General features: G+C 40.5%; 5 protein-coding genes across 8 annotated transcripts; 2 read left to right on the forward strand and 3 right to left on the reverse strand.

Moving 5' to 3' along the window:
- Nucleotides 1–7571: 7571 nt before the first annotated feature.
- On the reverse strand, nucleotides 7572–11764 carry lrrc47 (leucine rich repeat containing 47; the record flags this gene model as incomplete). The annotated part of the gene is made up of 7 exons (XM_084554125.1): nucleotides 7572–8082; nucleotides 8367–8456; nucleotides 8749–8851; nucleotides 9827–9942; nucleotides 10079–10195; nucleotides 10298–10759; nucleotides 11195–11764. The coding sequence occupies 7 exons, from the start codon at nucleotides 11762–11764 to the stop codon at nucleotides 7861–7863; spliced, it is 1680 nt and encodes a 559-aa protein (XP_084410251.1). The 3' UTR covers nucleotides 7572–7860.
- A 928-nt stretch (nucleotides 11765–12692) lies between these two features.
- On the forward strand, nucleotides 12693–45781 carry cep104 (centrosomal protein 104). The gene is made up of 22 exons (XM_084552862.1): nucleotides 12693–12786; nucleotides 13958–14084; nucleotides 14290–14463; nucleotides 15192–15330; nucleotides 16504–16566; nucleotides 20000–20076; nucleotides 20557–20725; nucleotides 22786–22941; nucleotides 23068–23295; nucleotides 24081–24293; nucleotides 26373–26540; nucleotides 28025–28198; nucleotides 32552–32728; nucleotides 35784–35984; nucleotides 36785–36880; nucleotides 37027–37114; nucleotides 37428–37500; nucleotides 38480–38588; nucleotides 38711–38849; nucleotides 39878–39945; nucleotides 42860–42947; nucleotides 43891–45781. The coding sequence occupies exons 2-22, from the start codon at nucleotides 13972–13974 to the stop codon at nucleotides 44025–44027; spliced, it is 2850 nt and encodes a 949-aa protein (XP_084408988.1). The 5' UTR covers nucleotides 12693–12786; nucleotides 13958–13971; the 3' UTR covers nucleotides 44028–45781.
- Nucleotide 45782: 1 nt separating this feature from the next.
- On the reverse strand, nucleotides 45783–47989 carry b3gnt7l (UDP-GlcNAc:betaGal beta-1,3-N-acetylglucosaminyltransferase 7, like). Its single transcript, XM_084552861.1, has one exon. The coding sequence runs from the start codon at nucleotides 47822–47824 to the stop codon at nucleotides 46589–46591; it is 1236 nt and encodes a 411-aa protein (XP_084408987.1). The 5' UTR covers nucleotides 47825–47989; the 3' UTR covers nucleotides 45783–46588.
- A 2853-nt stretch (nucleotides 47990–50842) lies between these two features.
- cUnh1orf174 (chromosome Un C1orf174 homolog) lies at nucleotides 50843–54953 on the forward strand. Of its 4 annotated transcripts, none has more exons than XM_084553312.1 (4): nucleotides 50843–52219; nucleotides 52435–52506; nucleotides 52692–53015; nucleotides 53546–54953. In XM_084553312.1, the coding sequence occupies exons 2-4, from the start codon at nucleotides 52435–52437 to the stop codon at nucleotides 53687–53689; spliced, it is 540 nt and encodes a 179-aa protein (XP_084409438.1). In that variant the 5' UTR covers nucleotides 50843–52219; the 3' UTR covers nucleotides 53690–54953. The 4 variants fall into 4 exon arrangements, with proteins under 4 accessions (XP_084409438.1, XP_084409437.1, XP_084409436.1 ...); XM_084553311.1 differs by having other exon boundaries at nucleotides 50843–51975; nucleotides 52080–52506; XM_084553310.1 differs by having other exon boundaries at nucleotides 50843–51135.
- Nucleotides 54420–59285, reverse strand: dffb (DNA fragmentation factor, beta polypeptide (caspase-activated DNase)). Its single transcript, XM_084553309.1, has 7 exons — nucleotides 59130–59285; nucleotides 57966–58092; nucleotides 57624–57809; nucleotides 56538–56617; nucleotides 56252–56425; nucleotides 55516–55616; nucleotides 54420–55397 (listed from the first exon to the last, which is right to left on the reverse strand). The coding sequence occupies exons 1-7, from the start codon at nucleotides 59250–59252 to the stop codon at nucleotides 55151–55153; spliced, it is 1038 nt and encodes a 345-aa protein (XP_084409435.1). The 5' UTR covers nucleotides 59253–59285; the 3' UTR covers nucleotides 54420–55150.
- Nucleotides 59286–71658: the final 12373 nt, after the last annotated feature.

The raw sequence follows: 71658 nt of genomic DNA on the forward strand, positions 1-71658 counted from the left end.
CACAGCACAGAAACAGCCCTCCTCAAAATCACTAATGACCTCCTGATGGCAGCTGACTCCGGACTATTATCTATCCTCATCCTTCTCGATCTGAGTGCAGCCTTCGACACCATCTCCCACACCACCCTCATTGACAGATTAGCATCTATTGGCATCTCTGACACACCCCTGGACTGGTTTAAATCTTATCTCTCTGGCCGCACTCAGTTCATCCAGTTGAAAACATTCACATTCCAACCATCTCCCCTCTCCTCTGGTGTTCCCCAAGGCTCTGTACTAGGCCCTATTCTGTTTATCATCTATCTCCTCCCCCTTGGTCAGATCCTCCGTAAATTCAACATCCACTTCCACTGTTATGCGGACGACACCCACCTCCAAACCCACCTCCACATTCCCGCCCTCCTCCCTTTGTGACTGTTTACAAGAAATTAAAACCTGGTTCTCTTCCAATTTCCTGAAACTCAACAGTGATAAAACGGAGGTTTTCCTCATTGGTTCCAAGTCCACTCTCACTAAAACTCCAAGTTTCACCATCCCCATTGATAACTCCTCTGTTTGCCCCTCCCCACAGGTTAAGAGTTTGGGTGTCGTCCTTGATGGTACTCTCTCATTCCAAAGCCACATCAATAACATTACTCGGTCAGCATATTACCATCTACGCAACATCAACCGTCTCCGCCCATCCCTCACTCCCAACTCCACTGCCATCCTAGTCCACACCCTGGTCACATCTCGGTTGGATTATTGCAACTCCCTTCTCTTTGGTCTTCCCCACAAGTACATCCATAAACTCCAATTGGTTCAGAATTCTGCTGCCCGCATCATCACCAGGATCCCATCCATCAATCACATCACACCTGTTCTGCAACAGCTTCACTGGCTTCCGGTCAAATTTCGTGTGGACTTTAAGATTCTGCTCCACACCTTCAAGGCCATTCATAACCTCTCTCCCCCATACATATCTGACCTTCTCCACATCAACACTCCTTCCCGGACACTCAGATCTGCCTCATCTATCAGCCTTATTGCGCCTCCTGCCCGTCTGACCACCATGGGGGCCAGAGCCTTCAGCCGCTCTGCCTCCCGTCTCTGGAATTCCCTCCCACCAAGCATCAGGAACATTGACACACTCTCCACCTTCAAATCACATCTGAAAACCCACCTTTTTAAACAGGCTTACTCCCTTTAACATTCTTTTAGTGATCTAGTATTTTATTATTTTATTTGTTGTTGTTATTGTTTGTTGCTATAAGGTGTCCTTGAGTGCCATGAAAGGCGCCCCAAATAAAATATATTATTATTATTATTATTAGATGACCAGCAGGAAAGATGGGGTGGTGGGGAGACTGATTTAATTATGAAGTGTTGCACTGAAGTAGCCTATTCACACATTTCACTGGTCACACAACACTGTATGGCTCACCTATTGTAGACTGTGATTATCATCCTAATAGGAATGCATGTAGCCTCCAGCTTACAACCACACCTTACATTTATGAACATTAACACCTGTTCCAGAACAATACCAGAAATGCACCAGGAGCATCCTCCACAACTGCTTTGACTATGAATTGGTAGGAACATTTTCTCATCAGTAGAGACTAAGACAAAGGGCAGACATGGACAAACAGAATTTCTTTGTTAGAAAGTCATGCATTCTGTGATAAGGAGAAAATACTGAGAGTGTTGAAGGTGGTTAGAAATCATAAGTAAATGAAAATGTTTAGATACAGCAATATATCTTTGCACTTTAGTTTCTAATACAATACAGTATGTAAATATGTAATCCAATATAAGGCTAAAGGCTAGAATGTGTAAATCATGTGTAGTTTAAAGTTATATTGAAGTTCCTCTCAAGACGTTCCTCTCAAAAACAGGGCTGTTTTGACTACCACTCTCACCCAGCGTTGTAATATTGCAACAATTATAAAACAAGCTCTAAATAAAATGTAGGGCATATTTTCCACAATAAGTACATATGTTCATGTTCTAGACACTGTAATAAACACAAAAAAAAATATTCAAAGCATTTTACTTACTTGAATCAGATGAATCCAGTCCAGTAAATTGAAGGGATGTTGCTCGATCAAAAAATTGGAGGTTGCGTGACTTCTTGACCTGAGGGCGGGCCTTATATACAAATGTTGGATCCAATCGCATTGTGAGAACAAACAATAGGACCCAATGATCATGTAAATGTGGTTGAACCAATAAATAAATAAAAATTTAGAGTTTTTTTGGGGATAACCAAAATTGTTGTAATTCTGCAACAGTGGGTCTTACAGGGAAGACTTGCTCTTCAAGACTCTGCAGTATCTACCTTAAAGACAAAAAACAGCACTTGTTCAAGGAAATAGCAGGGGGTAACATTACAGAAAGATTCGCAAGAGACGTGAGTGGGGCATATCCGTCGGCCTTGAACAGTTGCCCACTATTTGCACATACCCTAAAGGTCGGCTTTGTGTTGCTGTCTCTCGCTTGACATTCAGACATGTTTCCGTGTCTCACCTCAAGCCATTTTTGTTTTGTCATGTGAGATGACACAGAGAGACACTTTTTGTAGTAAGTCATTGTCCTCTGTTCATCCTTGTTGCACCGTCATTAGTCGCGTGTTCACATTCTTCACCAATAGGAGCCAGTTGCGTAAGGTCAAGCTATTGTTCAGTTCTTGTCCCAGCAGAATAAATACCAGCCACCCTTCACATCCACAGTTCAGACCAGATCTTCAGTACCATGCTCCTCTTCAGACTCTGCGCTGCACTGTGTGAGTACACAACTTAATTATAACTAGATCAATAATCATGAGGGTCCATGAAAAAACCTCTATAAATGCTGAAACAGATTTGAATTTGCACACAATTTATTTAACACATATTTTTCTGTATGAATAATGAGCTCAATATGTAATATATAGTATGTTTTTCAATATAAGTTGTTGTTTTTTTAAGTACAAGTTTTAAATATAACTGAAAACTCAAATTAACAGGGATGTTTCTCCATTTCCAGTGCTTGCAACAGCTTGTTTGCTGACAGCATCAGGTAAATATGAGGAAAAAATAGTAGGTAACTAATCAATATACTTCAACTAATATTTTGTTATCTGTTACTTCAGTGGTTTCCACAGAGAGAGCTATCACCTGTGATGACAACCACAATGTCCAACGCCTGAACTGCGGTATGCATGTTTTATTTGGAAGGACCTGATAAGTTGACTGCCTGACAGCCTTGTCTTGTCCAAGCAGACAACAACAAAAATCTATTTTGTTTATCTTATCATAGCCTAGCTTAATTTTTACGACAGATTACGGAGTGATCAGCGTACAGGCGGCGCTGTATGGACGTGCAGATGGTGAGACCTGCAGTCATGGCAGACCCAGGGAACAGCTTGTTGATAGAGAGTGCTCTCAAGAAGGCACTGTGGATGTCCTCCGGAAGAGGTACACATCATTTGAATGTAATAAATACTGTAATATACGGCAGTTAAGTCTTCTCATTGGATCAATGTTTTAATGTAACTGAAAACAAATCAACACAGGAAAATGCAACACAGTAAAGGTGAAGAAGTAGTGTTGTGTCAGTTTAAAATAATGGAGTTAGTGTAACCTCTTTAAACAATGACCAGTTTAGACCAGTCTGATCTGTTGAAACACATGTTTGTGTTAACAGATTTATTTATGTAACTTTTCATAATTGTAGTAGTCCACAATGCTTGCCATGCCATGTTGCATGGTGTATGGTGTAAATAATAGTATTACTCTTAACATAATTATTGCCTATAATAGCCTACTGATGACGTAAAGACGAGCATTAACTTGCTAATGTGCTTGATGTTACAGCCACAGGTAATACTCAGCAGGTCACCATGCTTACAATGTAATGGTTAAATATCTGCCACACAAATTTTTAGCATATATTCATTTTCAGCATATACTAAATGTGCAGTGTACTCACACGTGCTAATATTTAACATCAGTGAGCGGAATCTAGAGTAAACTAATGGATACCGATGTTTAGCATTTGTAAACTAAATGTTCTTTTTAATAACACATGCTAATGTTTAGCATTGGTGTGCAAATTGTACAGTATACTAAAACATGCTAATGCACAACATTGGTATGCTTAATGTTTAGTATACTAACACACACTAATGTTTAGCTTTTGTGAACTAAATGTGTACATTAATAACACATGCTAATGTTTAGCATTGTTAAGCTAAACATATACTTTAATAACACATGCTAATATTTAGCATTGGTGTACTAAATGTACAGTATACTAACACATGCTAATGTTTAGAATTTGTCTACACATAAACTGAAGAGAAAGTTAAAGCAGTAGAATGTACATAAAAACTCCTCTGGGGCTATGAAGGCCTTTAAATGCCATGGAAAACATATTGTGAAAGTGTTTTCTTTGGGGTCCAAAGAGTTTGATATTATCCCCTCTAGAGCATGCTACTTCTTATTAAAAAGTGAATCATACTGTACAATCAGATTACAGTTACAGTACGGTTAAATATCTCTATTGTTTTGCCTCATGCATGTTTCAACATGTTTCTACTTTCTGCTAATACATTCTCTCCTGTCATTCGCACAGGTGCGATGGTAAGAAGGCATGCGAGATAAACACAAATATTCTTCGTACCTCCGATCCTTGCCATGGCACCTACAAATATCTGGAGACCAACTACACCTGCTTCCCAGCAAGTCAGTCACATGCCTGCATGAAAATGAGAGTGATGCAAAGCTGAGAATAACATGTCTAATGTTATTTATGTCATTTTAACAGTTCACCTTGTTGCATGTGAGCACTCTCTGGCATATCTGTTCTGTGGTAAGGTTACTTGCTTTCTTCTTTTTGCATTTATGGGGAATCAATATGATAAATAAGCAAACTTATTATATTTTCAGTGTTACCCTTTAAAATGGTATCCACTTTTCATTTTTCCTCCTCCAATTTTCCTCCTCCTTTGTCAGGTGAAGGGCAGGTTATATTTGTCTATGGTGCTTACTATGGACGCAATGACCAGACCACCTGCGCTTACAAACGGCCTGCCTCTCAGGTTGAAAACGTGGACTGCTTATATCCCAGTGAAAAAGTGGCTGACAGGTAACAGAGGGCGTAGTTTCTATTGGTACATATAAATAAGTGAACTGGAATTATTTTAAGGTACCTTAGTGAATAAAGAATAAAATAAAACAAGCAAATGGATCACAAATTTACACATATACAAGAACTCTGTGTTCACTCATTTCACTCTGCATACACAGCTGCAATGGGAAAAACAGCTGTACCATCAGAGCTAGCAACTCTGTGTTTGGAGATCCCTGTTACGGGACATACAAGTACCTGGAGGTGGCTTACGTATGTGAATGTGAGTATCTTAAAGAGCAGTTTGGCTGTAATCCAGCTGTGCAAACGATGCGTGCTCAATGCTGAGAAATGTGTTGAGACATAATGTCGCTAGCACACCTCTGAACATAATATTTTCTGTTTTACAGATCCTGGACTCATCCCAACGGCTGTAAACATACTGAAATGATCTGAAACATATAGCATATCACACACTCATTAAATGTAACTAAGCAAACCAAATCTGTAACTGTGACTTTGTCCATTATTCTTTTTGTAAGTACACAACAATACTAAAATACTGGGTAATGGAATATTTAGGTTGTAACAAGTTTACCTTTCAATAAGAACAAAACATTTTTCCAGAATTTGCACTTGAACTTTTTTTTTCTGATTCTCATCAGTACATTAACAATTCTTCTTTTATATTATATGAAAAATACAACAAATGTACCACTTATTGACAGTTTTTGGATCCAGTGCTTTAGACATATCCCTACACAGTGTCAGTTAGCTGCAGAGGAAGCAATGCAGTTACTGGTTCCAGATGTGTGTGATTAGCGTGAGCAGCTATAGCTACAATGGCAGGCAAACTCTATGTGTGGAATATAAAATCTGAACGAGAAAAACTTCAATAAAGTGCTTAAAACAGAAGGAATTGAGAAGTAAAGTTTATTAAACCCTACTCAGACATTACTTCCTAAAGGAATGGCATGGCACAACTCCAGGTAGGTAAACAGTTAATACAACACTTCCCTCCAAAAGTATTGGAACAATGAGGCCAATTCCTTTTTTTTTTTTGACATCACAAAATAAATGTAGGCAAGAGATCAACATTTCAGCTTTTTATTTCCAGGTGTGTACATCTGGATCTGATACATGACATAGTTTCCTGTTGTTTGAGGCTACCTATTTTTCATGTGAGTGATAGGTGTGTTTTGTTGCCTGGGTGTGTCCTATTACACCGATTATTCGAACCATAAATAGCGCTGACTGTCTACGGTCAGTTTCAGATTTGGGTTTTGCCCGTGTTAGTTAAGAGTTAGAGGTGTAACCAACGTGAAAACCAGAGAGCTGTCTATGGGTGAAAAACAAGCTGAGAGAAGATGGAAAATCAATCAGAGCCATTGCGCAAACATTGGCTATAGCCAGTATAGCCATTTGGAATGTGCCAAAGAAGAAAAAAAGAAATACTGGTGTACCGAGTAACAGATGTCAACGGGTAGACCAAGGAAAACAGCAGCAGCTGACAACAGAAACATTGCGAGAGCTGTAAAGAATGACCCTAAAACAAATGTTAGTGATATCAGCAACAACCTCCAGAGGGCAAGAGTGAAGGTATCATGAACAAAAGTACAGAGGCTACACTAGAAGATGCAAACCTGTCATTAGCAAGAAGAATAGCAAGGCCGGAATTTGTCAAAAGGTGCAGAGACAAGCCTCAGAAATTCAGGGACAAAGTTTTATGGGCTGATGAGACAAAGATGAACCTTTAGCAAACGATGGAAAGGCTGAAGTGTAGAGGAAGATCCCAAACATACAAGCTCATCTGAGAAACATGGTGGAGGTAGTGTCATGGCTTGGGATTGCATGGCTTCTTCTGGGACAGGCTCATTAATCTTCATTAATGATGTAACACATGAAGTCAGAAGCAAAATGAACTCGGAGGTCTACAGTAACAATTTGTCTGCCGATTTAAAGAAAGATACAACCTAACCGATTGGGAGATCCTTCGTTATGCTGCAAGATGATGAGCCAAAACACACTGCCAAAACAACCACAAGGGCAAGAAGTGAAAGGTTTTAGACTGGCCGAGGTCAGTCTCCAGACTTAAGCCCTATAGAGCATGCATTTTCAGGAGAATGAAGAAAGCACCGCCCCAAAACAAACAAAAACTGAAAGACGCTGGGATGAATGCCTGAAAAATGCATCACAAAAGAGAAATGCAACCGTTTGGTTCATCCTTTACAAATAATGCTATCTTCTAAGTTGTGTATTAGATCTAGATGTAAATTCCTGGAAATAAAAGCTGAAATTTTGATCTCATATTCATTTTTTGATGTCAAACCCAGATGTTTGACACCAAAAATAAAGGAATTGGCCTCACTGTTCCAATGCTTTAAGAGAAAAGTGTACATATAAGTCACCGATCAATATCAGTCAGTTAAATTAACTTCAGTTGTAACGCGATACAAAATTAAGGACATCTGGACAGTATATGATGTGAAGCATGCCCTTAGGAGGTGGCACAAGGATTTATTAAAGTATTAGCCTTCATGTGTTTCGAAAAGCTGTACATGAATCAGAAATATTAACATTTAGAATCAGGCAACACTCATTACTGATTTGACATTTTCTCAAAAAATCTAACTGCTACTGAATGTTCTAATTTCCACAAATTGAAGTGCTCCCCAAAGTAAAATGATGTCGCCACACTCTCCCAAATGTTAATCAGTTAAAATGTAGCACGTGAATGGATGTAAACATCAGTGGTAACCCAAAGAGCAACTACCATATCACAGTCAAGTTGCCTATGTCATTGGAGAGGTCCGTCTTTGAAGGATAGACGACCTTCAGGTTCCCATCTTGGTCAACTGTTCGAACCTGCTGGACAATCAGTTCGCTGGAGGTCTCAATGCTGGCGGCAGGCACTTGTGGGGCGTCCCCTTCCCCTTCTGACCCCACCTCCTCCCGGTGCTCTGCAGTGAACTTGTTCAACTCTGCCATTTTCTGTTTAGGAAACAGGAATCGGCAATTAATAGTGTGAGAAAAAATGCAATGTTACAACTCAGATTCATTGATCTCCGGTTTCTTTAAGGCATGTAACATCTGTTCAAATATAAACAGTGGAAATGCCTGATCAGCAGGGTCAAATAAACCTGTAGATCTTTATTGCAGAGAACTTGCTCGCAAAAGTTCTGATTAAAATACTAAAATCACTCCACACTGTAATAGACAAGAATTATTCTTCGATCACAGAGACAATGAGGAAAGAGAGAAAGTGAGAAGCTTACTGCAATCAGAGCATCCATAATGTCTTTGCAGGTCTGCAGGCTGGTTCCACTCGTCACCTCCAAGAACAACTCTGTGGTCGTCTTCTTAATCTTATATCATGAAACGACAAAAAACAACAAGATACCTGACTACAAGGGGACAACCTGGCTCAAAACATAACCTGATATGCAAGTGAAATGTTATAGTTCTCTCTGTAAACATCAGAGCCATTGTTTTCAGACATAAACACTGAAGCAGCGTCTAATATGACGTCAGTACATCTGCACACAATGAACCCTCGTGCTACCCTCTTGCATGATCTCTATCTGTCTGTCCATTCGCTTGGGGTCCCAGAGACCCCAAAGGTAGCACGAGGGTTAAGGAAGAAAATCTTATACACACCTTGGTTTTTTCACTGTTGGTGATTGGTGGGAATGAGATCACATGTCCTTCTGCATCCACTAGGCAGGGATAGAGGGGCTTTCCTTGCAGAAGCTGCAGGTATCTGTGAATAAAATATACTACTTTAACTTTGATCAACTTGGAAAAAATACTAAGATTCAACTCTGATTGGGCTGTCAGCTGTCACATACACTCGTGAATCTCTGCAGGTTTGATTTGGTGTGTGTAACACAGTGCTTGTCAAGTAATGTTTTGTCTTCCTGAGTGGCGTCCACTCAACTAGCAGCGCTTTCTGGCTTTAGCTACAGATTCAAAATCCACTGGTAAAAAGGGTTTCATTAGTTCATGGCAGCTGTACTGATTTAAACGTGTCGTTTTAGTGCTGGCTGCAGAGATACAGAAAACTTCATAAGCTTCTGACTTGGTATGTGTTTAAATTATGTTAACAACACCTACTGCCTACGACGGCCTAAAGCTGTGGTAGTACATACTTATACTGCCCTCATGTGTTCAACCGGTTCAAACACAAATGAGGAAGGAAGTTACAAATGTGACTTGTGCACCACAGAATGCAAAGTGGTCATTGTGTCCTTTACATAAGTTGTTGAATCACAAGTCAACCAGCCAGCCACACCCAGGAGGTTATAAAACCGTGCCTCCATCAGAACAACACCTGTTGACACACCTGATTAGTTATCAGCTTTACTTTTATTTTTCCATTTAAAATGCTGACCTTTGACTTGCCTTGAGTGAGGTTTAATTTGTCTTTACGCAATTTTATATTTTAGTCAGAAAAATCATCCAAAATCCACCTGTCCACCCACCCATCACCATCACCCATCCCATTCATTCAATAAACTGTTAGAATGACTTCTTGGATTCTGTGTTTAAATGGTCACACCGCCCTAGATCCCCGACAATAACCCAGCGACATCTTGTGTAAAGCTTTTTCGTAAGTTACTTAATTTTTGTGTTGAAAATCAGCTTGTGTTGACACAAAGGTAACCCTTGATCCAGTCTGTAATAAAGATCAGGAACCAAGCTGACGCTGTACAGAGGAGTCATCTGTGGTACTGACTTGTGGAGGCCAGTGACGTTCTGCCTCTTCTTCTGCTTCCTCAGCTCGTCCGCCTCTAAATGAAGCTGCCTCACCAACTCGACAGCCGTCATCTCCTTCCGCCCCAGTGCCACAATCTAACAGGTATCATCTTAGGTTAGACAGTTTACTACACAGCAAGTTATGGCTTTTCTGAATGTCAAAAAAACATTGACTTTGACACTGTATGACTGTCAGAATTTGAAAACAATCAATCCCTCAGGAACAGCATACCTTCAGTTGTGTAGGTGATTTGACGTCATACATCAGGGGACCTTTGAGAAGCTGCACATCATGAGTTGCAATGGTTGCGATGGTCCTTTTGCCACACAAGTCATCATGGAGCTTTGTCTAGTTAAAAAAAAAATAAATAAATAAAATAACTATTTTTGGTGCCAACATTTCTTATTTTTAGTCACAGAGAAAACACCACTATGGAGGTTCTGATCTTACCTGAGCCATCAGGAAGCGTTTGAGAGCATTCCCAGGTTTTAGGTTCATGCCTCTCACCAAACAGCAAACCAAGTACGGTCGAACGTCTTTCACCCCTGCGTTCACTGTGACCGTGAGCGCAGTGGGAGCGTCCGAGACGTGGAGAACCCTCACCACCATCTTGTTCAGCTCCTCCACCTCGTCCTCATCCTCTGCCGCCTTCTCCTTCTTCTTCCTCTGCTGCTGCCTTTTTTTCTTGTCTGCGTTCCGCCCTCCGTCTGCATCGCCTGCCTCCTCCCCGTGTCTTCCTCTTCCTTTTCCTCTGAGGTAGTCCAGGATGGACTTGGTCTGACACCCGTTGACCATCTTCTCCAGGCGCTTGTCACTCAGCTTGTTGCCCTTGAAGTTGATCTCCTTCAGCTTGGGGCAGTCGCTCAGATCGGAGGGGATCTCGCTCAGCTTATTGTTGGAGAGATCCAGCACCTGCAGAGACACGTATGAAGAAAACAATTGCAACAGTTAAGGGTTACACTCCGTAGAAGGGCATCAGCACATAGCACAGTGAGAATATATTGCACTGAAGCAGGCACAGATCTTGATATCCTCTCTTGTGTGAAGATTATGCCAAACTAGCTTGAAAATTATTACAATTTAAAAATGTAGTGCATATTAGCAAATGTGAAAAGTCATTAGCTAGAATTTAAGACACACACCACAACTACTGATAGCTTCTCTCAAATTCGGCTTATATTTCATGCCCTTAAAAAAGCTTATTGAAATAAAATCTTTTTGTTAACAAATAACCAGTATAGTGGACGCTGCGCTAAGTAACGACACCTTATCATGTATACAAGAAAGTAGTATTTATGTAAGTTTGTTGGTGGGAAACATCATGTCTGGGAATGAAGTTCGGCTCACCTTTAGAGCAGCTAGCTTGTGGATGTCTCCACTCAGCTCTTCGATGGAGTTGTCAGAGGCCACCAGGGTACTGAGCAGATCCAGCCGCTCGGAACAGAGATCAGCAGGGAACCCGGCGATGTGGTTCTTGGAGATGTTGATGGTGGACAGCTTGGTGCACTGACTCAGTCCCTCCGGAAGGACTTCCAGACTGTTACAGCTCACATTGAGAGTGTTTAGCTCCTTCAGCTGAGTGATTCCCGCTGGTAAGACCTTCAGGTTGTTGACTGAAAGGTCCAGGACCTTCAGGGACTTGAGGTTGCTAAGGACATCCGGAACGGAGACGAGCTTGTTTCTGCACAGGATGAGGCTTTGGAGGTTTGTCAGATGCCGGATGCCCTCGTGGATCTCTGTCAAACTCGGGCACTGGCTGACTTCCAGATAATTCAGCAGCGCCAGGGAATAGATAGAAGAAGGGAGCACCCCGGTAGAGGAAATTCTCTTGTCAACAGCAGGGCCCTGTAAAACCAATTCACGTCTCTTCTCTGCCGCGGCTTTCTCTATTTCTGGCCATTTCTCCATGTCATCCATGCTTCTTTGTAGATACCAGTTGTTGTGAAGTTCGCGAAGATATTGACTTCCGTTTTAAAACTTCAAACTAAGTCCATATTCTGACCGTGCCGATTTGTGGAAGAAAACAATTATACCTACGTCTCAGTTTTATAAAAGATATAATGTATTTTAATATGTTTGATGATATTTGTGAATTCGTTTTTTTTTTTATTTGATGTGTTGACTATCCACCAGGCAATTAATTAAATAAGTTCAAATACTTGAAAGGAGGTGTGTGTTCAAACTTTTTTTTTAAAGTTTGAGGTCATTTTATTTTATTTAAAAAGCATTATATAGCCTTTTTACTTAACCAAATAAACCATTTTGAAAGTGTCGCTGCTTGTTAAGCTTTTATTCTGAAGAGCAGAATTTACTTCCTGTATAATTTCGTTGCGTCAACTTGGTCCACGGGTCCACCAAACCCGAAGAACAGGAAGAAATAAAAAAACAAAAAATAAAATAAAACACTTTCTGGGTTAAGGGTTAAGATAAACCATCAGAAAAGGAAGTTAGTTTTTACTAAACTCACATTTTTAGAAGTCTTATTATTTCATATGGGAAGTTTTACATCGACAAATGCAGATGTTTGAACGGAAATCCAATATGAAATTAGAATATATTAAATCAAAAAGCTACCCGGACGATTAGTATCTACAAGGCCTTAAAATCCTCCATTTCCTCATTCCTACTTGATGAATAAAGATAAAAAAAAAAAATAGTTCTGTAAAAATCAAAAATCAAATCAAATGTTTATGAAGAGTTAATACTAGTACTGTCGTCTTGTCATACATGTAGACATATACATATATAAAATTAAATTAATTAAATTAAGACTAAAAAAGGTAAATTCGACGTCAAAAACCAATGAAACTACACTGACCACAATTCATTGGGGCGGACCGAAGAGTTTACTAATGCGCATGTCAGCGATGGTTGTTGTCAGCGGTGGTTATGGAGATGAGATGGGAGTACGAGCTGTCAACACTACGGTAATGTTCATGGTAAGATATCTTTCAAAGAACACGCAAGGATGGGTCAAATTACTCCCGGCCGGATAATAACAAAACCTATGACATAAAGAATGATAGTTGTCAGGATATTTTGTCAGATTTTAGCCGGCCAGAATACCTTCAGGAAACGGGTAATGTTAGGTTAGCCATGCAGGCTGATTGTGCAGTTAGTTTAGCGGTTAGCTAATGCCCCCCCGCCCCTCTTAAGCACGTTCAAGTTAGGAAGAAAAGCCGCTCTGTTCTCCACAGGAATATTATGTATCCCATATCCTGGATAGTTATATTCCGCGTGGAAAACCACATACCAAACTTCATGCAGCAAACTGACCCTTTAATATTTCTATGTACAACTTCTCTTGAGAAATAGAAGTTAACCATCAGCATTTAGACCTATTAATATATCAGACAGACCCTGTGATAGACTGGAGACCTGTCCAGGGTGTACCCCGCCTCTCGCCCGATGACAGCTGGGATAGGCTCCAGCAGAGCCCCGCGACCCTTAACAGGAATAAGCGGTTACAGAAGATGAATGAATATATCAGACAGTACGCTACACATAGAATTCAACTGCTACCTAACTGCTCTAACGTCATGATTTAAATGTTTTCTATTTTTTTTTTAACACTATTAATGTATGTTTACTAGTAAATGAAGCGTCTTTTGGTTTAAATAATTGTAGTTACATTGATGTATTTTGGCTGCATTTGTAAATTGCTTCTGTATGTAAGAGGTTCATGTGGACCAACTGCCACCACTAGGATCTAGGATAGGATATATGTTCTTATTACAGTATAATGTTACAGTATGATACAAAATATGCATGTTTTATTCTACAAACCGTTTGTATTCAGAAAAAAAGTACCCATACAAGAACGCTTATTAAAAATGACATTGCATAGGGAAGTCTGAAATCAGAACAATCTATCTATTTAGAGAACTAAAATTGAAATATAGTTTCAGTTACATAGCGTGGACACATTTAAAATATATATATATATATATATATATGTTTGCTACTCACACACAGTGAGAATCCAAGCTTGTAACATAATTGTAACATCAACTGCAGTTAGCCTCATTGTTCATCATGACTGTTTGGCCTTCTTTGTTCCTTCCTTTTTCTAAATATCAGCTACAAAAAATCTTGTCTGTGTTTTATAAGTGTCCATCAGTAGTATGCCCAGGAAGATAGGATTCATTGTGGTCGACTGTTCAAGTCATGAGGATGACTTCAGTGCCAAGGAGCTCACGGTCCACGCGCCCACAGTCAGTGGCTGGAGATCCAGCAGGTACATTAACTCACTGTACATTAAGCTATAGTTGGACATAGACCATTTTCTGCTCCATCTAGATCCATCACCAGTCTTTCTTTTCCTTCTTCTCCCTTTCTTAAAACAGTACTACTGTAGCATCAGCTCTATAAACTTGATGTCTCTTAAATTTCTCGTTTCCTCTTAAAATAACTCCAGCTTCTGTGAATTAAATTCTCTGCAGGCTGTGCTCCTACCCTCAGCACATCACCATCCAGCTGGTGGAAAGAAGTAGGGTAAGGAAGCTGCAGCTGCTGGCTCACCAGTACCTGATCCCGGCCAAGGTTGAGTTCCATATCGGAGACACTCTCCCTGAAACCAGTACTTCAGCCTTCCCTGCACAACTTCGCAGACTTGGGTGAGACTGCAGACTCGGCCAGGCTTAGTTTTAAAATAGTTTTGTACATATTAGGTTAAAACAGGGTGCTTTAGGAAATTAGCTCAAACAGCTGTTGCCATTGGGTTTCAACTTTCACACATGCAAAGAATTGAAGATTTTCTTTCATGCCCAGTGCACAAACCCCCTTAGATCCGCAGTTTACAACTTAAACATAAGCGATGACAGGCGGAAAAAACATTTAGCAACGTGAAGTATGAGGGTTTAACTAAACACAACTTTTTGGCCATTCGATTAAGGTGCTGACCAATAGCGGCTTCTGACACAGTTATTGACAAACACAGAGTTCTGCAGGGAAACACCACCACATTCACCATGCTGATAGCAAGCTTGGAGAGTTGGTGAGAGTTTATTTCACTTGGAGACATTTGGGGTCGAAAATATACAAGAATGTTACAGAAGCAACGAGAGCCTGGAGCATCCCTTAGTGACCCACTGTCAGCTACAAAGACAACTACAACCCCAAACCAAATATGAGAGACATTACTCACAGTGAAGCAGTCAATAAATGGGTTCAGTAATATCTTACAGGGAGATATCGTAATGGGGATGCAGAGATGCTGTGCACTGCTACTAAATATCTAATCACTACAGTGAAATTAAGTAATGGATTTTATTCCTGTACATCTCCATTCCTTGAATGCCACAAGTTGATAATAACAATATAACAACTGTATTTTCTCCCATAGGTATGTGTCTTTGTCGGACAACGAGAAGACAGGTTTCAAAGCTCGAGAGCTAAAGTCAGTCCATGTGGATGCCATTGGAACGTACCTGAGAATAACCTTTCATAGGAACCACGTCAACCGTTACAATCACTATCATCAGGTACTTTCAGATGTTAGCAATGCACCAAGACCACTGTATGTGATCTACCTTTGACTGATACAGTCTGGCACTTGGAGCAGTTTGGTTTATCTGGGGTTGTATTCACTTTTCATAGCACCTCAGAATGGAGCCCTTTCTGTTAAAACTCTCCTTACATTTTACATTATACACACATTAGATTTGACAGAACTAGTTTTTTCCAGATATTTCCTACAGTGTTTGAATGACGCAGATGTTTTGTTGTGATTGTGGCGTGAGGCTCTTAGGAGCCACAATTAGCAATTAACCAGGTATCCAATAGCAACACAGGCGACCAGAGCACCCTCTCAGATTATAATTTAGCATCTCATTGTTTTAATGTGCTGTGGTGATTTTAGACTACTGCAAATGTGTCTGGACGCTAGACTATGTAAAAAAAAAAAAAATAGATCCTATTGTAAGCCATTTTAGGGTAGTTTGTGATGGATTCATGTATGTGTTTAGAAGGTATTTTTAGATTGCCAAGTAGTGTGGCTTCATATGGTTAGTACCTGCTTTAGACACTCTTGAGATTATATTCTCAGCTTCATAAAGTGCATTTGCATCTTCCTTTGTTCTGAAATGATGAGTCACGTAATTAGTTGGAAACAGATATTTTATTAATTCCCATTCAGATAGTCAGTAGGAACATTGCTGATTTGCTGTAATGCTTGTAAAGCATCATGATTTGCTTCATTTTCTCTGTTTCATATTGTTGTAAATTGCCTTTCCACTGCTGATCAGAAACAACCCCACATATATTATTCAATTATTAGGTAAAGGTAAATGATTTCCTAAAAATTGATGGAGCAGTAGTTTTTAACAAATGTTACACAGACTGCCATACAGTGTGAATTTGTTCAGGAATATTTATAGTATTTATGTATTTATGACTGCAGGACAGTGTATATATGTGGTACAGACATATGAGTAAGATTATCTGCAGTATTTGTTCATAATGGAAGCAAAAAGCACCCACGGTGGCTCACTGCTGTGTTTGTTTCTCCTGTGTATGTTCAGTTATTTGTTGACTAGAAAAACTATATCTTTATTGCAATCACCCATTCATCACATGCATTGATTTGGGATTTTTTCTCGCAGTTCTGTTTCATTCTACTACCTCACCACCATCTCATCATCTGTTTATGATTTCAGGTTGCTTTGGTTGCCATTAATGTTCTGGGAGATTCTTTGGATGCCAATGCTTTTAACACAATCGTAAGTGAGCGCTCTCTTCTGAACTTACATCTGTACAGCAGTAGGTGGTGATGTTGTGCTGTGGTTTTGTGAGGCATTTTTTGTCATCAGTCCCTCAGATTAGGGTGGATTGATGTTTCATCATGCAGCCACTCAAAGTGAACCACCTATGCCAGTTAGAATGTTTAGCATATTAATATGAAAACAGGTCTATTAAAGATAAATGGTAAAGTAAGTTTTGTCATCATTCTTTTATCCGCCATAAAACCTCTGTTTTCTTCAGATCATTTATATTTTTAGATTGTTAGAGCACAAAATAAAATCACTTAATGGTGACGGACAAACAAAATATAGCTTCACACATTATAATGCTAATTTAGTAGAAGTATTTGATGTTGTAGCACATAATTATATTGCGAAGACAAACTTGATTCTCTGTTCCAGATACAACATATACTGTGAATCTGCCTGTATTGCATGTACACGTGTGTGTGGTGTATGTACGGTTGTAGGTGTGTACATATGTGTGAGGCATGTAGTAATGAGACACAAAGGGAGGGCAGTATGTAATCAAACAGGAGGCCTTTAGTTAGTCACTGTAATCAGATAGTTTTGCAGAAAGACAGACTCTGGAGGAGTGAGAGCGCCTTGAAACACACACACACACGGACAGACATGGAAAGACACAGACACACACAGATTCCAGTGAACAGGCTGTGCATTGTTGGTCCACTAATCCGACTCTGAGCACCTCCATCACAGCAGTAATCTTGTCTGGAGGGTCGGCTAGATCTCGTTCTCCTATATCTGCTCTGTGGCTGGAAGTTGCGTTTGTCCCATGGAGGGACATTATTGTGAATACACAGAGAAAGCTTAATTATATGCTGCTTTAAAGGCTTGGTTTACCCAAATTATGAAAAAAATAATAATAATAATCCCACGTACAATCCCATCTTTGCCACTCTGAACTGACTGATAATTAATTTCAGGTTACTTTCACCATTTTGAGTTGATGCTCACTTTAAAAAAAAAATATTGTGTTTTAATAATAAACCTTTATCTGATCTCTGACTGGATGTTTTTGCTTTTATAATAAGCACATTTACATGTTATTCGTCATTGTTATTGGCAGGAATAACACAGGTGTTACTGTTAATATTAACAATGGCCCTCTTTTACACAACGGTCCCATTACTCCGTAACAATGAGCCAGCAGGCACAATACAAGTACAAGAATTCAACCATTAGTAATATTATTTTTTTACACATGTTTTTTTGTGAAATGTCACAGTGTGTTCTGGGAAAATGGTCTATTGTTGATAATCATAATAGTTAAGTAACACTCAGCAGGCTCACAGGTGCTTGATTGACTGCCTGTATTTATTAATGCTGTTGGTGTTTGTCTCACCGTCTTTCACAGACTTGTGTTTTTTCGTAAACTTTGACATGTTACTCCAGTTAATTCATAGGACATCGTCATCCCGGGTTCATAGGTGCCATTTCAGCAGTTCACAGAATATTTCAAAGCAACAAGGACCTAGGTTTCATTGTTAAACAAATGCGTGTTGCTGTTGCATGTAATATTAATCCTCTGACGCATAGTGGTCACGGACAGCTATTTAGAAGTCTCCTAAATGTGATTGGTTTCTATGGTTGAACTGCATATCAGCCTCTAGAGTGCTCTCTGCTGCACCACTCCATTGAGTTTTATTCTGTGGTCAGTCATTGTAACTGCAAGTACATTTTCTCTGAATCCAGCATGGTCACCAGACAGCCACGCTTGTTGACCACTGCTGGTATAGCCTACCAATCCCTCTATTCCAAAATAATTCTAGAGGTAAAAAAAATATGATGATATACAGTAATATCTATATAATAATATTATTCCTTTAGTTTAGAATTTTTTCTTTCAGATAAGTAGTAAATTACAATAAGCCATGTGCATCACCAAGAATAATTTTTTTACACAATTTGTGTAATTGCTCACCTTTTCTTGTGACTGTTTTGGATGTAAGTCAGTGTATATTTACTATATTTATTGGCTATGCATTTGAAAACATACACTTTTCTGCAGATTAGCTGTATTTTGTGTGAGTAGTAATTATTATTTTGTCATATCTTGTAGGCTTTTGTTTGCAAGCTCAGCAAAGAATAGGGAGCCTGTAGAATAGTGCAGGAAATTCACTCACTCCAAAGATGATGAGTATAGTGACAACAGTGATTATGAGGGACTGCCAGAGAACTATAGAGACATAAGGGCTGAGGATAATGGAGATGCAGAAAGTCTGGATGCTAACAGTCAAGATCATGAGGGGCAGGATACACAGGGAGGTCCACATAATGAGGGAGGTGTGGAAGATGTGCAAATGGTACATGGCCACACTTGAAATTCTGAGACAACTACTTTGATGGAGACTTACCGCCTTTTCTAGGAGACTTGAGAGTAAATGGGCTTTCTGAGGGTGTCCTGTGGTGTCTGGCAATAGAATGTTGTTAGTGGGGGCCTTTGGGTCCTATGGGTTGAGGGGAGGGGCCTCTGTGGATGAGGCTTGTTCCAGAGCATTCCACAGATACTTGATCAGTTTGGGATCTAGTGAATTTGGAGGCCTTGTGCTGTTTTTTATGTTTTTTTGAGTTGATCCTAAAGTGTGCCTGTGTCAGGCTGCATCCTGCTGGGGATGGCTGCTGCCATCAAGGAGTGTCATTGCTATGGGGTGGGTGTGCCTAGTATGGTCTAGGTGGGTGCTACATGTCTAAGTAACATCCACATGAATGAATGCCCCACCATAAGTTTCCGAGCAGAACATTGATAGTGGTCATAATGTTATGGCTGATCGGTGTATATCTGCATGCACTGCTATATGCCACTGTGCCAGGGATGCTTTGCTAATTTTCATGCAGCCTAGGTTTGATGAACTGAGGATATTACTGAGGTTTCAAAAGTTGTATTCAGAGCTGCAGAGACTAATTTATCAGTTCTTGTTGCTAAAACATATTAATGTTAGTATAATGGTATAATGGCATGGTAATACCATCCCTGCTTCCTTGATGAGCTATGGAGACAATAATGTTCTTCTAGTTGGGGTTGCTTTGAAACATAGACGCAGCTTGGGTGTAAGCTTCACGGTTGTAAATGTTGTTTGTTTCCTTACTCAGGCCTAAACAATATGCCTTTACAGCATTAAAATGCGTGAAAATATAACACATATAACATATAAAATATATGAACACCTTGTGCTGTTCTTCATGTTTTGTTTTTTTAGTTGTTCCTACAGCATTTTTGTGTGTGTGCCTGTGTCGGGCTGCATCCTAGGATAAAGCAAAGGCTGAAGTTGAGAGTCACCTCAAAGCTAATTGGGATTAGAAAATAATGGTCAGGTCTTCCTGAGCACAGTAATACGAGAGTATACTGTATATACACGTGTGTGTAATTTGTCCATCTGTTTACCCCCAGCCAAGCAGAGAGCAGCTGATCGAACACTACCTCAACAGTACCCAGCTGGAAGCCGCTTTGGACACGACCTTCATGGGGTGAGGCTAAGCCATTGAACTCTGGTTTCTTTGTCTTGTGACAATAACATTTTTCAACAAAGCCATTTAGTCTGGAAGCCAACCAATAAAGCATTCAAGGTCACATGCATTGGAAGACAATGCAGGTGGCCGCCAGCGCAAAGAAAAAACACATTTCGATTTTTTTCTCTTTTAATATATCAACCCCCAAGGGACGTTTCACCTCAGGGTCTCAATCCTTGCGTGCGCGTGTGTTCATGGGGTGGTGGTGGGAAAAGTCAGTGTTTTTCCCCTTTGCTCAGAAATTGCACAATGGCCAGCCCAATTTAATGAGTGTAGTGTCTCTTATTCTATTCTGCACTGCCTTTTTCCAAGCTGGTAGTATCTCAAATTTATTTAGACACAAAATTGGATGTTCTGTTCATATAGCCACATGTTTTGAAAGTGTAACAACTTTAAGCATTAATATGTTGCTGTCTTTGTGTCCTGTCTTACTCTTAGCAAATGTCAGTCTATCTCCCCCTTGGATGACCTGGCCTTTGATATGTACCAGGACCCTGAAGTTGCTCACATCATTCGTCTCCTGGACCAAAAGAAGCAGGACATGGTCCGGCTAGAGAAATATGAGGAGGCCAAGAATCTGAAGCAAGCGATTGCTGATCTACAAAAGGTAGCTACTGGGAGGAAGAGGGGCTGGCTGCAATGTATTTACACCAAATATTTTGTACATTAAGACACTATTTTGCCATGCCACAGCTGCATTTTAAGGTTTGGCTTTAGTATTTAGCTTTGACATTTACATTGTCGTGTTAATGGGATTTGGAGAATGCGTCTTTGTAATAGTACAAACATGCAGGACATGAGCACACAGGCGCACAGATGCTTAAGCAAATACATGCTAAATAGCCCTGGATACTGCAACTACTCTTTCTAGCAAAGGTTGGTAGATCTTGGCAAAACTTCCCAGGAAAATACCGGAATCTCTATTCCTTCTGCTTAACCCCATTTTAGACTCTATTTAGTCATTTTTTCTTTACAGGCTTTTGCCCAGTTCCACTATTCTAACATTACAATTTCAAATGTCCTCGGGATTATGGGCATTTTCAATGTCAGAGTCAGAATCAGAATACTTTATTAATCCTTCAAGGAAATACTTTATTGAATTGTTTCTAATACCAGCATGAGAAGCAAAAGCAGAATCATACAATGTGTAGTAAACTACAGCTAGAAAAGCCACTTCTAGTCATAGATTTTTCCTGTAAATCTCAACCTTGGGACACCTTTTAACAAATATGTAGTGTAATTTCGCAGCAGTTTGTAACAGTAGTTGTTAAACATTGTTCAGATTCCTGTTACTGACCTCCTTTGTATACAGCGTTACCATGCAGACCATGAATTCTTAATAAGCTCGACAGCTGCAGTGAGGGTACTTGGGTAGCGTCTCTGCAACTCCTAGCCACCAGCCCTTGTGTAACCAGATAACACAGACATACAAGCACCTTGTTAGCATATTAGCATCGCAGACAAAGCAAGTGCCAAAGTAGTCATGCTGAAAATCCCTTGTTATCGCACCCTCAGGATGTCAGAGAATGGTTTATGATGTTACATGATATCTGGAAATACAAGTCAGAAAGAAGACAGGACTGCAGGTGACACATTGGACTGCTGTATTTCTTCCAGTTTCACTGCCCAGTTTTAATTAGCCTAGGGACTTATATAGTTATTAGAAAATAGAAAGAAAGAAAAGAATTAAATGTTGCACATCCTTGATGTAAATTTGTGTAAGCCGAGTAGATTGCAGTAGTTATTTCATCCCAAAGAGAAGAATCACAAGGCGCTGCATTTGAGACTGGTTTTGAGTGGGTTGGCACCTGGCAAGCAACGTAATTCAGCCTAAAGGAATTCCCTTACTGTATAATTACGTGTCCGGCTTACTGGAAGTTGTTGTCAGATTTCCATCCTGTAAATCTCAATGAGTCATCATGTGGCACTCTTTTTTGCACCAGGGCTGGACTATATGGGCCAGAGATGAAGTCCAAGTTAGTCGTTAAACAATCTCCACTTACATTTAGTATAAATCCTATAAATCAATATACACTCACTTGCCTAAACATTAGGTACACTAATGAAAGCTAATGCACATAATATATATATAATGTAACTAAATCTATAATGTTTAGTTTATGTTGAAACGGCATAAAAGCAATGTTGAAATTCAACTGTATGATCATTTTGATGGCTGTAGTTTGTGGTGCTGTTAAACTGAAGTGTTTCTCCTATTTAGCCTAGCACACTGTCTAAAATGGGTCAAATGTCAAAAAAGTAGAAATGTGTCTCCACACACACACGACAAACCACGGCCTAGTTTAATCAGTTTACAGTTTAATCAACAGCTCTCTCAGTTATTTTTAACAAATGCATATTACCACATCCTTCATGGAGTTAAGATTTACATTGGACTGCAGTCATTTTCATTTGTGGACTTAATGAACCGGCAATTAAGTGTATATATAATCATCTGCAATGATCCTGTTGAAAAAACAATGGGACAAAAACATGAAATTCAATACAGGCTCTTGAACAATGTGCATTCTAAATCTTTTCAAACATGAAACTAATGATGTGGTCCTAAGACATCATGAACCTCATAAACTTATCCACTTATGCAATGTAGAATCACTGTGGGCCTGCAGGGCTGAATTAACCTCTCCTTCTCCTGGGCTCTTCCAGGTGGGGGAGCGTTTGGCTCGATATGATGTGGAGAAACGGTGTGCCATCGACAAGGAAGACTATGATCTGGCCAAGAAGAAGAAGGAGCTGATGGAGGAGTACAGAAGGAGTGTCTACCAGCAGCTGGAAGTCCACAACCTGCTGGACATGACAATGGTCAGTCAGCAAGCTCTGACATATATGGTATCAGAAGGACTGTTTGTGTGACAGGGAAATTACAATATTTGGAGAAAATTGTGACTTCTTATGTCTAAACAGAATTTTGCTGTATTTTCCCAAAAGATCACCAAGGCAGCAGATTTATCCCCAGCCCAGTGTTCTCCTCCACTCCTGCCTTCTCCGGGTCATTGTTCAGTCCCCGCTAGGCCCCCTGTATCCACGGACACATCGAGGAAGGCGAAAAAAACAAACACTCATCAAAATCAACAGCCAGCTGCGGAAACTGTTGCACCCAAACTTAGCAGCCAACCTCACACACCTTCCACCCCTGCTGCTGTACCCAAGATTGATGTAAGCCACTCTATTTGTCATATGTTCCACTGCATTGTTATGCAGCATACAACATGTCCAGTCAGGTAGACAGATATTTAACAGTAACAACTTTTCCATTGCTTATTCAATGGATGGTCAGTGATCACAGTATTTTCATGTTGATAATCCCCGTGTAGATGGCTGTACCTGTAGCATACATCGAGTCCTGTATTAAATAATCTACTCCACTGAGGCACCTTGGGGACATGTCTCCTGCCTAAACCTCTGTAGTGTTGATACCTAGAGCACACAGGGAGATTATGACCAGCCGGGGCTTTTGTGCTTTACTCACCACCTACTAAGACCGGCCCTACTACAGGCTTGGGTTTCACTATTTAATTAAAAGCGTGCAACAGTTGGCTGACTCCTGCGGCTGCCAACCTGGCCTCAAGGCTGGGCTTTGAGCCTTGGACTGGGCAGCAAAGTGCCAGTTGGCCCAGGGGCACAGGAGACAGAGCTCGCTGGCATGAGCTTCTGTTTGTACGGAGGGCGTTTAACATTCACTGTCATTTTGTTGTTGAGCAGTTGACCTATTCATTGGTCAAATGCTAGTGAGGGTTTGTGAAAAGAGCAAGAGGAGAGCTGTTGAATTTTTCAAAATAAAGTGCACCCTTTTCAGGTTTCAAAGTGTAGATCAAATTTCTTTCCTTTTGAACCGAGGGATCTCGATGCAAAAAAAAACAAAAAACAAAAGAAAAACAAACAAACGGTAAAACCTTATAATATAAGATTAGATACCAGTCTTTTTAACCTTCTGTTAATAGGTTTTCAGTATGCCTTATGACGAGAGACCTCTGCCAGCCCTTCAGAGAAAAGACCGGCCAGTGGAGGCCGTCCAGAGCCCTGTAGAGGAGCACTCCCCCAAATCCGATGTGCAAAGGACACACAGCTCTGAGATGAGTGGAGAGCCAGAGCCCCTCACTGAGAAGGCCCAAAGAGAGGCTAGCCTTCCAATAGAGGTCTATGGAGAAAGCCTGGTAAGAACAAGCTATATCTGGAAATGAAAAATATGACTATGAGTGTCTGTTCAGTCTTGTGTAATTCACAGATGTCTATGAAGATTCTCAGTCATGGAGGTCATGGTGCTCTCTTTCTAAAACAAGAGACAAAAAGGCAGCTGGACTTGTTTGAGTTTTCTTGAAGACCACTCATATGAGATACACTGCCAGTAAAAAGTTTGGATGCACCCTCTCATTTAATGGTTTTTCTTTATTTTCCTGACTATTTACATTGTAGATTCTCACTGAAGACATCAAAACTATGAATGAACACATATGGAATTATGTAGTAAACAAGAAAAGCGTGAAATAACTCTAAATATGATTCATATTTTAGAGTCCTCAAAGTAGCCACCCTTTGCTTTGTACACAGCGCTGCAAACCCTTGGGACTTCTCTCAGTGAGCTTCATGATGTAGTCACCTGAAATGGTTTTCACTTCACAGGTGTGCCCTGTCAGGGTTCATTTTGAAGATTTGCAGATTTTAAATTATCTTGTTTGGAATATCTCCTTAATCTCCTTAACAGGCAAAAATGTATGGCCAAGCTGGTATGAATGAACTCAACAAAATCTACAGTTGAATTTTAACCGAGTTAAAACAATGAAAAACTAGTGTGAATATTTAGCCTATTATTTATTTAGCCCACAACAAACACATTTAAACAATGTCAGCTGTTTCAGAATATTTATTCAGTGCTTTCATCTGGATGTAAAGGTCTGTGGTTTGCGTTGGGTCTGATTATTTGGACTAAAACATCTACGTTAGGCTAAAAATGGTTTCAATGATGGACAAACTTGATTTAGTCCAAAAAAAAAAGTGCTCTATCAGCACAGAAAATATAACATGAGGTTCACTAGACTGTTACTAGTGGTTGGTCAGTATCCATCTATCCATCTATCCATCTATCCATCTATCTATCCATCCATTTATCTATCGATCCATCCATCCATCCATCCATCCATCCATCCATCCAGTTATCCATCTATCCATTTATCTATCGATCCATCCATCCATCCATCTATCCAGCTATCCAGCTATCCATCTATCTATCCATCCATTTATCTATCGATCCATCCAGCTATCCAGCTATCCATCTATCCATCCATCCATCCATCCATCCATCCATTTATCTATCGATCATCCATCCATCCATCCATCCATCCATCCATTTATCTATCGATCATCCATCCATCCATCCATCTATCCAGCTATCCATCTATCCATCCATCCATCCGTCTATCCATCTATCTATCTATCTATCTATCTATCTATCTATCTATCTATCTATCTATCTATCTATCTATCCATCCATTTATCTATCCATCCATCCATCCATCCATCCAGCTATCCATCTATCCATCCATCCATCCATCCATCCATCTATCCATCTATCTATCCATCCATTTATCTATCGATCCATCCATCCTATTTAAAAACTTTTGCTGGTAACGCGATGACGTCATAATGATGCCATCACGATGTGGTCACCTGACCTAAACCCAATCGTGATAGTATGGGATGAGATGGACTGCAGAGTGAAGGCAAAAAGACCAACAAGTGCTCAGCATCTCTGGAAACTCCTTCAAGACTGTTGGAAAACCATTTCAGGTGACTACCTCATGAAGCTCATCAAGAGAATGCCAAGAGTGTGCAAAGCAGTAATCAAAGCAAAGGGTGGTTATTTAGATAATCTAAAATATGAATCATATTTAGAGTTATTTCACACTTTTTTTGTTCACTATATAATTCCGTATTTGTTCATTCATAGTTTTGATGTCTTCAGTGAGAATCTAAAATGTAATGTATCATGAAAATAAAGAAAAACCATTAAATGATAGAGTGTGTCCAAACTTTTGACTGGCAGTGTCTTTAGATGAGTGGTAAAATGTTTTTAAGAAAACTCGAACTCAAAGTCTAGTTTTAGCTTTGTTTTAAGTAATAGCCTGATATATTCAACCTATTAGTGAAGTAAATCTTTCTTTGCCGTCACAGATGTTTGAACTAACCAGAGATCATTTATAGTAGCCGCTTCTCTTTTGTGCTTTTTTCTTTTCCAGGTAGCTAGAGCCTATTCTAAAACCTGGTGCTATAGAGAGGATGCTCTGCTGGCTGTGTACAAGAAGCTTTTGGAGGTATCACCCACCGCCCCCAAGGAGGAGTTGAGAAACATGATAAGAGCTGCAGTCTTCCTGGTCAAGAAGGCCCTCTTGGATAAAGTCCCATCTGTGAGTAAAGTTCCTCAAAAAACTGTCTTGGTGTGAAAAGCATCATCACTAGGACATGCTGGATGTGTTTACTTTGTCACTGTCAAAGTCCTCTGTATATCCTGTTCTCTGAATTGCTGTTACAAACATCCGCGTTGTTAAAACATAAGAGCACACTCACACATGCACACCCTTGACAATATTCCCCCTGTGCCGCACACAACTCTAGTTCTGTCTCCCCGACCTGGCTTCTGTAAGCAAACAGTTTTGACAAGCATGGCCTTGTAATTCTGGGCAGCTTGTATGGTAATGAAAAAAGTAGTGCCTCAGTAATTCTAGTGATTTATTTTTCTAGCCACACGGACACAGAACGCTCCATTAAGATGTTACCTGATTCATTTGTGGCTCCACAAATGTGCTTCAGTTAGTCATCTCAAGTACACCCTATAAAATACACTCTTTTCATCTTTTGTCTCTATTAAATACACTTCTGGCTCTGAATGTAGCCCTAGTATATACACCAATCAGCTACAACCACTTAAAAATCAATGATGGGTCAACACCTACCGCCCACCTAAACATTGTTGCTCACCAACCAGCCCCAGCCCATAGCAACGACACTCCGTAATGGCAACAGCCATCCCCAGCAGGACAATGCGGCCTTCAACACAACAAAAACAGCTTAAGAACAGCTCAAACAAGAAAAATAGTCCAAGCTGTTAACGGCTTCCAAACTCCCCATATCCTAAACTGATCAAGTATCTGTAGGATGCTCTGGAACAAGCCTGATTCACAGAGCCCCCCCCTCCCCCCCAACCCATAGGACCCAAAGACTCACCTACCAACGTCCTGGTCCACCACAGGACACCCTCAGAAGGTCTGTGTCCATATCCCGTTGCACCTGAACTTTGTGGGAGGCCAAAGGGAGAACTAAACAGTATTAGGGAAGTGGTTTTAATGTTGTGGTTGATGAGTGTATCGAGTACTGTAATCCTATAATTTTGATAATGAATTTAATGTATTATTTATTTAACTGACCTGTGAGATTTGTTGGTATCTTTGTTCTCCACTGTATTAGGTATGTGTGTGGTTGCAACATGACAGAACAACATTATAAAACCAGCTCCAGTAGCCTCCATTCACAATTACTGACTACACGCTGTATACAACCTGTGGCTCAGTAGGTAGAGCGGGTTGTCCACGAACCAGAGGGTTAGCGGTTCGATCCCCGGAATGTGCCACATGCCGAAGTGTCCTTGAGCAAGACACTGAACCCCCAGTTGCTCCCAGTGCGTGGCACTGGTGTGTGAATGTGTGTGTGCTTGTGTGAGCGAATGGGTAGATGTGTCTATGACTGTAAAGCGCTTTGAGTACCAATAGGTAGAAAAGCGCTATATAAAAGCAAGGCCATTTACCATTTGAGCTAAATATTGCTACCATGTCTAAATCTAGCCCCTCTGCGAACTGAAAGTTTTAAACTTAACTCCATTTGGCTCCTACCTTAGGTTTTCCACGCCTCACTGAAGCTTCTTCGGCTAATTCTGAGCCAGCTGATCCCAGGTCTGGGACTGGGCCGGACTGAGGTCAACCACTGCTTAGAGCAGGTCTGCCCCAACCTGCTGGCCAGGACTGGAGACTCTGCTAGCCGCCTTCGGACTGCAGCATCCACCTTCATACAGGTATAGTAACACAATGGACTCATATTTATGTGGTACCAGTGGGAGTGACACTGCTGGAATTGAATCCCAGATTTTGTGTCTTATTGTCAGCCTGACTGCTCTCTTGTACCTTAGTAGTTTTATTTTTTTTGTTTCCTCTGGAAGAGAAGCTGATTTTGAAATGTGGCTTTTCTGTAGAGCTAAGTTAGAGGTTTTGCCTGACAGTTTTTGAAAAATGTCTTTCTTTTTTAATCATAAAAAACACTGCCTGGCCAAACAAAAAGTCACCACCACAAAAAAAACAAAGATCACACAATCTAATATTTCATTGGAGCACCTTTAGCTTTGATTACAACATGCATTCGCTGTAGCATGGTTTCGATGAACTTCTGCAGTGTCATCAGATTTCTTTCCATCCACTGTTGCATTCATTTTTCACCAAGATCTTGTATTGATGATGGGAGAGTCTGACCACTGTACAAAGCCTTCTCCACCACATACCAAAGATTCTCAGTGGGGTTGAGGTCTGGACTCTGTGGTGGCCAATCCAAGCTCCCTGAATCACTCTTTCACTATTTGAACCCCATGAATCCTGGCATTGTCATCTTGGAATATGCCCGTGCCATCAGGGAAGAAAAAATACATTGATGGAATAATTCAGTATATCCAGGTAGTCAGCTGACCTCATTCTTTGGGCACATAATGTTGCTGAACCTAGACCTGAGCAACTGCAGCAACCCCAGATCATAGCACTGCCCCCACAGGCTTGTACAGTAGGCACATGATGGGTGCATTTCTTCATCAGTCACACAGTATCATATCACTATGAGATCAAGGACCAAGGATATACCACCACTGATTACAGGATCGTGAGTGAATTCTCAAGAATAATCTCAGTTTTAAGTGATTTTAAAGTTTGATGAAGCCACTTCCTCTTCCATCCAGGAGCTGCACCTGGGATGTCTTTGCTCTGAGCAATAAATACTCAAGTTTAAGAAAAATTTACTTTAGAATTATTGTGAATTATTATTAAGATGAAAATTGATACAAGACACTGTACATATAGTATAAAACTGAAATGAATTTATTGTTAAATTCCGTATTTGCATTTGCAAATATGCAAACTGTGTTTGTATGAGCGTGCAAACACAGATTAAGGCTGAAAAGTGAAAGCGTACATTCAAGTAGTACATACATTTAAATAAATAAATATAAAAATCTTCAATTAAATGAAACTAAATATAACAATTAAGAACAAAAGTGCTTCTCCTGTTTAAACAAATGATAGTCAGTGCAAAATAACATATGTATCTACTGCAGTATGAGAGACATACTAGGTAATTATCAGCCAAAAATCAAAAACAGGGCAAAACAATTTAATTCCCCCATGAAACTGCATTCTCCACATTGGTCATTAGATTGTTTTGTCAAGTCCAAGTCTTTAACATAAATAATGAAGGGCCTTCATATTGTTTTACTGGCTTTTTACGTGGCCCATAGTGAGACCAGCTTCTGCATGTCCAAAACTCAATGTAACTCTTTATCAAAGGCAAGCTGTGTACAAACTGTACTTGATGCTATTACAGTTTTATCGCTGTGTTCGTTTGATTGAAGCAATGTTATGGCTAACATGGTGCCGTTACTTGTTCACAAGCAAGGAGGTTCTGTTTTAGTACAGTCCTGACTGAATTTTAAACACAGTGTAATCACATTATATACCCTGTGCTTTGGCTGTAAACACGTTAAATCGATCCCTGCAAATTAAATCAAATGGACAGCACCCACAAGTCCACGTTCATAATGATCAGATAGGTTCCTTTGACACTCCGTACAGTAAGTAAACTGAATGAACACATGCAGCACGTGCAAAACTCAGTCCAGCTTTCCTCCACATCAATAAGATTACCCACATGCACTCAAAAAAATAATTTGTTCAATGTACTTAATATAAGTTATGTCAACAATTTCCACATAACTGTGTTGTGTTCAAACTAATTTAATACTGCTATTACAGAGTAAATAATAAACTTATGTGAAACCAACAAGACTGTATTAAGTAATTTCAATATTATTTGGTCAAGTTAGCCTTAATTGATCAGGCAATGTTCAGCTAACTTAACAAGCATTCATTATTACTGACCAAACTCACTAATGTAAATGTAACTCAGCTGCACTGAGTAAAACTAACTGAATAACTCCTTGTAGTTCCAACTTAACGGACTTGAATAATCAGTACTTACATAGTTTTCTTTATTATCAAGTTGGTGATTAATGTTGGACTTACTAAACCTAGTTATGTCAACAATTTCCACACAATGTAGGTAAGTAAATTCATATTACAACACCTTAGTTCTGTGAAAAATATTATTTATTAACAAACAAAACATTCATTCATCTTCATCTTCTGTACCCGCTAAGTCCTTTTAAGGGTTGCAGGGGTCTGCTGGAGCCTATCCCAGCTGTCATCGGGCAAGAGGCGGGTACACCCTGGACAGGTCGCCAGTCCATCGCAGACACAGACAAACAAACAAACAGCTAGTGGGAGCTAACATGTGTTCATATATGCTAGATTTTTGCAAGACAAGTAGTAGCACCGGCAATACCTCTCTCTAACCATTCACGAATGTTCCAACATCAAAAAATATACTTAGACAAAGATACATGCCAATTTGATGAAATCAGGCTCTTGACCGAACACATCCACCTGTCAATTTTCACACAGCAACAGTGGAGTTTGTGGAATCAGCTTCTGAGCATGCGTAGAAACCCATCTAGAACTTTCTCGGTGTGATTGTGCAGTTCACTCAACAGTGTTATGTTGAATTTACTTAGCTGGCTTCTCTTGCTTTGACAAGTTTTCATTTTAAGTTACACTTATTAAGGTGGACTTGGTTTTAAAACCAAACACATAAATGTTAATTAAATGTCAAATAGGATCATTTATTTAATTCAACAACTCACAGAGTTCACTTTTTTGAGTGTGTGCTTGGTACAGATTGAGGCAACAGTTTTATCTCAACATGCTGCTTTATCTCTCAGAAACTGCAAGGTTGTTCCAAAAAAGACATGCCACAGAGTGTTTGTAATTGCCTAACTGTGAGAAACAGTCTCTCCTCAGGGACACTGAGCTCATTTAGACTGTGCATGTGCAGAGAGGGGACAGATATGTAGGAAGTCAAGATTTATATTGGTAAACAATATTACCAATCTTGACCAAATGTCACTGATAAGATTATGGAACCAGCACCAATACAAAGAACAGTATTTTATTATTCTGCTAGACACCCAACTCTTGCACCTCTCCTCTTTATGTGTTAAATGATCTTAAATGAATCTAAAAATGAACACTCAGTAATTTACACAATTTTACAATACAGTTCATACAATATAATTCATACAATGTCAACTCCCAAATCCCTAATATTTGTTTTTATCTGTTTCTTTATTATTATTGGGACATTTTTCCTTTTCCTAAACGATAGTGTATAGTTGAACAGCAAGCAGGAAACATGCAGAGATGGGAGTGGCCATCAACCTGCTTTTTTTTCCTAAACATTTCCACGTGTACACTGTAGTCAGTTAAACAGCAGTTTAATCAAATCTGTTTTTTTTTTTTTTTTAATGACAGTACAGTATGCAGGTGGTGTGGCCTCACTGTCTGCATGCTGTACTGTAGCTTGACATCCAGGGTTAGTAACTTATTTGAGGCGTTGTTATGCAGTACAACATGTGACACGATGTCATCCTGACTGTCTCTTGGAAGACCTGAACAGAGCCACTAGTGCTGGTGCGGGATGTTTGTTATGTATGCACTCTGATGGTGCCTTCGCATGTACTGTTGTGTAAGACCAGACAGTGTTACCACTCTGTTGGATGGAGAGATGGCGTACATGTGTGTGTGTGCTTTTGCTTAGTGGATATGTCCTGTGTGCTCATACATGGGTGTGTTAGAAAGAAAAGGAAGGGAGGATGTCCATGAGCTCAGTAGCTCATAGACATCATTACCCAGCCCTTCTGGATCCTGAGATGTGTTCAGAGCAATGACTGAATGCCTCTTTGTACGTCAAGGACAAGTTACAGACTCCTCTTGTGTGTCCCATATTTCCAACATACATTCCAGTCACCTGACGAGGCAAAACTGAGAGCGTTATCTAAGAGCCTTCTTCCGTCTTACTTTAATTGTACACTTGTCTTATCTGTCGTGACTTGCCTCTTTGCCAGATACTCATGTTGAGTGACAAATTACAGCGTGGCAACACACAGATACTGTAGTTTAGCAGAGGCTTACAGCATACATATTACTTGGTTTAAAGGAGCAAGCATGCAAACACGTGATCTCTTTCACATTGTCTCCTTCTCATGTTCGCCATTTAGGAAATTGCTGTTTTGAAGGATGTCAGAGCCGCGCCGATAATTCCCAGTGAGCTGGTGAAGCCCTTCAAATCCAACTTCCCCTGTCGCCTGGCTCAGAGTCGGGCCGAGCTGCTGGAGAAACTGCTCGCCGAGCTGGGCACAGACAACTCTGGCCTCACCCTGGACAACGTCATGACGGTAAAGGTTTTTGAAACCTATTAACAGCTGTACTACAATTTTTTTTGGTTGTACAGTCCAAAACAAAGGCTGTGTCTTTAGTAAATAGCAGCAGCAGCCAAATGCCCTTAGGTAACACAGATTCTCATTGACTACTGTGTTGTTGTTTTTTTGGCAGCGTTCCAGTTCCACAGTTATAATTTTCCTATCTGGAAAAAGATTTGACATGTATTGGACAACATACAAGCAGCATGTTGTTTCATCAGGCTTTCCGTTACATTTGGCTTAGTAATGTCAGTGTGACTAACTGGATGGGTGCAGTCCCTCCCTGTGGTAGTTCACATCAGCAGGCTGTCAGTTAGCTCCAGTCAGCTGAGTCAGTGTTGTCACCACTGGCACCCACTTTTACGTCACCCTGCAGGTTTCCAGCAGTGATCTAATATCCATATGCAACTGATCCAACTGTCATCTTGGCAGGTCAGGCCAACAAGCTGTCTCGTCTTCCTAGCTTTAGTTTACAACCCGTCCTCCTCCCACCCACCCCCATTTAACCCTTCTCTTGACTCTGCTTGGCGTTTATCAGTGAGAGCAAATTGTTAGGTTTGTCCTTTTGAGTTTCTCCGCCTTCTGAAGACGGAGCCATGCAGGTGGCACTGTGGGGGCCTGTGTTTGCGTGTTTGGGCATGCTTGCTCAGCCCCTGACCCCTTTGTGTTGCCTGCCTCATGTGTTTGCTTGGAAAATATTTTCACTCTGGATTGAGATGTGACAGGAGAGCTGTGCTATATTCCACAACTTGCCTTCTCTCCTGACTCTCACATTAAACAGCTTGTTAATAAAAACAACATGTGAGAGATGCCACGTCTAAACTGATATTCAGTTTCAGTATTACAGCAGTTAACTGACTTGTCTTTGACATTCTATTGAGATACTTTGTAAGCTACGGCACAAAACCAATTTGAGACCACAAAGGCCAGCATCCTAATCAAATCATGTTCCCTGTTAAATTATCAGCCACCAGAGCCAAAGCAACTGAGTTGCACAATCAGGACGGTATACAAATATCCCCAAAGTTCTTAAAATGTTTTGAATCCTTGATTTTTCTCACTGTGGATGTCTGAACCCAGAGAAATAGAAATGATTATAGTCTGATCCTCTTACACTATGTATCTTTTAATTAGAGAGTATAGAGAGTTCAGGATGGATACTTGATTCTTCCACTAAACCTGATTGTGCAAACACATGGCAGATAGATATTCTGTCTTCAGGGCACACAAGTAACAATGAACTAACCATTGAAGTATCTACAGTAACATGTAACAATGCAGAACAGATGTGAACTAATAAGGACATAAACATGCTATTTTGCTCTGTTAGCAGCACCCAAAGTTGCAAAACAGAAATCGCTTCAAAATGCTTAATCAACTGGATGAATTACAGGCTGAATTGTTACGGCTAAAATCCATCTGTTATTTTATCGACGTTTAATCGGCTCATGTGTCTCTCTGGACAGCCCTACAGTGGAAGCTCAGCTGTAGTTTAAACATTTTTCCTTTTTCCCCCCACTGTTACCTGGGTGATCTGCTCAGAGGCGGGAGCTAGAGTGAAAAAAGGGGTGATTGAATTTCCTGCAATTAAAATGAGAAGTGGTCAGCAGGGACAACAGAGAATAATAGCAGGCTGTCCCTGAGCCTGTTGAGCGAAAGATGGGTGTCCTTTGTACGCAGTTTACCTCTGGATGTTAATGTTCTCCTCTGGCAGGATTTGCCTTTGTGGTGTGACTTCACAGAGTAATCTTCACAGACATTATGTCAGATAATGGGTTTTTTCTTTTACGTCATGATATGCACTTCTCCCAAAGGACTTTCTCCACAGTGCTGCTGATTTTCACATGGTACTGCAAATATAGCAAATATTGCATCATCATCAAAAGCAAGCACTGGATATTTCCTGTTTAGAATAAGATTCATTTAATGCAACACAGAATATAATCCAAACAAAAATAAGAAAAAATAAAACAAAAAAAGGCTTAAATACACATTCCTAAAATGTATTTATAATGAAATAAAAAGAAAATGAAGAGTATGAAATAATAGACAGTAGATCTGAGCAGTTATATCATTCATATAAGGTGTATGTAGTTTAATAAAGGGGGTTTAAGACATTAATGACAGTCAGAAGTAAAGTGTATAGTGGAGCTTTTTACTTAATGTTAGTAGTAATTAAATGGTGCATTTGTAACCACTGAGGAAGTCAATTACCATTGTTGACTGTTTTCATAAGGATCTCACCTACCAACTGAAAGTCAGGGTAAAGGTTAAAGAATGGGGGTTTTCACCACACTTCCTGTTAGAAAACATGCTGTTACGGAAGAATAGAAATGACTTTGGGGGCACCACTTGTCATGCAATACATCTACATGCAGGTAAGAAACTAGTAACTCTAGTTATACCTAAAACTAGAACAGGGGTTAACATGCACGGATATCAGGCCAGCAATCACATGTGAATTAATCTCTTCCGTTTGCAGTCATACACACGGAAAGCCTTTGACATCTACATGTACAGGTGTCAAGAGTAGATTAGGAACCTGGTTATTTATACTCATTGCTAAGAGATTACTGTTGCTTTCTCAAAAAGACTTCTGAAAATCCTGGATTATACTTAAATTTTTAGTGATGCCTCCCCAGCACACCGCAGTGTAGAAGAGGGCACTGGCAACAATAGTCTGATGAAACATCTCCAGCAGCTACCAGCAGATGTTAAAAGACTATAACCTCTTGAGGAAATAGGACTGTCTCTGACCTTACTTGTACACTGAATCTATATTAGATGACCAGTCCAGTTTGTGATCCAGCTGTAGACAGAAGTACTTGTCTGAACTATCTCCACACAGTCCCCGTTGATTGTTAAAGGCTGCAGGTATGGCCTGGACCTCCAGAAATCCACCACCATTTCCTTGATTTTGGCTGTGTTGATGTGTAGGTGGTTTCAGGAGCATGATCACCAAATGAAATGTATTAATGTTTGAATAGTAATATCTAGACATTTGTATTCATAGAAAATCCTCTGTCCTCAGTTCTGTACAGCAGCATTGGAGCACAGCGAATCAACGGTTCGAGAGCTGGCAGTGCGCGTAATCTTGTCCATGTACCAGCAGCACAGAAGTGCTGTTCTCAACTACCTTCCTGCCAATGATGCTGCAGAGCGGAAAAACTTCCTCTACAGAACCCTCTTTGATGGCTTTGCCAAGATTGATGGAAAACTCGTGGAGACGCAGGCATGTGTTTTTAATTTATTTATTGCAGTTTAATTTCTGTTTGATTCTTGATACGTGACATCTTCAGATCCAGTTTTTATTCATAACAAAAGGTAACTTTGTAAGTGTAACATTTTTCTGCGGTGTTTATTCACGGTGGTAAAATGATTTGCATCTAACCACTGAGCCAAGGGATGTGTTCACACTGTGCAACACATTGGAGTCAGGGAGGAGCAGCTGGTAGGTGGACACTGAAACTTTATACTGCAGGTCTTTTTTTAATAAGATGGCAACAACATGGAAAAAGAAGTGGGTTTTATGCTCTGCCTCCATACCAGATCAACAGAGATATCTGTTCAAGTAGATTTGTTTTCCTACACTGTTACATGATTACCTTGTCATCACCAGCTGCAGCTGTTTGCGAATTTGTAGTAGCAACAATCCTGACCCTTTCATATTATCAGTTCAAAAAGTCTACACTCATTCTCCACTGCTGTAATCAAAGTCCAAGCACTAAAGGTTAGCTTAATGATAGTCACAGAATAATTTACATAGTTCTTACAGACATTATTATATTATATACCTTTCCATTATGCAAAAGATATGCTCATTTGCTTGAGTTTGCCAGCACAACCACGCCACTCCGTCGCAGACACAGTGCAAGAGTCTGCTTCAAGAAGAAAATAATGAAACAATGATGGTGTGGTGAACATGAAATGATGATAAAATGGAATTAACTAACAGAGTAAAAATGAATTGGTAAAAAGAAGGGAATTACAGAAAAACGACAAATGAGTTAATGGCAGCCACTTTTCACCCAGACTTTAAAGAAGGGCGGTGGTCAGCAGGATGGGCAAAAGGAGAAGGAGGAGATCCAATCCCTTCAGGAACAGCTGGCTGCCTTGAAAGAGACCTCAGTAGGTGGAGCCGTCATCAGTCTGCAATTACGTCACCTCTTGTAACAATTGCTAATTTGTATTTATGGCTCCGCACAGACTTGGTAAAATTTTACTCTGTAGGTGGCCAAACACTAGCTAACCAACCTTTCTGTCTGCTTCTGAAGGAGAGGGGGAATGAAAGCACCAAAGGACAAGTGACCAAAAAGGAGCCTCCCAAAGTTGAGAAAGAGTCCCCAAAACCCAGCAAAGCAAGTATGTACACATGCTCGTAATAAAATGCTCGAGTAGAAAACCATGAATAATGCGTAACACCGACGCTACCGTAATTTGGTACACCACATCAGTGACCTCGTAAAAACAAACGTTGTATTTTACTACTCCCAGCTGTCATAGAAATTTGATCATCTAGAAGTGTGTAGACGTTAACTGAATGCTGTACCCTTTTGTATTACTGTTTTTCATTCAACAGTGCTGAACTGAATCTTATTTGGTTGATGCTTGAAACGTTGGCCTTAGAATTAGTGAGTGTTTGACAAGTAACAGATACCGTCTTGTTCATTTCAAGCTGTCACAAAAGGGTCCCAGAGCAAGACAGCAGACCGTGTAGATGTCAAACAATCTATCAACGATCTGGACAAGTAAGTAACTCAAAACGCTTAAAAAGTTAGCCAAGTGGCATGGCAGAGAGACTGTTATGTAAAGGATGAAGGCAGATTTTTGGGGCTTTTCAAAGGAAGTTGGATTGGTGAAACAAGCTTCACTGTGTCATTATTGTACTGGGAAAATTCACCATGTTGAATTGGTGACATATTGAATTGGTGGTGGTACCAGATGGCTCAGCTGTTTTGTTCATCATGGGGTGTGTTTCAGCTGTTCCAGGGGAAAAAAAACACCTCTGTTCACAATTTGATAGTTCTGCAACCAATCAGAGTGATTTTGTTGTGAACGAAGTAGTCTTCATTCCATATACGTAGGTTTTGTGGGTGTAGAGAGTTGATCTGGCTAGTGTCCATACCTTTTTAGTTGGCAAAAAAATTGTTGTCTAAACATGGCTTACTAATTTTCACCCTAGCACTCTAGCTGCATCCAACATTCAATGATAATATGCTTTTTAGTATGCTTGAACAATGATATTTCATAGCATGTTTGAAATCTAGTTCAAAATCAGTAATGCTTGAAGTGCCTGCTATTCCCAGGCAACATTAATATGGAAATGGTCATGGCAGGTTGCAAATCCAGTTTGAACACATGCAAAATAATATTACTTCGCACAAAAGTACCCTAGAGTGCCCTAATTAACAAGGCAAACTTCTCCGCTCTGGGCATGTGGGCAACTAAAGAATAAGATCTGTAAGACATGAACAGAGGAACTCTGTACGCTACACCTTCTCAGTTAAATTTGGTTGAGCAGCTCATGGAAAACCCTGGAAACCGGGTTGTTAGGGGGGTTATCAGGAAGGATGCTGCCATGGGGAGGGATGATTGGGTGTGTTGAAGAGTATTTAAAACACTGTAGTAGTCCTGTCCCATGTTCACAGATTATTGTTTGATGTATAGTCACCCAGTTTTTCTGTTATTTACTATATGATCTTATAGAATCTCCACACTCTGTTTCAGCTTGTGTATATTCTGTGGTAAAAAGGATGAGTCATTCACAGAAGATGGATTGGACCTTCATTACTGGAAACACTGTCCAATGCTGCGGCGCTGTGATGAATGTAGACAGGTAGATTGTTACATTTCCAAGAGGTTTGGCACTTGTTTAACTCTGAAATAAAGAACTGCTGTTTAATTGCCACCTCAGTAACACCTCAACACATTGTGTTTGTCTCTTTGTTGTGTTCACAGGTAGTTGAGATAGCCAGCCTCACAGAGCACCTACTGGGTGAGTGTGAAAACAGGTCCAAGTTCAGCCAGTGCCCACGCTGCCTAGAGGCTGTGGCCACCGAGGATCTGACTCCCCATGTTCAGGGTCCCACCTGCAACCGTGAGTTCTCTCTGAAAATGTTTTAAGCATTGCATCAAAGGTCCCAATCCATCACGGTGGATGTTTCACCTACATATGCATCTTAATCACCTGGTTACTAAAACATCTAGACTGTTAAATTTTTTTATGTGACTGAAAATTTAAAAGAACTAAAAAAAAAAGAGCTCAGCTATCATAGAGTCATTATATTCAGTACTTGGCTTATTGATTAAATTCCTTGGTCTACAAACATCACGCCACCATGTTAGTCAGCTGTACATCCTGCTGGTTTTGGCTTTTAGCAAGTGAACACTGGTTACTTGTGTGTGTGAACTGAACATTTCCTTTTTCCTTTTATAAAAGTTTGTGTGAATATTTGCACTATCTCCAGTCATAAACCCTGACAGCACCAGCCCAGCTGCATTTTTGTATTTTGGTTCTGGCCTGTCAGATACTTTGTTTATGTTGCCAGTCACGCACCGGGTTTTTATCTGAACAGGTTCTGTGATAACATGTAACATTTGAATCTGATAATTTGTCAGTTGGTTTTTGTAATTTGGAAATTCCCCTTCTTCCCCTGTCCCAAAAAGCTGTCCTTCCGTCTCACAGAGCACATACGTTGCTCAGTTTCCTCCCTTAGATTTCTAGTTTGTTTTAAAAGACAAACATTGATTGACCAAACTCAGGTGGCTAAAGATTATTCTGCTATTGTATTTTAAATCCTGGTTTTTCCCTCTAAAATAAAAAGCCAGATAATGTCACTTGCACAACGTCTTCATCACCAGCCATATGTTCCTTAAATAATTGACTCCAGTCAGCCTTTTGTGTTACAACTTAAAGTCTCGCTTACGCCTTGTGGGTATAGTTGAGAAAACAGAAGCCGGAATTATGAGTCAGCATAGGTTGTGTTTTCTACTTTCTTTTAACATGTCTTGTATTTGAGTCAGTCCTTCTTCTCTGGTGTTTTTGTATCATTTTCTCTGAAGTTAAGGGGACCTTTTCTGTAACTGTATGACAAGCTGCTTAAAGGTTTCGTGTTTCCGTTTCAGCCCCCATCGTGGGTAAAGGCTCCAACCACTGCCCATTGTGTCACAATAACTTCATGCCTGGAGAGGAGGTGAGATTGTGTAAATGCAAGTTACAAATGATTAATTAAGAACTGATTGTTATCTATTATTTTATTTATCTGTATTTTAAAAAGACAAATACAGAAAAACCTTTACACTTCACAAAGTAATCTCCATGTTTATAGCTGGAGCTAACGCCAGTCCCTTGATGGGCATAACCAAGCAGTCGTTAAAATATATATTGTTTATAATCATCAGGGTGTACGGTGAGTAGTTCTTTCTGATGTATTTTGGGTGTGAACCTTCGGCTGTGAACATTATGGTTGAGGACCTGTTCAGACCTTGCAGGAAGATCTGATCTGGGTGATCAGATCACATAAAAGACAGGTGTGAACACCACCAGGACACATTGACATCGCATTTGAGAGATCCCGATCTCTGACCACATTTGGAGGTGGACTGGGTTGCATGTGTCCTCATTTCTTTGGTAGTGTGAATGTAATGCAGCCTGACTCACATTAAAGACCGCCTATACTCAACAGGGGTGCTCCTGCGTCAGTGGAGTTTTGCCTTATTCATTCAGAAAAAAACATGACTGCAATTATAAACTATTGCCTGAAAAGGAAAAAGTACCGTAAGTCTGTTCATTAGTAATGAGAGCCTTTTAAAATATTCTGTCCTTCTGTCCTCTTAACTAACTAATAAATAAATAAATTTAAGTAAGAATTTACAAATGAAAGCTTTTAATACGAGTACATGAGTGTGATTCTGTGTTAATTATTGATGCGTCGTGTTGTTGTATCAGGAGCAGTGTGTGGTTAAGTTACGTATTTCCTAATCACTGATGTATTTTTACCTTTATTATTACCAGAGATTACGGTGCATATAGAAACTTCCAGAGTTGGTGTTATACTACTATAAAATATTTTACTGCACCCCAGATGATGTTGGGGTTTATTTGCATACAGGGCGCAAAACTGAGATTTGATCTGGAAACACATTTGGATACACGTGTTAATGCCAGGTTAATGCCGCAACTATCTAAAGCGACAGGCCCTTTTTACTTGTTATGAAGTAAGTCCATAAGAATTGGTGGGGACACTTCAATGTAAACGTAAGACTAGAGTATTTATATATTAAACCGATGTGCAAACTGCAAATTCAATTTTTTAATGTAACAATGATGTGAATTCCCAGCAGTCTGAACATTGAGAGCTTGATTATAAAGGGATTTCAGTTGTTTGATAGCAGACAGAGAGACAGAAAACTGTAGCGCGCATGTAAATGATAGAACTGAATCAAGTGTCTGATGCGTGGGCCTCTTCCTTCTGACATTCGATGCTATGCAGATTTTTTTCTTTCCAAAGAAAATAACAAAATAAAACAACCACAAGATACTTCCTCGATAGTCAAATCTATGCAGAGGCGGAAAAAACACTGACCTGAACTAAATAAGCCTTTCTATCTCTTACATATCAACACAGAAATTAGAAAGCATCTAATTTGAGGCTTTAGGAGTGAACAGGTGTGGAGGTAAAACACAGCTATTGTTGGCCATTCAGGTCTTCAAAGGAGGCAAAGCCTTTGTTGTTAATGGACTCTCAGGATGAAGAAAATGCCAGCACATTCCTCACATTCCCATTAGTTTCACGAGAAGTCGGAACGAAAATGTAAACTTTGACCTTTTTTGCTTTTAATAGCCATGTTTCCCTTTTGGTTCAGGATACTGCAGTGCTTTTGATACTAAACCTCTTCTCGTATTGTAAAGTTGAACTAGTTCATGTTTCCTTTAATTCCAGCAGTAGTGGCAAGTTTCCTGCTGAGGCGATTCACTGCTCTTTATTAGGTGGACAATGTTACTTGTGAAGCTGGGAAAAGTTGTTGCTCAACTTGTTCTGGTCATCTCATATCTGTATTAATCAACTACATAATCAAAATCTGTAAGTCGAAACCATGTGTTAAATATTACAAAAAATAACCACGGGAAATAGTTGCTTTTCATCTTCTTTTACATCAACAGTGCTCAAATTTTGCCACCCTTGAAACTGCTCATCCTCTACTAGTTCTTAGAGTCTCTCAGAAGTTCAAAATGGAAATTCACCCTGGTTCACAAAGAGATGCATCAGTGGTGTCTCCTTTCATTCCTCTTCCGTTTCGCTTCTGTCTTTGTTGAACCTAATGAATCATGCAGCTCATCTCTCAAGGAGACACTCTTCCTACAAGAATCGCTCTGACCAGCACTTGTCCTGGTCCCACGTGTCCACATTTGTTGCAGCATTTTGGGCATCTGTCTGAACGCAGGGTCAAGTTAAGGGACCAGCAAGAAGAGTGCGTGAAAGTCATGACTGTTGCCTGATGAGCTGATGGAGATCAGAAAATGTTGTTCCCGTTGTTTGATTGATGAAAGAAAGCAAACTGGTGAACAGTTACTGGTATACAGGTGGCACACACTTGTACAGGACTTCAGGAAGTAGGAGCTGACATTTGGTAAAAAAAAAATTTGAACAACCACTTATTTAAGTCACATATTGCTCAACTGTCTAATTCCATACAGATCTGTGCATGCAACATTTGAAATGAAAAGCACAGGGGGAAATCACATCAGTCATCAAAGGAGTATTATTCATTTTTAAACTTGAAAATGTAATGTGTTTTGGTTTTTAGTGCATTCTATCGTCTGTTTTCAAACCCTGTAAGCTTCGGCTGTTCAAGCACAGTTAATTAAATGTGAGAAATGCAGTTTGTCAATTCACACACCCTTAAAATTTTAGTGATGAAAAAAAAAGGGGGGGAAGAAAGTTGCCAGGGCTCCGGGAGTAAGGCCAGTGAAAGACTGCAGTGTTAGTGGGAGGGAGGGCGTCCGTTCGGCCCATGACTGGGCTTACAGTCACACCGTGGTTCTCCCAGTCAAGAAAACGCCTGAGAGAGAACTGAACTCACTGAGCTACTTTGTCCCCGTTCCAGGCCTGGAAGGCTCACCTCATGGGCAGGGACGGCTGTAAACAAAACTCACGCAGAACTGTGGTGTCCCAGAGAACCCAGCCAGCACAAGGTAACGCATTCATGCACCTCCTGATCGCAGCTACCTCCCCAACGCTTGGTGTGGGAGCTATAGAAAGTGCACGTGCATGTTGGGAAAATGACTTGTTGCAGGTTTTCCACTACAGCTTTCTGAAGCCACATAAAAATAATGAAAGATTTACGTTTTTATGAAGCCAGATTCCCAATATCTGGCATTACTATTTACATTACTTTGATGCCAGAGAGAGACCGTTGGTCTTCTCCAGTGTTCTCCCACTAGAAGACCAATGCTGAAAATATTTCATTTCCAGCCTTAACTGTTTGATGTCAGCATGTTTGCACTCTGTAGTGGCCTCTCTGTATAGCAGTTTTCATTGTTACTGGCCTCCTTTTCATCATGTACAAATGCACAAGACCTGCATAGGTGTATTTTCACACTGACTTTATTGTTTAAACAGCCCAGTTCTGTTGTCTGCACTGCAAACAGATACTCAGTTTCTCTTTGTCAGGGAGTGGTATCGTTAAAACGCCATTGCTAGCGGTAACCACCGTGTGCTCAAACCATATAGGTCACAAAAAGTTTGAACGCAGGCGATTTGAGCGTCTTTCTTCTATTAATTTGACATTTGATCATCCACCATAGACCTTTTTCATGGCAAACATTGGCAGTCTGGAACGCACATGTGTATTAGGATGGATCAGCTACGTGAAACATCAAGATGTCTGCTGTGAAACAGTTCCGTTAGAGAGTATAATGGAAACAAGTGACAGTACATCAAAGAGCACATTCTCCCCCAGTACGTAGCCACATTACCACACGCTGCTGACATCATGATGCCTTCCTGTTTGTACTCACATCACTTGAAATGCAGGCTGCTTTGTTTAGGGGAAAACTGCTTATAGCAACCAACAGGGTTTCATCTGCGTTGATGTCCTTAGGGGTCGGCTTTGCAGATGTCATTTTGTGTTTCCAGGCAGGGCGGTCGGTGGAGCCAAGCTGAAGCAGGCCTGGTCTGTCGGGTCCAGAGCCAGAGGCAGGCCCATGGGCAGAGGCAGTCGAATCCCATCGCTGGCACCACTGGCCAGAGGTTACACGCCAGGGAAGCGCTGAAGCTGGTACGAAGCCGCCCAGAAAGCGGTCTGTACCTAGAGACAACCCAACATCAACAAACAACACCTCCCAGTGCTGTAGTTTCCTGCTTCTATATTCCTGCATTTCAGCACTTTTAAACACGGTGTCAGATATACTTGCTGATATATCAAGCACATCAAACCCACTACCCCCCTTCACTACATGTGTGTGCTGTATACTCATATCTCCTTACAGGATTATTGGGTTTTGTGGCTCTTATTTATCACAGCGCTGACTGCTGATTAGAACCTCTGTGGAGGGTGATTGTGCAACTTGAAGGGGTACCCTTAGTAAAGTACTTTGCATCCATTAGCTTTGGGTAACTCACAAGACATAAGATTTGTTCAAATATAAAGCAGCAATTGCAGATATCCTGAGTTTTATTCTCTGGTATAGGATGAACTTTTTTAAGTGCTTGGTCCTACATAACCCATAATGCAATGTTCTCATGAGACCATGTCTCACCATTAAATGCAAACTCCACACATCCTTAGACAATACTGCAGTTCAGTTATAACAACGTTGTCTGTCAACCTTCTCAAATTGAGATAACCCTGATGACATCGTGCTGTAAATGTAAAATTTTCATTTTCAAATTGTAAAAACTGTCACTTTAATAAATAGAACTAAAGCGAAAGCTCACTTAACCGAATCAAAAGAGCTTCCTGCGGATAACCACTGTCATAATCTCTGTACAATCAGTCCTGTAGAAACCGTAATAAGCTGAACAACAAGACAGAGGTTTAGTTACAAACAAGAGATTTGGCAGCACTCCAGAAGAAGATTCTTGAGTTATTCTAAAGCGTTGACAACCTAAAAGTAGCTTCAGTGTTAGCTTCACAGTTAGACATCTGTCGACGTGTTTCCTTTCATTTCATTTCCATGTGGAAAGAATGAAAAGCACTTTGCCAAAGGGATGATGTTCCACTGCTGAAGTTTTGGTACAGTACGGAATCCGCTTAATATCTAGTGACAATCTTAAGTTGCTCCAAAAGTCTAGTAGGAGAGACAAAGGAGTCCCTTTAACTAATTATTCATGGAGATTAATTTACAGTAGGATTTATCTAGCATCCGCTTTTCCCCAAGTATTGATTTCAGCTGTACAGATCTTGGACTACACAGTTTGAAACACTTCAGCAGCAACTAGTTTTAACCACAAGAGCTGGGCATTAGCTACCATATTTATATTTGTCTCGATAGTGTTACTTCCCCCGAAAGTAATAGAAGTAGTATGTTATCTGACAATGTTGATTGTAATATATCTGAAGACAAGATCTGTCAGTCTGTACAGACGCCTTCTAAAAACTCAGTCCATTTTTAAAACTGTAATATTCGTTGTAACATTGACATGAGTGATTGAACTAACTGTTGTACTAGTGGAACAGTAACTCAACAGAGTATATTTGCTTTATGACCTCTCCGTCCATCACCTCGGCTCTGATAGGCTTCTTTACTGAGAACTAGTGTGACGCTGGATATTTGTGTTTTCTGTGCATAGTAGTCAGTATTTTCTGAGTGATATTTTTGGCATCAAATGGCTATTTTTGCTGCATATGTATCTGTATTTGTTAAATAAAGCCACATTAAGCTGGACATTGGAGATTCTGATTTCGCACAAACAAATGTTCTCCCCATTGCTATTTCCGCCTACAGTAAGAGTCAGCTGTGATTAGAAGCTGTAACGGCCCTCTAACGTAAAAGGAGACAACTTCAGTCAGAAACCAAACAGACTCTTGCAGTTGACTGCAGACCTGGAAACAGCGATGTTATTCCAAATCTCTCCCAGAGGGCTGTTCAAACACTGGCATCAGTCAAACGCTGCAACAGTTCTTCTGTATGTACAAAGCTGACAGAGAGCTCCGGTTTTATTTACACTATCATACATGAATCTACTCAAATACAGCCTTTTTGGTTTCTTTGGTTTAGGCCTGCTGCTGTAAATCATACACAGAGGATTGAAAATGTAAAATAAAACAATATATTAACTTTAAAAAAAAAGAAAAACTCAAATCATTTGATTTTTACCGTGTCAAAATAATCACTTAAATGCAGCTGGTTGATCTACACTGTAGTTCAGTTTGCAGTCACAGAGAAATCCTGAAATCAGAAAATGGCGACACAGAAATGGGCTGCAGGGGCAACACCTGTCTGCGACAAGTCAAGTCTTATTCGTACCTGCACAAATACACACTCAAACGACAAAGATTTCAAATGAAACGCCAGTGAATTGTTGAATTGTTGGCACCAAGGATCAGAAACAGAAGCCTTCTCATTGTGGAGCTGCGTAGTAGTGGTTTTTCAAAACGGAAAATCACAGGCATACATGGGAAATCCGACCTGTTCCGACTAATGCACAAATGTTGAAGGCAATATGTGACTATACGTGTGTATCCTACAGTTTCAGATCTAACGGAAAAAAACAACAACACTGGCATGACTCAGCAGATTCCATGAAATGCGCAAAGATCGTCACGTACGCTCAGTGAATTAGTCTGTGTTCCAATTTGGGAGCTGATCTTTGGATTTCTATAAACTGTCAATCATACGGAGGTCGTTCGCGCGCAAACTAGCGCCTTGTTGTGCACCACGCTCCACATCCTGAGCAGCTCGTGCGCACTCAGCTTGTGCACCACGATCAGGTTTTTATAGAAGCACGGCTCGCTGTTCATGGGGCTCACCTTGCGCCTGGTGATGCCGAATGTCCTGAAGCCCGGATGCAACTCTGGGGCCAAGTGGAGCTTCTGCAGGCACATCCCCAAAAACACGTCGTCGATGGGGTACAACTCCAGGTCCTCCGAGACCACGAACAGCCTCCTGGCCAGCTGCGAGGACATGAGAAACCCCCCACCTCCGACGTAAGGAGGATATGGCTTATCGTACAGCTCTTTGGGGATGTAGTATTTGCTCTGCCGGTTTCGGATGGGGATCGCTTTGGAGATGGTGTCCCCCACAAACAAGTTCTCGTCTTTGTGGTCCTCCACTTTGAAGCTGATCAGCTCCAGCAGGTTGTTAGTGTTCACAAACACGTCATCGTCTCCTTTGAAAATGAACTGCACCCTGGGGCAGTAGATTTTGAACCACTTGAGAAAGTTTACCTCTTTCAGGGTCAGGTTGAAGAAGGTGTCCATGAAGTCCCACTGCAAGATGTCCCCGTAGATCTTATCCTCGTATTCGATCAGTTTCTGGAGGTTCTTGGTGTCTTTACCTGTGGTGGGGCTTCCTAATAGAAATAAAGTTTTGATTTTCTTTCCGTCCACAGTTTGCTCCTTACCCCAGGTTTTACGCACCGCCTCGCGCCGGTCGTGCTGCTCGATAACGGATTTCACCACCATGAGGAGGTGCACCTCTCCGTCCGTGCATATCTCCGGGTGGTTGATGAGCATGGGGAAATACCTGCAGTGCCTGTGCAGAACAAACTGGTGGAATCTCGGGTCCAATCGCCGGAACCAGTCCTGGTTCTTTACCGACGCGTCCTCACTGCAGTTGAGAACCTGCGCGTCCCAGGACGCCGGAGCCCCACTTGAGGCCGGCTGCGATTCCAAATCGTTGCTCGGCATCCGGGAGTCTGAGGTCCCCAAAGTAGTTTTCACGACTCTCTTCTTGAATGAAAAACACTCCGAGCCGCACCATCCCGCATCCCTCAGATGTTTGTCTCCCACCGCGTCTTTCTCTGACAGTTTGAGCTTGTGGATCATGAGAAAGGAAGCAAAGACAAGGGACAGGCTCAGCAAGGGTTTCAGCAAACCGAGCCGCTTTCTCCGAGAAAAGTGATCCATGGCTGTCACTGCGGCGCGCAGGGACCCTCAGATGCTGGACGTTGTGCCTTCATAGTGATTCACACCTGTGCGTCCGTGGGGAGTCCATCACCGCTGCGCCTCCTCATGTGGACACCAGAAGTTACGTCCCTGACGGCAGCTTGAGAGCGCTCGCAGCGAAGTAGCTCCGGGGCCACTATTGCCCATCGCGGCGCACATTGGTGTCACACGTCGCTTCTCGTCGAGGTGAATGCACGCAGCGTGTCCACGACCTTCCTCTACGGCTTTTGGGAAGACTGGAGACCTGCTACAAGATGCAGTCGTCTCACCCCCACTTCCCCACATCTCCTCCCCTCTAATTATAAACACTGACCTGGGACCAGTGGTTTCCAATCCCGCCCCCGTCTCTTTCCCTCGCGCGCACGCACACACAACCACACACAAACTTCTTACTAAACTTATCAGAAATTATAAGATTCATAACTAAAATATCAAATCAATTCATCAGAAATAATTTGAACAAACACTAAACTTTATGTGACTTTAATAAAATATTGTTCGAATCTGCACAATAAAACCGACGAAATGCACTCCAACGAAATAGATCAGAGTACATGTTTTTAAATCATCAAAAAATGTTTTTTATTAAAATAATTATTTATTAAAATGAGAAGATTCAGAGCTAAAATGAAATGAAATATTCTGAAATCATTTAAGCAAACACAAAACTTTATTTTTGATGTGACTTTAATAAAATAACGTTCATATCTAAGCAAAATAAAACTAATACTGTTCATAGTGTTTCAAACCAGGTCAAAATACAGTTTGTATGGTACTTTAGAGCCCCCCCCCCCAGCATCGTGGAGAGCTTGCCCCATTTCTTCTGTGCATTTTCCGTCTTCATGTGATCCCAGACCGACTCCATGATGTTGAGGTCAGTGCTCTGTGGGGGTTCACAGCATCTGCTGCAGGACTCCTGCTGTTCTACTTGTGGCAGACTCTGGCTGGATATTTGGATCCACTGTCACGCTTGAATATAGAATACAGGGGCCAAACAGGGGCCTCCCTCCCCGACTGCAGCGTGCAATGGATAGGGATTATACGATGTATTGAACTGAAATGAATTCATTTATTGTCATCGCACAAAACAGTACAACCCGATTTTAGTGTGCAGCTCTCCACCAGAGAGTAAAAAAAAAGAGACATAATAATTTAAGAGCATTTAAAAAAGAAATATAAGGTGGAATGCAACTATGTATTGTTGCATTGCATTGTTGACTGGTGGTATACAGTTCAATCAGAATGTTTTCTAACCTTCAGCTGGTTAGTTTGTTGAAGTGGCCCAATCAGCAGACCTATAGTCTGTAATGTAGTTGTTTGATAATTAGAAGTGTTTATTTATTTATTTAATATTCCTATTATTTCGCAATAGTTCAGATAAGGAAGAATCATAATCATGGTATTTAACGCTCAATAAATACAGAGGGCGTCGAAAGGGCTGAGGCGCCACCTTGTGGAGAATCTAAGGAATTACACATTTCCTCATTAGGTCGAGGAAAGTCGCAGAGCATTTAAAGGTTATTGCAACAACAGTTTAAGCCAAGAACATAGTTATTGTCCCTATTGACGTAACCAGTGATCTTGTTACTGGGATACTGGGAACATACTGACCCCTTTTCCCATCCTGATATCTTTCTCTCACAGCAGTTCTCAGGAAGTCTTGTTTCAGTACTACATATCTGTACATATTATCACGGTTCATTTCAAGACACCAGTGGACCGAGAGCTCCTCTTTATAACCGGGGAACGACTGATCTGAGATACGAGGGAACGGACATGAAGACTGGACATGAGCTCTGTGTCTTCGCATCAGCACCTGTCAGCATCTGATTCATCTGTCCTCTTATCTGGACTGCAATATGTTTGCATATACTTTACATACTTAGCATTCAAAATGGTATAATTTGAAGTTGGTTAGACACAGTTTAGGATATCTGATTCAATCATATTATATTTCAATATTGTATTTTAAACTAATCTCACGTTTGATGTCCTGTGATTGTATTTCTACCAAGAGCAGTAATCAAAAGTACTGACAGATACCCTGGGTTTTAGATAAATCTGAATAGCATTTAATACACACAATCATACCGAAGGCCCAATCTTATGGCGTTTACTTTTCGTTTATAACTTTTATACATCTGTAACTTCCATAACTATTATAACTCGCTTTTTAAACTCATGTATAGTGAATGTTTTTCATCAATACATGCACAAAAACTCGTTCGGCCTGAAACGATAATGACGCGTGGTTGGGATCATAGGGGAATATGGTGGGAGTTATATGGTAGATTCAGGAATGCAAAATCATCCAGTCTGGTGTCCTGAAATGAACTGTGCAAATGTGTAGACATGTTGTACTGAAACCACGACTTCCTGAGAACTGTGTCTCTAAAGATGATGTTCCAGTGTCCATGTGATAAGTTCACTGGTTACGTTAACGTACGTCGATAGCGACTAGAACTGCGTTCGTGGCTTAAACTGTAGCCTACTTTAGATTGTCGCAATGAACTCTGAATCCACAACTCTCCGGGTCTGAAAATCAGCTCTCAGTATCACACATTTACACAAACGTGGTTTATTGTGAATCTTTCTTTACGAAGTCATTGGGGCCACTTTTATACGCCCAGTGTAGACAATCCTCCTTTAACCTGAGCGGTCTTTGAAGGCGGCGTACAAGCGGAAGAGACAGAGTTTGCTTTCAAAATAAAGTGATACAGTTTTTATATGGGCGAAAGCTAGAGTATATGTTTTTATTTTATTTTTTTATTTTTTATTTTACTTACCAACTAACTATGAGTGTAGTTGTAGATTTTTAACAATTGTTTTTTATAATTTAATTTTGTCATAAAAAAATAAACACCTACCACAAATCACAATTGACCATTGACATTTAATATTTCCGATCGATTTTCTCGCGTATCTTCCGGATAAAACTACGGAAATTCTTCACGGCGGAGACACCACTGTTCCCCTTTTGCCGTGAGGTGGAACCGAGGCCACAGTGCGGTGCAGAGGGCGTCATCATATCCATGGCAGAGCCGCGGTAACCTCTGAGTGAACCGTAGCAGGAAACAAGAGGCGGCCCTGAGGAGAGCACAACGGAGGCGGCCACGGCACCACTTCTCGTAAAATTATCACTTTTGTTTTATAGCCAGACGAAGACAGTCGAGTTGTAAGACGTCACAAAAAACAAGTGTAGTCGACACGGAAATATTTTGGCCGCTGAAAAATAAATAAAACAAGAATAGCGCCGACAAATGGTGCACAAGGTAAGCGAGTAGCTGAGCGAGTAAATTAGCAGGCAGCTAGTAAATTAATTAGCTCGGAGCTATCCCGCTAGCCTTATTAGCTTAGAGCTGAGATGTGGGAATCGATACAGTGGTCTGCTAGCTTTGAGCTATGTGAAAAACTACTGGCCTTTCACGTAGCTCTTCGGGTTAAAGAGAAAATCTTTTTTTTCCCATGTGGTTTTAATATGTGATGCGAAACCCGACTCCGTTTCTCCGAATTTACTGTCGGTTGATATAGTTAAAGCTAATTTAGCTACATTACGTAACAAATGGTGGCGCTGCTAAAAGTTAAAGCACCAAGACAACGTGATGATCTTTAATTCGGCTTGGCTTGGATGTGTCAGGAATGCGCAAATGTAGCGTCTGTGGACATGGAGCTCGCTGTTTACTGGAGGATTTGAGTCACGGTTGACGAGTAACGGGACGTTAAATTGTTAAGATTTTAGTAGGAGTTTGGCCCCGCGGAGGATTCAAGTGGCGATGTCGGGATTTGAGGGCGCACAGAGGAGCTGTGCAGGTGTAATCTAAAACATCTTCACTGCGAAATGCAACAAAAATGGTGTCAAAATAAGCCCTAGAATTAAAACATTCACATTAATAAATCATAAATATTTGCACTTCTGGTTGGATGCCAGACACTGTGTGTGCATTTCGTTGTGTATGTACCAGTACTATATGCAATGACAATAAAATAAAGAGTGCTTTTACTGCATGGCACGTACTGTGAAAACTCAGGATTAGGACAAGTTTTTCAGAGTGAAAATATCTGAAGCTGAAAACAAACAGGCTGATCAGCTGATCTGCTGGCCTGAAGAAAAAGTAAGTCACACGGATTCATATCAACCCCGCTCATCTTTGCTTTTGATAAAGTGAAGCTGTACAAGTCCTGTCATGACTGTTGTGATCTTGTAGCTTTCTCACAGCTACAGCAAAAGGCCAGACTAGACTACTTTAGTATTCATCATCAACAATAAACATCACAAGTATCGGAGGCAGTCGTTTCTAATGCGCTGTTTTTACTGGTGTCCACTCTTCACCGACTGCGAAAGGAAGTTCACCAAAGGTTAAACATGTCCCATGTGGGAAAACTTGCCCAATAAATTCAACTTTAACCAACTCTTTTACAAGGCAGGGAAGCTAAATAGTTCCTTAGCAGGAGCCTGTGAGCTGCTGGTACTGTGACAGCTGCCTCCAAGCTCCAAACTATTTTTCACTCCCTGGTACACATGATGAGGAAGTGTTGCCAAAAAGGATTTAATTAACCGTCTTGCTTTGCAGATGCCTCAACAGCTTGATAACGTGAAGTCCAGAAAGAGGAAGAGCAGCTCTGAGAGAAGACGCTCCAGAAAGGTCTGTGTTCACAAGACAACAAAGAGCTTGTTCAAAGAGCTTGAAAAGACTGAACGACATATTTGAACTTGATAGACTTTCACAAGTGCGTCTGAGGACTGTAGTGGACACACAAACGCACGTTAGACTCGCTGTGGGTAGCTGTAACATCATCCTGACTCTGTTCTTTTAACTTTGCATCTCAGGCGTCTGCTACAGAGAGGGGATGCATGCAAAGTCAGAACACGCACTCCGCGGCAGAGAGACACTCTCGCATTGTCTGTGAGTGCCACCAGTCTGCTGGCAGGAGGAGATGCTCGGCATCGCCGGAGCTGGAAGGACAGGAGGAGAAGGAGAACGAGCAGAGGACGGGGCAGGAGTTAGACGGCTGCAGAGTGAACGGCGTCCGGGACAAACAGGAGCCTGAGCATATGGATTATGAAGAAACTGATAAGACCATCTTCCTAGATGATGACAGTAACCAAATTCTTCCCGTGGAGCAGTTCTTTGGAAACCTGGACATTGTTCAGGTGAGGCATTTTGATTATCCTCTTAACTGAACATGAATTATGTTACATTAGGCTGATTTTCTGGCAGCTAGTTTAGAAGAGGCCCCGGCCAAATGTAATGTCTGGAAAATATTCAACTTAATGGTATATTTTTTTTATGTTAGCTGACATGGGATTAGGACTGGTTGTAGAAGTGAGGAAGAGGATCTTGAGATTCAGTCTCGCATTTCAGCAGGAACTAAAAGATCGATGATGCACTAAACATCTATACTAATAAAATACAAAACGTGGCTGGTGCAGGACGGATGGCTGAGTGTTGCTACCAATTGTTGGTTGGTGGTCAGTGTCTGGGAGTAGTCGATGCATCCTCTCTAGACCAGATGTATATTGCTAGCATGACAGCTGCAGTGTATTCAACAACAAGAAAAAATTGAGTATACTTTTAAATGAATATCTTTGTTTATCCATCACAAAGATTTTTCTGTGGGCTAGCCGTACTGCCATTCAGTCAGCCACTTTGATTTAATGGATGTATGCCACACATCCTACAGGACTATCCTCAAAGATCATCATCAACCTCTGCCAGCTCCCACCGGGAGAAGAGGAGGCGACACTACTACGCACGCGAGGACAGCGACGACGAAGAAGAGGCGAGCTTCAGCGGCACGGAGCGAGTCGACGGAGAGGGCACTTAGTAAAGAGCAATGTCACAAAGACTGTGGAGCCTGTGGAAAGACATTAAGCCTCTCAGCGCTGAGGATGAAGCCCGTTCAGAGACTGCATTCAAATCCGTCCATATCATCTGCTCCGTTACAAACATACCATGGGTGAGTCAGGAAAAAGTGAAGGTGAAGGTGCTGTGGTGGAATCTCAGACAACACTATTTGACTGTACACCAGCTGTTCACTACTCCAAAAGTGATGGAAAGCAACTCCTTGGATTTTAAACTGAAATTTGAACTCAAGTTTTAACAAATGCAAATTGTTTTCCAGCCATAGCATTAGCCCTGATGCATAAAAATGTTACTGATATATTTTTTGAAAAAAACATACATACAGTAATATTAATATGTGAGCAATACCATGGTGCTTGTTAAATGATTTATGTCTGGATATCCGCTCACATCAACCCTGGTTTAGTCCTTAAAGGTCTGACAAAGCACTTTACGACTTGAGTACATACTGCTTCATAATCTGAGTGCAGCTTCGCAGTTTGAGATTAGCCTTGTGAGATTCCAGAGTGCTGGATTCAGGTTACAACCTTCAAAAGTGCTCATTTTTTATCTACAAATCACAATTTCTAAAATGCACAAGTGATTATTGGCATATTGGCATGACAAAAGCGGCGTATAGATGGATGTAAAGATCTGATCTCAGACTAGATAAATGTAATGTGGAGTGATAAGAGCATGCACCAAAGAGCAGGTCCGTAATGAGAGATTTTAATGCCACAGATTCACTGGTCCAGGTGAATGTCATGTTTTCTGCATAAAAGTCATTTATCACAAAGTGTCTAACATCCATCCTCAACACATCTCGGTGTGTTCAGTTTTTGGGCAGCTTTTTTGTAATGTAACACACATCTGTATAGATACATAAAAATGCAGCTACTCATTTCCCTGATCAGATTTGTGTTGAATAGAAATTTACCACTATACATGAAAAAGTATTTTATAAAAAACAGTCGACACTGTGTAAATGAGTCAGGATAGCTTCAGCTTGACTTTATGTGTAATCTAATCCTCTAACCTTAAGGTTAACAGTAATTGTTGTGATCATTTTGTATATACCTGATTGTTCTGACCATATATATATATTTTTTGCTGCCTTATTTATGCTAAAAGCTTTTCATACTCTTCAGAGTGAATGCCTCATTCATCCAGCAGCCTTTGTAATCAATGCATGTATTTTACATCACAGTGCCAACGTAAAGAACAAATAAACATTTTTCATGGTTTCATTCAGGTGTAACTAATCTTTTCTAACATTTAACAAAGCTTTAAAATCAGTCCTGGTTTACATAGCAAAGTATCATGATGATAGTAAAAAAATAAAATGAAGATAAAAAGTTTGCCTTCCTGAAATGATCTTGTTAGTTGACCTTGAAATTTCACAGCTCATATAAAAGATAGCATTTTCATAAAAATAATGACATGTTCAGACCAAGCGACTTCTCTTCACTTTGGACTTTTTTGTTTTATCTGCATCACTGGCTTTCAGAAAAATCTTCTTGGTGTCGCACAGCAGGTTGTGAGCTTCTTTCTTGTGGCAAACAATGTGGACGAGCTTCAGGTTGTCTCTGGTGAACAGCATTCTGTAGAAGTAGTTCAAGTTGACGTCTGAGCTCTTGTGATTCTCTAGAGCTTCCATCAGAGTGGGAATGATCGTCCTCTTCTTCTCAATCCTGGACACAAGATTTGCAAACATGTAAAGAATACAAAAACAAAGGAAATTTTGTTTAATATAAATTTAGAAACTCTCTCTAAAGTCTTGAGTGTCTTTAAACACAGCAAGTGACCAACCTGTGGTCCAGATTCCACGTGCTGAAGACAATCCTGCTCTCTCGGCTGCTGTAGGGGTTGATGGAGTGGAGAGACTGGCACACTTTCCGGTCAAAGGATCCCTGAGGAGGTTGAAAATACAGGTCCACTTCTTACAACATGTCTGGGAAATTTACAGTGACTGAAACACCATACAGACGACATGACTTTTAAAACCTGTGCTGTACTGCTTACTCTACAATATGTTTCTGTCCCAGACTGTTACGTTAACAAGCAACTGACCAGTGGTTTGAAGCAGATGCCATCCAGACTACAGATTTAAGGACCAGTGTGTAGGATTTAGGGAGACCTAATAGAAGAAATAGAATATTTTTGTTAGTGTATAATCTGGTGTGAATCGTGCTTCTGTTAGCTTAGACAGAGCCCTTCATATCTACAAAGGGAGCTGGTCCACTTACACAAAGTCTGCATGTTGACCAGAATGGTCATGCCAACTGCCGACTGAGGATCTTTTGCATTTTGCATGTAAAGCTTGATTTGATTTATTCTGCACTGGATCTACGCAGATTCTACACCATCAAGAGCGTTTATGGTGCAAATCCAATGCAGAATCTATTTATTTTAGTTGTAATCTTCAACTTCACTGCCACTAAATCATACACACTGGTCTTTTAAGATGTTTTATCTGTTTCATATGTGCCAGACATTGTTAAAGTCATGTTACATGTGTTAGTTTTTCTTTTTAATCTCTTAGTACCTGGCAGGTGAACCATCCTTCTCGAGTACAGAGGCGATCTGGCTCCTTCACGGTCCTGTCAAAGTAGCAGCCGTTGTACTTGGCTGCTTTCAGCATTTCCGCCAGGTACTTTGATGTTTTCAAAAACTCTGCCCTGACTTTAGCTCTCTGTATAGTTTTGGTAGCACCATCCACCTGAGAATAGATACACAAAAACCTTCAATAAAACAAAACAGTTTGGTATCATGGCAGATGCCTGATGGAGGAGGATTCACATAAAGACGTTAGCATCGGCTCCATGTTTTACCTCCTTCAAGTAGCCTCGTACCCTGTTTTCACAGTTATACTTCATGTAGGCAGACTTTGTTTTGAATCGCGTATCAACACCTGGAAGGAAAAACAAAGTAGAGATTAATTTAGAGTCACATCAAGTGTTTAGAAGGACACATTATTGATGACCGACACACATTTCCACTAGACTAATTTTTGCATTTGATTAATACTGTGCCTTGGAATAACATATGGCTATACCTCCGCCACTTACAAACAAATGTTGGATTATACACTGTACTTATTTATTTTTTACAGTCCTATGGGACCACTTCACCGTGCAGTTGTCAACTGTCTCATTATAATTGATCACATCCTGTTTCTATAGCGTCAAATAACTAAAATGAAACTTGGACTTGAAAAAAATTGGACCCTTGGATATGCATCAGCATTATATTAACGACCCAACATGACCAAAACATTTTTTAAATTTGTTTTTTGACATGTTTTAGTCCGAATACCATCCACTAACATGGAGGGGGTGGAGCTTATGGTTGCTTTGGCTTCACTTTTGAGGAGCTGTCATGGTGTGAATTTTACAGTCTATGCTGTAAACATGTTTAATTCGACATAAAAGTTGTAGCTTAACGTATCCACACTAAATTCTTAACAGAATTTGAGTCTGGTAACACGCCGGGATCCTTAGATGATGTGTACAACTATGCCACTGTTACTTTTCTATCCATCGCATAAAGCCTGCACGAATGAATTTTTTTCTGAGCATAATCAGTTCCCAATGGAGTGACTCCGTATTAACTTTCCACCGTAATAATTGTAAGGATATTAGGGTCGACCTCAGTTCCAGGCTAGTTAAATTGGGCATTTTAATCTGGAGGTCTGTGGGGATTGACTCGCTTTTAGAGCCAGCCTCAAGTGGTTGTCGCTGGGTGGTCATGAGAGCAAAATGTCAATACAATAAATTTAGATGATCAATTACAGTGTCCTATTTACACCTAAGAGGCTGATTTAGTGAAGTTCAGATCATGGCAGAAAGTTAGGCAGTGTCAACAACCTCTGTTAGTTTGTCTTCCAAACATTCAGGCCTTAATGAGACTGATGGTACCTTTGAACCAGTCCTCATCTTCTTCTCTGTTCTCCATCTCAGACCTGTCCTCCAGGTTCTGGAGAAGGTCAGTCAGGATTTTCCGCCTTTTAGAAGATTTCTCGTCAGAGAGTAGCCCCTTCGCTGCTTCAATGATGCCATCGGCATGCCGGTCTGTGTTCAGTAACTGACTGATGTCGCACACAACTACAATTAGATGCACAGAGGTTGTGTAAGGGTAGGTTATCAGCTATCATGCTACTGTAGCTCTAAACGTACAGTATGTCTGAACAGTAGAACAACTACTCAAGCTAATAATTCTTGTCTTTGTTTGTGTCATGGTGTAAAGGTTGGTTCATGTACCTCCACTCCATGTCTGCTCTCGAGACAGAAGAACTAGTTCGGCGTTATCTGATAGAGTCCGGAAAAACTCTTCCGTCACTATTGTTCCATCCTCATACAAACAAACACGAGCACCAGACAGCGGCAGCTAGAAAGGACAATATAAAAAAAAATAAGGTGTTATTTAATTTTAAGTAGAACATATGGACCAATCATTTCTGTTGAACAAATAGGCCGATTGCCTCTGAAGTCCTGGACTAAATTCAGTTTGATTCAGCTAAATTCACTTTTACTTATATAGTGTCAAAAACAGTCCAAATTGTCTGAAGACGCTTTACAGAACAGAAGTGTCTGAAAGCTCCAGAGCAAACACTGAGCTGACAGTGACAAGGAAAAAGTCCAGATGAACAAGATGAAACCTTGACCCTGTATGCAAACAAAGCATACATGCAGCATACAAACATGATTCAAAGGAGGGCATGATACTAGCTGAAGAAAAGAACAAATGGAATCAAAGTATGTGCAGACAACATGGAGACGCATGTTGACAGAGAAGTGGTCTGCATACCTTTTGTAGAATAAATGCGTGCTATCTGTGACACAGGCTGTTCAGATGAACTAGATTTATTAATCCTGGATCCACTCAGAGCACAAACCGAACTAAGACACTATGACAGATATTTATTTTCCCACTGAGACATCCTTTACTTTCAGTTACAGTGAGGTTATTCAAAAATGTGCAGGAAGGCGGACATACGAAATAACTACTACAGAGTAGCATTTAATCTAGATGGAATAATATATTTAAAACATCCTGACAAATAAATGTACACGTCATCTCATCACATACAGTACATTACTTATTTTTGTCTTCCTTATTGACCTGTTCACGTGCTACTAATTCTAACTCCCTCAGCACAGTTTATCTAATCTATGCATACAGCTGTGTCAGGAATATGTTAGCGTATCTGAAAGTTGTCTGAACATGATGTGAAAAACATACATGTATGCCACATGTTGACCCTGTACTGGACTAAACGGCTTACTTCTCGAGAAGTAGATAAACGAAGCGCTAAGGCTAAAGTAACAGCTGTGTGTTTCTCTCTGTTGTTTTCTGTTTTCACCACAGAAGAAAAGGCGAAACAGCAGGAGGGAACGTAAAGCTACACACGACACACGGCTCACCTGTAATAACTTGCAGCCCTTTTTCAACAGCTCCTTCACATTTTGTGCTGCCACTCCGTACTTTTTGTTTTCAGTACAACTCCTAATTTTCACAGGTTTGTTTTTCCCGAAAAGTCCGAACATTTCACTGTTGACAGTTTGTAACTACCGCTTCCTTCTCCTTCTTCTTCTTCCGCTTGAGGATCTTAGACGCATTAGTGTTGTTTTGCTGCCCCCTACTGGTTCCATACTTGTATTGTTTCGCCAGGGCCGGACCGGGCATTGCGTACAATAAACAGCCTTCTACAACAAGAACATTAAGCACAGCCATGTCACACTTTGCTTATTGCAAATGGACCAACTTTCATGCTTTAAATGTCTTACATGATCTGATAATATCCAAAAAGCTTTAAAAAGGCAACTGGACTTGTTTTTGTTTTTTTTCAGTTGTCCAGTTGATTTTTTAAACATTTTTTATACGATGACCTGGATGACTGAGAACCTTCACAGACATGATCTGATAATATTATACACTACAACTACAGCTACTACTGCGAATATTAGAGATATATTTTGACCATTAATAAATTCTTGCATTTTTGAATTTTTATTGTAATGTGCATTATTGTCAGTAGTATAACGCCTAAACAACTGTGAACTGTAGACATCCAACAGTTTTGTGGAAGACTGGATACACATGGCAAAGTGAACATTACCATAGCAACTGATGCAGCGCGATGGGAAATACCAAATGAAAGGTTTGGACGATTGAAAACGTCGATTGACAAATTTTGTTTAGATCTTTAGTTTAAAGGGTAAACATCTCGTTCTATACATATTTGACGGTTTTTTAAATTCGTGATATTTGTATATATAATTTGCTCATATATACTTCAGATTAAATCATGGATTCATTCAGTTACCCCTCTGCACTGAATGATATGATCCGATTTCAACATGGCGACGGAGGGTTTGGCTCTACACGGATAGAAAAGATAATATTCCGAGTAACGCTTAAGTTGTTTCTTTGTGTTTTGCAGTGCCCTCTCCGTTTTTTGTTTTAACTAAAAGACATGGTAAAAACAGAAGACATATCTAATATGGAGGAAAGCTGGAGTGAAGTGTTTGAAAGAAGCCGGTTGCTTCCTCCACCCAGCCAGACGGTCCGACTGGCGGCGGATAGCCACTTCACCCAGTCCCACGGCTTCCAGCTCAGCCTCACCCGGGTCACTGCAGCTCACCTCCCGCAGGTGATTGCCTACAGGGAATGCTACGCATAGCGAAGATTTAGAAACAGTCCTGGCAAGGGAAACAATGTGTCAGTGGTTAAACAAACCTAAATTATGTGGCCTGGACAACATTTTCCCCGTCAGTTTACGTCAGAGGAGACCTGAGAAAACTCAATTGAAAAGTTTTACAATTTATCATGACCCTGCATCTTATCAATCGCTGAAATAAATTGACCAGTAACACACCCCTGTGTAAATGTGTCATCGATCCTCTGGTAAATTCGGCCTAGAGATAATCCATCAAAAACTGCCACATTTACCCTTTCTGTGAATAATTGTCTGACGCCCACAGTTACCACCCTTAATCGTTTAACATTCATACAGAGTTGGGGATTTTAGCATGCCAGAAACTCACACTTATTTATTTATTTATTTATTTATTTATTATGAAGTTTGGGCAATGCTAAAATGAAATATTTTTAAGTTTAAAAACCAAATCTCTTGGTTCAGAGCTTAACAGTGAGTTTTCTAAGATGTGTGTGTCTTCCCTCTTCACTTCCAGGAGATGTCTATGGGGGAACAAGATGTGACCTTCCAGCTTCGAGTGACACTGTTTGATAGAAATCACCAGCACTTCTTTGGGAAAACGTGGAAGAGCTCGGCCCAGAAGATTAAAAACAACAAGATCTCCTTCAATCAGGTAACTTTGTTCTACTAGGCATTTCACTGAAATGAATCCATGACCTTTTGACGATGTACAGCTCTGTTTTTACTGTGTCGTAGTTTAGAGGCTTTATTTTCAACTCTTTTCATGCTGTTTGGGTGATTAAATAGTAGAATCCATGATCATACAAGCATAAATTACATTAATTTAGCACAGCCATTATTTAATTATAACCAACTCAAAAGCCTTGCCCATCAGCCATCTCTAAATTAGCAGCGATGATTGGACTGTTTTCTGCTATGCTCTTGAGAACGTTCTTAGGCCTAACACAACAAGCCACAAACTGAAGTGATTGCTGATAAGTGATTCAGAATTCTGCAACTTCCCATGTTATGAGTGCTCCAGTCCAATATCTCATCCTGCAAGTTGAAGAACAGAAAAAGATATATTTTATTTTGCTTTATAGCAGTCTGATTTGAAGATTTATCACAATCATCGGCGTGGTTTGTTCATTAGCGCAATCTGGCAACGCAACACAGTGTTTTCCTAACTGTAAGTGATTGTCACTGTGATTGTCACAGTTTGCATCGAGCTATGTTCCATGGAGAACTGCTGGCCAGTCCCTTTGGGTGATTTCAGTATGGCTGCAAATTGCCCAGATCGTTCTATGAGAGTCCACGAGAACGTTCAGAACTCAGATGCTGCAGATGCTGCAATGCATTCTGATGGGGATCCAGGAGGACTTGCACTAACATGCTTCACATCATATATAATATATATTTTTTTCTAGATCTCTGGGGCAGCTAGGGCTGGGTGATAAAACGATAACGATATCTATCGCGATAGACACGTGATCAATATCAATAGAAAATACGTTCGATAGAATGTTTGATAATTTCACTTGAACTCTGTTAGAGAAAAATTGGAAGAAAACCCTGAGCCAGAACCGCAAGTCATTCTGGGAGATGTAGGCAGAGGAAGGGCTTTAGCCTATCACGGCCCAGCTAAGCCAGGTTGGTGGCATCAACAACAACAACAACAAAAAAAAAACAAGACATCGTGGAGTGAAAGGAGAATATGAGTGCGACAGCGCGAGAGGAAATTGTAGATAAAAAAGGAAAGGTCACATCACCAGTTTGGCAATATTTTGGTTATTTAAAGGTTACGTTTAAAATAAAAGTATATAAATTCAGCCTTTTTTTCTCCTGGTCCTCATTTAGAATAGGTTAAAAAAACGAATCAATAATTATCGATATGGACTGATATGAAACACTTATATCGTGATACATTTTTCAGCCATATCGCCCAGCCCTAGGGGCAGCCATATATTAGTGAGCCAGACATTCCTGTGAAATGCCATAGGATATTTATGAATTTATTAATGCACTGGTGATGCTTTCCATTGTGAGGGAACTAGTCAGAAACTTGATTTGAAAGAAAGAAAGATGAGCAAAGTTTCAGTATAAGTGAGCTATGTCATTTCAATAGTGAGTTATGTGACCTGATAAACAGTAGTCTTCTGTTGATTGCACTGTTCAGGGAAGGAATTGTAAAGCCAAAATCATTACAGACACTGGAAATGAATGAAAGGTAGTAGGTGTTCACAAAGTATTCTATAGTTTGTGGCTTAAGCAGAAATCTTTGTGTAATGTGTCCATCTAGTGGTTACTGGTTGTATTGCTACTTGGGTTAAACAGCAAAGACCAATACTTCAGTGCAGTTCAACAACAACGTCAGTCGGCTGTTAATTTACCCACTGAACTCGTCATCTTAGACATCATTGCAACATTTCCCCCTACTGTGAGATCTGGAAAGAGCCATCACTGCCCACAATGACAACCAATGACAACATGCCCAACTTTATTAGGGGGAGATTTGCCAAAAGGAGTATGGCAAAGTGTCTGCCAGGAGGGGTTTAATGGTACATTTGTACAAAATACGCAGAACCCAGGAGCTAGCATTGCTAACAAAATTCTAAATTGAAGTGTCCTGTGAAAGGATTTGCAATTGGCATCAAATATGTTTCACCTGGTTCCAATTAGAAAATACTGAGAAGCACATTTTAGCTTGGCTGCACCATAAGATTAGGTCCAGTCAGTTAAAATAAGTGTGAGTTAGTTTGTGAGTAGCGAGTGAGTCATTTTTCTTGCAGCGGTTGTGTTTGGTTCAGTATTCCTGTAACGTTAAAGACCAGGTAAAATGAGCCTTTCACTTTTTGTGTGGCCTTCAAATCCTGAAATGCAGCCAGCGACACAAAGTGGAAGCCTTCTCTGTTCTGACTCTCTGACTGAACAGAGGTGATTAAAAAGTTCTTCTGTGTACAAGAATTTTACATTTAATAGTGTCTATAGCAGTACTCCTGCCTCCTTTAATTTGTTCATCACATTTGCAACTCATTTGTTTTCTACTCCTCCACAAGTGAACAATAACAAACACTCCCGCTAGCTTGTTGTAACTGTCATTATAGATTTAACTTTTGCAATCACTGGGTTCAGTGGCCCTGCTGAGACCCAGCACCAGTTTGTTTACAGCAGATACACAAACCCTGCAAAAAGCCCAGTGAATTCAAAATGGAGTGTTTGGCCTAACTGCATTCATCAATCACCTTAAACATCACAGCTCAATTGTGTGGAGCCATTGCCCTTAGCTGCATTCTGATTTAGCCCAAATTACTCTGCAGCACGCTGCAGACAGGCACCACAGCCAAAAAGTCAGTTTATTTCAGAAGGTTTAAGTTTTACAGTTGGTCTTTATAGCTGCACCCACTGCTATATTGATCAGTCACAGTAGCTATCAGGGCATTTATACGATAAAGAGTTCTAGAAGTAGTTTGCAACTTCTGTTCACTTTTTTGATGAAGGTCATAGCACTATCCCTCTTCTTTCTCTTCTTCTTGATTTTAAGTCCATTTGAGTCTAGTTGATCAGTATGACTACAGTATATTTTTCTATATTTATGTTTAATGTTTACCATGAGTCCATGTCACCCACTGCTACTGTTCCTGGTGCTGTAGCACGATCAACTAGTAATGAAATTTAAACATGAAGCTTTACTCCCCTTTCTATTTGCTTGACAATACATGTTATTGTGAGATATTGGGTCAGTTAATGTGAGCTGATCACCAGAAAAAGACCATCAGTAAAAGTTTTAAGCCGCTTATACAGTAAAAATTACCAACAATTAAAATGAGTATATGCACATCTTTTGAGTTTTCATATCACTTTTGATTTAGGTCAAACCACTTTGTGATCATTGTTTGTGTCTGACAATTTAGAGTCCAAATTATTCAGTAGTTAATAAAAAACAAACAAACTGAAAAATGACTTCATAAGCAAATATTTGTTAGTTGCAGCTGTGAAAAGTAGAACATTGTTTTTCTCCACTGACAGAATCCTTCTGGAGTCAACTGCTCATCATGTTTTTGGTTTGTCACATCACTTTTAGCTCCATGTTAGTGTTTATATGCCGATTGTATTGACTGCAAGCAGTGTGTGTTGCTCAGTATTCCGATAAAGAGTCATCTCCGACCATTAGGATCTCAGTTCTTTATGGTTCGGAGGTAAATTTGTCACAATTCAGGGTACTTAGTGTGGTATTTACTGTAATTTAACACACTCTTCTGGGAGTGGTAATATTTCTGCAGTCAGTGTGTTCTTCTATACAAACAACTTTACTGGGTTATTGACTCGACTTGAGTGTGGATGAAGCTTCAGTCAAAGGATTGGTTTGGCGAGTCTCACTTCGTTGCAGTTGCTTTATTTCTTTTCCTAATCATTGTTCTTTGAGTCTTTTCTTCTCTGCAATCATCACCAGACAAAAGGAACAAAGAAACACATTTTTTGATATCAAGCTGTGTGATGTACTCTTTGAAAGATGTGCTTTGATGATGAAATTTCCAATTATTTATTGAAAATGCTAAAGAGAATGTTGTAACAATGAAGGCCTTGAGATACAAAAGATAAAATGTATAATCCTGATATTGAAATATGCTACAAGTCAGATTATCTTCATGGTATCCTTTCAGTTTAGCTAGGGACCCCCGGGACTATTTCCATGCTGCTTCGGAGCCTTCTTTCTTGTACTGTAAGTAAAGGAAGGTACAAGGAACTTTTTACACACACCACTGGCCACTCAAACCAATGATGCCACACTAACCATTACTGTTGTAGCCATGGTGTAAACTCCTGTGTACTGTTGGCAAAGAACGCCCCGAGTTTTAATCTCAAACTACTTTTCTAAGAAAGAGGTTGCGTTCAAAAAACAGATTTAAAGTCAGAGTTGTATCTGCAAAGTAAGCCATTTAAACCAACTCAACAAATGATATTAATAGGAATTTAAATGTAATTGTAACATTTCTGTGGATACCAGCATTCACTTTACTTCAGTAACATATGACAAAGGAACAAAAATATATATTCATGGTGTCTGCTTTGTTGCTGTTAGATTAACCGTGGATTTTACATAATTCGTGACTGAAGAGGCTATAATGTGTATAACATGTGTTACATCAGATGAAGTTTTGTTTGCAAGTGCAGCCTTATGTTCTGATGAGCCCTGGTTGTCATATTTAAGTTCCACATCTGTGTTGTCTTTCCTTTGATGCCTTCCCTACGTCAAGTCTTAGGACTGTGCATTACTTAAGTCTTTTGAGCTGGTACAATACCCGAGCGTCTGTGCTGATACGATACTTTTTTTGTTTTTGTAATGTTGCTTTGAAAAATCTAAGTGTGTTTTCCCTCAAAGTGCTTTCTTTAGTTTGACGAACAAAGCCAAACATCTCTAATGTTGCATGCTGTCAAACACAAGGAACTGTACAAGAACTGCTAAAACATAAAATAAGCCAACTGTTCATTGAATCCAGGAAATGTCTATGAATTTGACTAAACATTTCATTTCATGTGCAGCCCCTGTGGGTGCTTGGTCCAGCAACCAATAAAAGAAAGTTTTACCAAGTCACACTATTTCTTTGTAGTGGATGCAAGTGGGGAGTTCTGAGGAGGTCAGTTCTTTTAACATGCCTGACAAAGGAGAGACATTAAGTGTCAGCATCAGTAAAGAATTACTGACTTTTTGTTGTTTTTCTTTGTGATTATCAATAACAGCAATTAACTCCATTTATTAGGATTTACTTTAGAAAAGATTTAGAATCTTTTAGATGAAATTCATTCTGCAGCACAAACATGGAGCCAGCTTTAAAAAAAAAAAATAATTAAATACCTTCAGCAAAAAGAAGAACAAGGAATCCTGGAACAGATGGTATGACCCCCACAGGTCCTTGATCTTATTACACAAAGGGACAGAAGCAGCTGAGACAGCCTAAATCCACAGAAGTTCCCTGAGATGCCTGGAACGACCCACCTGCTTCATGCTGGAAGCAAGCGTTTTGTGCCTAAGGGGAGGAAGAGTGCAAGGAAAAGTGAGACTTTCACTTCTCCTCCTCCATATTTGCCATCTTTCATGTTGGCATTTTGGGAATCCCCCCTTCGGTTTGAGAGAAGCGTCCGGCAGCAAATATTTATCCCCTCTGACATCTTATCTCTTTCTGTGGTAATAAAACACCAGTCACATCCAGAGGAGCGGCCCTGCTGACGGCAGGGTTTTGACATTTTGCAGTCTGATGAAGTGTGACTACATTACCTGCCGGAGAGTTTCATGTGAAAGGGCCATCAGTCGTGAGCTACAAAATGCACCCCAATCGTCTTAGCCCCTGAAAAGTTGTCTCCCAGCATCATGCTTACCATCTTTTGCAAGTCGTTTTGTTATTTTTGAGCAGATATCCCAGGAGCAGCTGGATGTCTGTGTTCTCTCTCAATCAGACATCTGAAGGTCCCTGTACATCCTGGTTGGAGGCCAGTTTCCAACTGTTTTATGATCGCATCAGAGCAATGTGGAGCTCCTCAGCAGCTTCCAGAGCTGAGGATGCCTCGTCTGCTTACAGCCTTTGCGGGTTGTACAAGATGTTTTGAGAAACTCTTTTAATGTGAAGAATACTGCAAGCTGTAGCTGCCTGGTATAAATGCAGAGTGTTGCATAAGTCTTTTTTTTTTTTTTTTTTTACAGAGACACCAATGAGTCACAGCTATGGCACATTCTGATTTCCAGTTTTGTCACCATCTGTTTTCTCCCCTTTCCTCTGCTTGATGTTCTTTTGATTGAACAATCTCTCACAGTGTATGACCTTACTTTGATCCAGTAGAATAGTCATAGCCTGTACAACTTGGTATCCCAATAAGCATCCAAATCCCATTACCCATCCAGGGTAATAATATAAACCACATCATATCCTATCAGGATGATAAAGTGGACCCGGCCTTCTCTAGGTTGTGCCGCAAGAGCTGCACCAGCTTTTTTATTGGATTTGGCTCGATGAACTCGCATTCATGCTGGTGTTTATGAGTGGCAAATTGCTGTTTGATATCCAAACAATGTCAGAGGGGGGATTCTCTCCTAAGTTACAAGAGTGCAGTGAAAATTGCATGCCAACCCCCTCCCCCCCAGTCAGCCATGATGGATTAGTTTTAATATGTGGAGAAGAGATCCACAGTGATTAAAGGTAGAAGGAGAGTGCTCTTACTAAACATCTTTTCTTGCTTCGTCTCCGCTTCTCCTTTTTGATAATAGTGTTGTCTTTTGCCTTTTGCATCAAACAAGTTTTATTTTGAAAGTGGAGTGCACTTTTCAGGACAGTTAGATGGGCTTGTGAATGCTTTAATGGCGCTGGAATATTTTGAAATAGCTTTTGTGTATGAAATTCAGAAGGTTTAGTCTGATAGTGAAATTTCAACCATTTTGTGATGCCATTCACTTCTGTGTATTGGCTTTTGAGAAATGCCCCTAAAAAGCAAAGGCAGCCTGATGCCTGATATTTTATTGTCCTGGTACAACCCAATATGTTCTAAATGACCCAGACAGCACAGCTGCTGTTTTTTTTAAAATCATAACTGATTGTTTGACTGCTGTTTGGATATTTTCTGTGTGAGGCAGTGACAGCTCTGGTAAGTAGAGGGCAATGTTGTGCTACAGATGCTCAGATGGAGGAGTTGAGAGGCTGGAGGAGCCGGAGTGAAATGTGCATCTTTCTGCATTGTCTCTCACTGTGATCACTCCATTTGAACTCCCTGCCTTCATGGGGAGCCAGTGGTTTCTTCTCATATGTGCAACATTATCAGGGCGACAGCTGGGCTTGGGAGAAAAGGCCAAGCTTTCTTCCTGTCCGTGCAACCTCTGTTTTTCTAGGTCCCCGAAATGCTGTTTGGCACTGTCTGGCCACACATATTTTATTTTTCTATCCTTGTACCTTAACTACCTGTCTTCAACTAACCCTTAAGCCAACCCTCAAAAATCTAAAGGGCCCCCACAACAGCGTGGACTGCGAGGACCAAAACAGTACACGCCAACATGCACATGGCCTTATTACATGACTTCAAAGAAGTGAAAAGCAGAAGAAGACAGTTCACAGATGGGAAAATATGTGAACATCAGTCTTGCAGTTCTTCTACTTTTATTTCTTGAATAGTTGTTCTCTAAAGACCAAACTGGTTTCAAAGTGAAGAATCCCTCATGGTTCAAACTCGAGATCGCAGTAATGAATACATTGCGGTAGTTGCCTTCATCCTGCAAAGCCCGGGTTTCTCTGCTCTTAAAACATACGATAGGATGCCAAATTTAAGCTGTCAGTGCTGTAGCAAAGCTACGGCTAAAGCCTCTACCTTTTTCTTGCATTTTTCTCTAAAAGCAAAGAGATACTCTGGAAAGACTGGCTCAGCTGAAGGAAAACTTCTCTTTGAAGTCTGGTGTATTTGTTGTTGTGTGCCTTACGCAGTGTTTTTCAGTCTACCTCGTGTGATTGCACACATGATTCACAACTATTCAAGCGTGGACATTCGGCTGTCACATAGGAGGAAGCTGTGCCCTTTTCTCCTGTGTTTAGGGAGAAGGTGAGATTACCTAGCTCTAGTGTCAACTTATCACTTCACGCAACGAGAAAAGAACAGTCATTCAGTGTTTTAATTCACTTTGATAAAGGTAGACCACACAGCTTACACCGGCAAGTGTAAAATGCCACTACATAGACTGTAAACAGAGCCATTTAATAGCAGATAGTCTGAAAAAGTTCAGCCCTAAATGGTATTGAAATAGTGATGGAATGAACAACTGCCCTGGAGCAGTATTTTAGCTCTAAGAAATCAGCTACTGATGCCAGTCTAAAAAGTGTTCATTTTTAATGCCAACTGAACTCATTTAGATTTCAGTAAATGGAAAAATGGCAGTATGAGTACCTGTTCAGGCAAATTATGTATTCGACTGGTGGACACGGCCACACCAGGAACAAACTTCAGCAAGGCAAGCACATAAACATACTGGATACAGCTACTCCCTTTTCAAATGGATACAAAACTACATCTGTTCTGGCTTTTGGTAAGGCAGATTATGCTTCCATCTACCTCATTCCAACCTATAAACACGGTTGAAGGTTCCAGCATTGAAATACCTACATAGTTGTGAACCTTGCGGATGACATAGACAGTCTGTCTGGATGAGGTGGAAGTGCTGTAAGCATGGGGTAAGGGACAACAACTTGGAGCTGAATGGCTCCAAGACTAAACAAATGTTGATGAAGTTCAGGAGGAAGAAGCAGGGAATTCCAAACATAGCACTCAGGATGTAGGGAACATTTGCAGTTCTCTTGGAGTTCACATCTCTTGGACCCATAATGGTCCAGACATTCATCTCTAACCTGGTTGTTCACCAAGAGCATCACTCTCTGGTGTGGTAACTGTGGATCTCAAAGCAAACTTCAAACATCACTTCATAGAGTGATATCCAAACATATCACCAGGGCAACAGTGTCCTGCCTCCTGCCTTCTGGACATTTATACTGTCGGGCATGTCCACGGCAAACCAGATCATTAAAGATACTCACAACTCCTATCACAAGCTATTTCAGCAGGGGTGCCCTCCAGCATCAACTCCGTTCCCCTATGGCCAGCACTTGCAGGCTAAGAAGGAGCTTCTTCCTCCAGGCCATAAAGACCTTCAAAAATATGAAACCTGTTCTTTATATTTTGCTTCTAACCATTTATGTCTTACATTTAAGTCTTTCATCTTTATTTTATGTTTACCTTTTATTTGCTATGCACACAATCTGTAGCATACATAGCTTTTTGTGTGCCATAGACTGTGAATCCAGACGTGAGACTGCAGAAGACTCTGACGCTTGGTGATAATGGAGCTACAGTAATTAATAAGTTACGGTGATCACCAAAGGGATGAGTTCATCCAGAAGAGCACTTGAATGTGACAGCATTTCATGGTGGTCAATCTAGTTGTTGATGATATTGTCAGTCAAAGTGTCCGAACAACACACTGTCGTTGCCTAGAGCCTAAAAGTGTTTTTGATGATATTATCACAGTCACAGTTAAACATTGTGGGCACACCACTAGTTTTTCTTTTAATCAATTTGCCAGGACATTGTTATTTTATTAAAGTAACCTTTTATTGGGATTACTAAATGAGTGTTTTACTATGTGGGTGGCGTTTACTCTAATGTTGCAATTACCGCCTTTTATTTTGCATACTTGGTTTGCACTTTGTAGCCCATGTTCTCTTCAACTTGTTGATTTACACAACTGCCAAAACTGAGGACGGTTGATTAAATTAAGACCGAGCCCAGTTCTTTGCATGTAGTCAGACATTTCACTGGAGATATTTTGTGATTGCTTCAGTGTGTTTGAATAAACAGTCACTGTAGAGTAGACTGACATGTTGGTGGCATGGCATAAGCATACAAATGATTGATAGCAGTCTGCGTCGCCTCACTGTGCATGAGCTTGGTTTTATTTTGACATTTATCCATCACACCTGGTTTGGAGATGTTTGGTGCACGGCTGAAAGTTTGTCATCTGCCTGTCATCTTTAAAGCAGAAGATTTTTGAAAATCCTCCATGAGCTTTGTGAGAAACAGCAAGCGATGTTAATATCAACGGGGTACTCATATCTGCTCCGCGACCTTCAAGTCAGTTAAGGTACTCTCACTGTGTATCATACGCGGCTATAAATTTACCGTGGAATTATTGTGTTTTTCATACTTGAATGATTGACTTGGTAGATGGTGCAGCCACTTTTTTTTCTTATTTTCATGAAACACTCCTGGTATTGATCTGAAAGCACAAGACTGAAAGTATTTTGTGTTTTTCTTACTATTAAACCTTTTTCTTCATGCCCATGAAACTAGTATATTTTGAGTCATTCTCAAATACAATATCCTGCTGCTGTAAAATATCTGCTAGTGCAACAATTAATCCACAGGTGAACAGAGTCAACAAATACTCTGTTTATTTCAGTTCTAAGAAACATCTGCGGTTTACAGTGACCTGCTGTTTTAGGAAATGTCACTGCTTTATATTTTAGATATTTTTCTCAGACCTGTTCATAGAGAGGTGCTTCAGGAGGAATGAAGGAATAGTGTTGGGGTTAAGTTCTGCAAGAAAGTATTGAAAGACAGAATATCACCTTGTTGGTTCTGGTCTTTGGGTGGCACAGTGGTGTGGCGGTTAGCACTGATGCCTCACAGCAAGAAGGTTCCATCGGCAAACTGGGGCCTTTCTGTGTGGAGTTTGCATGTTCTCCCTGTGTCCGCGTGGGTTCTCTCTGGTT

The sequence above is a fragment of the Chelon labrosus genome, assembly GCF_963514085.1.
Source record: "Chelon labrosus genome assembly, chromosome: 10".
Classification (NCBI taxonomy): domain Eukaryota; kingdom Metazoa; phylum Chordata; class Actinopteri; order Mugiliformes; family Mugilidae; genus Chelon; species Chelon labrosus.

Excerpts from the sequence above, each read along its gene's own strand:
- dffb (XM_084553309.1), bottom strand. The coding sequence starts at position 59,252 with ATGTTCGGACTTTTCGGGAAAAACAAACCTGTGAAAATTAGGAGTTGT. Across the intron at positions 58,093-59,129 it reads AGGGCTGCAAGTTATTACAG|CTGCCGCTGTCTGGTGCTCG; the intron begins GTGAGCCGTGTG and ends TGTCCTTTCTAG. Across the intron at positions 56,618-57,623 it reads AGATGAGGACTGGTTCAAAG|GTGTTGATACGCGATTCAAA; the intron begins GTACCATCAGTC and ends TTTTCCTTCCAG.
- cUnh1orf174 (XM_084553310.1), top strand. Across the intron at positions 52,507-52,691 it reads AGAGAAGACGCTCCAGAAAG|GCGTCTGCTACAGAGAGGGG; the intron begins GTCTGTGTTCAC and ends TTTGCATCTCAG. Across the intron at positions 53,016-53,545 it reads GAAACCTGGACATTGTTCAG|GACTATCCTCAAAGATCATC; the intron begins GTGAGGCATTTT and ends CACATCCTACAG.
- b3gnt7l (XM_084552861.1), bottom strand. The coding sequence starts at position 47,824 with ATGGATCACTTTTCTCGGAGAAAGCGGCTCGGTTTGCTGAAACCCTTG.
- cep104 (XM_084552862.1), top strand. The coding sequence starts at position 13,972 with ATGCCCAGGAAGATAGGATTCATTGTGGTCGACTGTTCAAGTCATGAG. Across the intron at positions 20,726-22,785 it reads CGATTGCTGATCTACAAAAG|GTGGGGGAGCGTTTGGCTCG; the intron begins GTAGCTACTGGG and ends GGGCTCTTCCAG. Across the intron at positions 26,541-28,024 it reads TCTTGGATAAAGTCCCATCT|GTTTTCCACGCCTCACTGAA; the intron begins GTGAGTAAAGTT and ends CTCCTACCTTAG.